The 59,633-nt window shown below is 42.7% G+C and overlaps 1 protein-coding gene across 1 annotated transcript; it reads left to right on the top strand.

Annotated features, from left to right (window-relative positions):
• Positions 1-8,051: 8,051 nt before the first annotated feature.
• SYNJ2BP (synaptojanin 2 binding protein) lies at positions 8,052-59,266 on the top strand. Its single transcript, XM_089686838.1, has 4 exons — positions 8,052-8,143; positions 29,929-30,068; positions 40,570-40,665; positions 53,105-59,266. Exons 1-4 carry the CDS (start codon positions 8,086-8,088, stop codon positions 53,246-53,248), a joined length of 438 nt encoding a protein of 145 aa, XP_089542964.1. The 5' UTR covers positions 8,052-8,085; the 3' UTR covers positions 53,249-59,266.
• The last annotated feature ends 367 nt before the right edge of the window (positions 59,267-59,633 follow it).

Here is a 59,633-nt window from a genome sequence, read left to right as displayed (position 1 = left end):
GTTACGTCGCGGCAAAACAGACGCCTCTGGTCGAGTCAGGAGGCGCTGAAGCCTCCTATTCTAGACTATGGTGCCGCTCCGCAAATGCCCGGCCGGCGTTTGCGGTGCGGTTGAGACGCGGTTGCGGGGCGTTTGCGGAGCGGTAACACCATTCAAACTGCATTATAGGCATTTGTGGGGAGTTTTTAACGCTCGGCAAATGCCTAGCAACCACCGCTAAACCGCGCATGTGGCGTTTGCGGAGCGTTTGCCGAGCTTTAAAAATGCTCCACAAACACTGGACCAACGCTTGCCAAACGCTATAGGGGAGTTTGGCAAACATTGATAAAACAGCCAAGTGTGAACGAGCCCTTAATCATTAGCAAACTTAGATTACTCAGAGAACCCTGTGCGCTTACTTCCCTCAAGGTCTCCTGTGGAGCAGGTGGGATGATGCGAGGTCATTTATCCTTTATTTATGCTTTCATTGTTGATCCCCTCGCTAAATTGTCCTACATGGCCCAATGGGAGGGAGATTTAAATAGTTCATTAGATTTAGATACATGGCGGAATGCGGCTCATACTTTATTGAAGATCTCGATTAATACTGATCTTGTTGAATCCAATTATAAAACCCTACTTCGCTGTTTTTTGGTTCCTACTCGCTTGGCCAAAATGTACCCCTCAGTATCATCTAGCTATTTCCGACGCTGTGGTCAAGAAGGTACTATGTTTCACGTGTAGTGGAAATGTCCAGTTGTGAGTAGGTTCTGCATCCGCATATTTAATTTTATATATTCGGTAACAGGAGTTAATATCCGTAGGTCACCGGAAGTGGCCTTGTTTCATATACTTCCCGCTGACGTTCCCACAAAATCGACTAAACTAATTTTATACCTCTTACTGGCGGCTCGCATTGCCATAGCTAGAAGTTGGAAACAATCTGTGATCCCGTTAGACAGGGTGAAACATAAACTTAATTGGATAATGGTAAACGATAAACTTACGAGTATTGTCAATGACGATGTGTCCAGATTTGAGGGGACTTGGGAGCCTTGGATTAGTTACATTTCTGTATCGTGAGAGTCTTACAGCTGACCCCCCCCCCTATTTTTTTCCTTTTTCTTAGGAGCTGTTTCCTCCTTCTTTTCTCTCTTTCTTCTCTTTTTCTACTTTATCCGCTGCATTGTTTTTGTTACATTTAATTTATTCCTACAGTTTAGTCTCTGTTTATTGATTGATGAAACCTGTACGTCCTAATGGTAATGGCACTCTCTGTGTGTATCCTTATTGCCATTGTTAGTCAAATGTTTTTGCGTGCCTATCAGTGTTGTCATTGTGATTCTATATAAGGTCCCACCATGTAGGTGGACCCCTTTTTTTTGCCATCCTGTTTTATGCTATTATATGCCTGTTTCTCAATAAAAAAAATATTGAAATATAAAAGCCTTTACAAGCTACCATTTTAGATTTGCAGAGGAGGCCTAGTGCTAGAATTACTGCCTTGATCTGACGTTTACGGTGATACCTCACATGCATGGTGCAACCGCTGTTTACATACTGGCACAGGGTCAACATTCGTGCGTGGGGGGGGAGCGAGGATGCTTTTTTATTTTTAAACTATTTTGATTTTTTTAATTATTGGTACACTGTCCCTTTCATTTTTTTTTTTATCACTTTTAATGCTATCACAGGGAATTCAAATATCCTCTATAACTTCAATGGGCATTGTCATATATTATTTTTTGGAGTAACCTGGGGTCTATCACACTCCAGATCTCTCCTCTGCCCTTACATTATCTAATCTCACCAAAATCGGTGTGATCAGATGCTTTCCCAATTTACAAATGGCTCTGTTTATAATCTGCGAAACTGAAGTGATGAAATGCTCGTAGCGTCCAATTTCTTTAGACTATAGAGCTGATTGGCACCATTGCAGTCTCCAATCAGCTCTATGGTCAGCTGGCACAAACACAGACTGCATTTTCAGGTTCCCACGATGGCACGGGACTGCCCAGGAAGGCAGCAGGGGAGGGGAGGCATCATCTCCCGCTGCTTGTAAAAGCAATCCTGCAGCTAATTAACAACTAGGATTGCTTTTACATGAAAGCCAATCGCTGGCTGAAAAAAAACGACACCAGGATGATGCCTGCAGCTGTAGGCATCATCCTGGTATAACCAAAGTCCAGTGATGTACCACCACATCGCTGATCCTTGTTGGGTATATATGCTATGTTCTTTTTTTTTTTTTGTATGCAGCCTGTGGGCTGAATGATAAAAAGACAAGAAATCTGTGCCAGAAAAAGTGTGTGGTATGCCCACCATTAGAATATACCACCCTGCATCCACCCACTTCTAATGGTGGGCACACATTAGGTCACACTGTGCCACATGCACCAATTCCAAGATTGTACAAATGTCTAAGTAGTGGCACGCTTGAATAAAAATTGTCCACGTATAAGTGGTACCCCATATGGAAAAAGGATGACACCAAGTCCCAAACTATCTTGCCACTGCTCCCCATGTAGTCTGGGCATCCGGGCGGGCTCCACGTGACTATCTTTTCCCTCGTAAATCCAAAACTTATAAGTATAGCCTGTTGTCCTCTCAAAGGTCTTCTACATCTTGACCCCATATCTGGCACGCTTGCAGGGGAGAATTGTTTGAATGCAAGGCGGCCAGAAAAATTAATGAGGGACTCATCAACGCAGATGTTTTGCTGGGGAGTATAGACATCTGCAAATTTTTGGTTAAGGTGATTTGCGAGGGGCTGAATTTTGTGGAGCCAGTCAAATTCAGGGTCACCTCGAGGACGACAGAGTGTATTGTCGTTGAAATGCATAAAACACATTATACTCTCATATCTATGCCTGGCCATGGCAGCAGAGAACACGGGCATATGATAAATCGTGGATCTGTGGACCAATACAACCGCAATTAATTTTTTTTTAGTAATGCCCATGTTGAGGGTTAGGCCCAAAAAAAATGTAAATTCAGAAACCGTAATGTGTTTCCATGCGAATGGTCTGGCAAGGTTTGAATTTGGGTTGGCGGCGATAAATTGTTGTGCATATAAATTGCTTTGATCCACAATTAATGCATACAGATCTTCCGTGAAAAACAAATCCAAAAAAATCAAGGGGAGTAATTAAATTTGCTGTTTCTACCTGAATTCCGGATTGGGCAGTGAATGGAGGGAAGTATGGGTGCTGCAGAATTTGTGGGCTGCCAATCGGGATTTGCAAGCACATCCTGAAGGATACTAGGGGCTCTACGGGCCTGTGTATGAATTCTTGGTGGGACAATACTTGTGCTCACCACCGCACCAGCTTGTACTGCACTTATGAGACCTGTGTAAAAATAAAGTGTTACTCTAGTGAATACATTGTAACATTACCTCAGATATATCCATAGTGCAGTTTTTCAGTTTCTGTGACTAAAAACGGTTTTGCACTCATGGCTTCCAAAAAGCGTCTCTCTAGTGCCAAAGCTGTTTTTGATGAGCTAGCAAACAGCGACAGTGAGGAGCTACTTGAATTGAGCGACAGTGACTCATGTGGAGATTTTTCTTCAGACACCAACAGTGAAGACAGAGCCGAATCTGAGATTGACGTGAGTGATCTGCGAACATGGTGCACTACTGATTGCGGTACGCCATCGCTGCCAAGATTCCCGTTTACCAGCGCACCTGGTATGAAATTCCGTGTTGAAGGTGACAACCCCATGGTGTACTTAGAATTGTTTCTGACCGATGAGGTTATTGGAATAATGGTGACGGAGACAAACAGGTACACAGAGCAACAATTAGCTGCTTCATACAGCAGGTTTTCATGAAGTAGAAAGTGGGAACCTGTGAACAAAGAGGACACTTGGCTGTTTCTTGGCCTAATTATTCTACAAGGAGTGGTGGGGAAACCTCTGCAGAAGTGGTATTGGACCACCAACAAAATGCTTCCCACGCCGTGCTTTGGCACAGTCATGTGGGAGTACTGCTTTTTACTCATCATGAAATTTTTGCACTTTGCAAACAATGATGATTTTGACAAATCAACTCATCCGGCTTCCAAGCTAAAGAAAATTTGGGAAGTCTCACAAATAATTCTCAGGAATTTCCAGCAGCACTATGTGCCAGAGAGAGACATCAGCATAGACGAAAGTCTAATGGCCTACAAAGGAAGGCTCAGCTGGGTACAGTACATCGCATCCAAGAGAGCACGATTTGGTGTCAAATCCTACCTGCTGTGCCAATCCTCTACTGGCTACATATGGAACACAATTATTTACACCAGCAAAGGAACAAAATTTGATCCTAAGTACAGCAACTATGGAATGGCAACATCTTCCATCCTGTCACTAATTGAGCCTCTGCTAAACCAAGGTTACTGTGTAACAACGGACAATTTCTACACCTCTCCAAAACTTTACGAGGTTCTTCTGCAGCACAAAGCGGATGCCTATGGAACCGTTAGGGCTAACTGGCGCAACCTGCCATCAATGTTTGGAAAAAGCAAACTGAAGCCTAGAGAAATAGTTGCCTGGCAGATAGGCAAAATGATGGCACTGAGATGGTGGGACAAAAAGGATGTGTGCATAATGAGTACCATTCACAATGCCTCCACAGTGATGGTACAATCAAAAGGTGGGAAAAACATTCAGAAGACGCAGATAGTTATTGACTACAATAGCACCATGGGAGGTGTTGACAGAGCTGACCAAGCTATGACTTTCTATCCAGCAATGAGAAAACAGCAGAGGAAATACTACAAAAAGATTTTCCAGCATATTCTGGAACAGTGCTTGTGGAATGCCTACATTCTGTTCCGCAAAAACAGTGACAAGCCTGTGCTTCATGTGGACTTTATTTGGAAAGTTGCGGAATTTATCTTCCTCAAACACCAGACGCCATCAATGTCTGTAGATAGTTCTGGACGACGTGCTGTGGGAGTTGTCAACCCAGAACGCCTGACTGGACGTCACTTTATGGACCACATCCCACCAACCCAAAAAAAGGCAGCACCTACACGCATGTGTGTGCTATGTTGCTCTCGGCGAGATGAGAGTGGAAAAAAAATCCCCAAAGAAACAAGGTTTTACTGTCCTGATTGCGATGTCGGACTTTGTGCAGCCCCATGTTTCAAGATGTACCACACCCGGGATGTTTTCTAGAAAAAAATGCAGTGTCTATATAATATTGTTTAGACAGAGTTCTGTGTTTGATTTGATTACATTATTTAATTTATTATTATTTTTATAATAATTTATTATATTATAATTTATGATTTAATGTATTAACCTCCCTAGCGGTATGATTATGTCAGTAATTCTGTGCTCAAAGCGGTACATTTTTTTGCATGGAAATATGTAGTTTTTTTATTGTAGGCCTGTAATTCATTTGAAAAACAAAATCATAAATTATAATTTAATAAATAATCATAAAAAATAATAACATAATAATAAATTGAATTCAATAATGTAATCAAACCAAAAACACTGAAATTTGAAATAGAGCGCCAAGTTTGCACATCACTGAGCTCAGTCGCAGAATCGTTTTCAGTGTCTGATGACGAATTTCCCCACAAATCATTATCACTCAATTCTGCAAGTGGTTCTAATTTACTATCGCTGTTCTCTAGCTGGTCTAAAACCGCTTTTGACCTAAAGGGACGCTTTTTGGACGCCATGGACATTTCTCAGTTTCCAGGCAGAAAGAACAGTAAAAATGCAGGCAGGGCACAGGACAAAGCACTCGGGACAAAATGTATGTGAAATGGTTTGATACAGGAATGTTTTACTATGTGATTTTAGTGTATTTAGTGAATGTTACTTAACATTTTTACATTTCCCGCCAGTTACGTCCTGATGTCACAGGGAATGGAACCCAGAAGACAGATGCTGGCATCGGCAGGAGGACATTGCCGGGGACACTGCAGGGGGGACATTGCGTGAGCGCAGGACAAGGTAAGTGCAGAAGGGATCCCGAAGCAGCGCTGCAAGGTATTCCTGAGTGTAGCTCGGGGTTACCGCTTGTGGTGCTGAAACTTTCCCCCGAGCTACACTCGGGAATACCTCCAGGGAGGATAAACTTTATCGCACCCGGAATGTCTACTAGACTCTTGTTCGGACAGATTTCAGTGAGCTATTCTTAAGAATTACAGGCCTACAATAAAAAAACATATTTACATTAAAAAAAATGTACCGCTTTGAGCACAGAAATACTGACATAATCATTCTGCTAGGGAGGTTAAAACGTACCTTTTCGTGGAGTGGGTCTGGTGTCACCCGGCGCGGCGCGCACCCCCTGCACTGTGCCTAGGGACGCCCCTGATCTAGGGGGAGGAGAAGATCCCCTGCAAGCTGTCAAAGTGGGGGTCGGTCTATTCATAATATGGTACGTTACACCCGGAGTTTGGATGTAACATAATATGAAAGGTGAATTATCCTTGAGCTTGCAGGGGGACTGTTTTTTTTTTCTAATTAGACTTTACTACCACGCTAACGCAGGGAATGCATCAAAGTATAACTAAAGGCAACACTTTTTTTTAGTTTTGGACAGAGTGGAGAGGCATTAGAACCCCTGTCAGTTGTTATTGCAATCTATGCCCCCATTAGGGAGATTCACCCTACTTGTCCTGGTTACCATTATCATTGAAAGTGAAAGTAAAAGAAAATCCCAAATTTTGGGTTGTCCCCAGAAAAGTAATAGAGAGGAAATCTTCCAATGGAGACTGGTGATTTGGGGTCCCCAAGGAATTCCCTTAATTTGCAGGAATTTCCTCTCACTTCCTGTTTGGCTTTGGGACAGGAAGTGAAGGTAAATCTCCCCAATGGGACACAGATGCTGAAAAAAAATCTGACAGGAGATATAACCCTCCCTTGCTCTATCCAAAATGAAAAAAAAGTTTTGCCTATAGTTCTAATTTAAAGCAGAAATCCAGGCAAAAATGTTTTTGGAACCATGCAATGGGTCTGTGCCCACACTGCTGAGTGAACTGCTCCCTTTTGTCTAGGGGTGAGAACAGTGAAGATATAGTTAGTGAATCAGCCGATCCTCGGAGCACAAGATCGGTCCCTGGGAGCGCGCAGCACCGCGATCCGATGCCCGCTGTGTCCTCCGGACACAGTGAAACACCGATCGTCGGATGGGACCTCTCTACGAGGTCCCGATCATGTGATCACTGATTGGCGAATCAGTGATCACATGCAAAGTAGTAAGCAAGATGTCACTTGTGACATCATTGCTTACTACGTGTGAAATCTGTGAATGATCACAGAGGTCACATGGTACAAGGCTATTCACAACAGCCTTGTACCATGTGACAAGCTGTGACCAATCACAGCTCACTCAGTATTTTTCAATGACTGCAAGAATGCAGACAGAGAGAAAGAGAAATGATTGCTTTTACACCCTTTAAGGGTGTAAAAGCAATCAGTGTAAAAAAAAAAAAAAAATTTTGGTTATAAACTAATTTGGATTTTTTTTTTACTAAAAAAATAACGGAATAAATTTTGGCCAAGATTTATGATGAAATATTATTTATTTGCAAAATTTTATAAAAAAAAACATTTTTTCAAAATTTTTGGACTTTTTCATTTACATAGTAAAAAAAAATAAAAATCCCAGCGGTGAATAAATACCAGCAAAATAAAGCTTTATCTGTCTCAAAAAAATGGTAAAAAATTAATATGGGTACAGTATTGCATGACCGCGCAATTATCATTCAAAGTGTGATAGCGCTGAAAGCTGAAAATTGCCCTGGACAGGAAGGGGGTGAAAGTGTCCGGACAGGAAGTGGTTAAGATACAAAACAAAAGCACCAAGCCTTTGGAACCACTTCAACATGCGTTTTGTTTTGTAGCCTTTCCTTCTCCTGTGATCACACACAGCTCTCCTCATTTGTCTGCTTTATATCTCCCTCCCTCACAGCAGGGCGAGGACTGGAGGCGTGACGTCAGCAGAGGACTACAAGTCCCATGCTGCAGTGCGCCGCTCCCTCCCCCCACGTGGGGGCCGCCTGGCTGCAGAAACAGAAAGTGAGTGGCCGGGTTCACCTTCACCCTGGTGTGCAGTGACATCCTCCGGGGACAGCAGAGGAGGAAGGAGAAGACATGAGTGCCGGAGCCCGGGCCGCCGTGGAGGAGATCCGGCTGAACAGAGGGCCGGCAGGTAATGGCAGAGAGTGCCGGGGACTGTGCGGGCCTCAGGAGCATAGAGTGACTGGGCGGTCGGGACTGAACTTCTCCCGACTTCTGTGTGCGATCCCCGGAGGAGGAGACACCCCCCCCCCCCCCTCAGGACAGGGCTCGGGGGATCGGATGTAGTTGTGGAATCGTCCTGTGTGTGGTGCTGATGGGCCGTATGCACTTAACCCTTCATGGCCACACGGTGACCTTAAAGCTGAACCTTCACCCGGACTGTGACGACCTGTCCTCAGGGCCGGTGATACCTCTAGGAAGATCAGGCAGCCGGCTAGGGGCGCAGCCACGGCCACTGGTTCACCTCCTCTACACCAGGGCCGGATCTAGGGGGGGCTGGGGATTGGAGTAAGGTGGGAGGAGCATATGCTGGGAAGGGTAATTTGGAGGGGGTTTACCTAGAGGGAGGGATTGGGGGGGATTAAAGGAACAGGAGTGATGAGGGGGGATTGGGGGAATTTGTCCTAGGTGGGGGGATTAAAGGAACATGAGTGATGATGGGAGGGGGGATTGGGGGGAATTTGTCCTTTGTGGGGGTATTAATGGAAGGAGTGATGATGGGAGGGGGTTTGGGGGGAATTTGTCCTAGGTGGGGGGGGGGGTTAATGGAAGGAGTGATGATGGGAGGGGGGATTGGGGGAAATTTGTCCTAGGTGGGGGGGGGGGGAGTTAATGGAAGGAGTGATGATGGGAGGGGGGATTGGGGGGAATTTGTCCTAGGTGGGGGGGGGGGTTAATGGAAGGAGTGATGATGGGAGGGGGGATTGGGGGGAATTTGTCCTAGGTGGGGGGATTAATGGAAGGAGTGATGATGGGAGGGGGGATTGGGGGGAATTTGTCCTAGGTGGGGGGGTTAAAGGAAGGAGTGATGATGTGAGGGGGATTGGGGGAATTTGTCCTAGGTGGGGGGATTGATGGGAGGGGGGATTGGGGGGAATTTGTCCTAGGTGGGGGCATTAAAGGAAGGAGTGATGAGGGGGATTGGGGGGGTTGTCTTAGGTGGGGGGATTAAAGGAAGAGGAGTGATGATGGGAAGGGGGATTTGTCCTAGGTGGGGGGATTAACGGAAGAGGAGTGATGATGTGAGGGGTGATTTGTCCTATGTGGGGGGATTAAAGCAAGAGGAGTGATGATGGTAGGGGGGATTTGTCCTAGGTGGGGGGATTAAAGGAAGAGGAGTGATGATGGGAGGGGGGATTTGTCCTAGGTGGGGGGATTAAAGGAAGAGGAGTGATGGGAGGGGGGATTTGTTCTAGGTGGGGGGGTTAAAGGAAGAGGAGTGATGATGGGAGGGGGGATTTGTCCTAGGTGGGGGGATTAAAGGAAGAGGAGTGATGATGGGAGGGGGGATTTGTCCTAGGTGGGGGATTAAAGGAAGAGGAGTGATGATGGGAGGGGGGATTTATGCTAGGAGGGGTGAAGTTGTGTGTGTGATATATTATATATATATATATATATATTTTTTTTTAAGGGGGGGGGTGCATGTAGCTGGTCTTACCTAGGGCGCATTATAGTCTAGCACTGGCTCTGCCTCCCCTCCCCCTCTCTTAGCAATTGACATTTTTTAACCACTTGGAAACCACGCTATAGCCGAATGATGGTTACAGCACGGTTGTCCAGTTCTGGGAAGGCACATATGATGTCCTTCCAGAATGTGCCTCCCGGTGATCTCCTACGTACACAGCTAATCACATGATGAGGTAAAAGGCCAATCACAGCGGCCTTTTACCATGTGACCAGCGGTGTCCAATGACAGTTGCCGGTTATCAGTAGCACTTACACACACAGCGTAAGCAAAGTACTGCCGGCAGCTGTTACAGAGCAGATTGACAGTGATGATCAGTGCCACCAGTCAGTGTCGTCTATCAGTGCAGCCTCATCAACGCACATCAGTGAAGGAGAAAAATTACCTGTTTGCAAAATTTTATAGTAGAAGCAAATTTTGCTTTTTTTTTTTTTTTGTTTATAGTGCAAAAAATAAAACCCCCATTGGCGATTAAATACCACCAGAATAAAGCTCTATTTCTCTGAAAAAAATGATAAAAAATTCATATGGGTACAGTGTTGCATGACCGCGCAATTGTCATTCAAAGTGTGACAGCGCTGAAAGCTGCAAATTAGCCTGGGCAGGAAGGGGGTATAAGTGCCCGGTAGGCAAGTTGTTAAAGGACTTTATTGTTGTGCAAAGCTAAATTTCTGCCCTTCTCGTCTAGGCAAGACGTTCCCCCCGCCCCCACGCATGCACAGATGTGCTACAAGGATCTGATCCCCAGAGAGACCTACAGCCCTGGCCACAAGTTTTGAGAATGACACAAATCTTAATTTTCACAAAGTCTGCCGCTTCTGTTTTTAGACCCTTTTGTCAGATGTCACTATGGAATACTGAAAGTGGTTGGAAAGGCTGAAGGTTTATTACCTTTATGTATTCTATGCATGAAGGCAAAAAACCTGTGTGCAGTAGTGCCCCCAGCTCCCCAATATTACCTGAGCCTCATCGCAATCCAGAGATGTGAATGACAGCCGTGGCTGTCCCAGGTCTCTGCCGCCTCATTGGCTGAGACAGCAAGCGGGAGCCATTGGCTTCCGCTGCTGTGTATCACAGTCAGTCAGCCAATGAGGAAAGAAGGGGCTGGGCCAAGCCACGGCTCCATGTGTGAATGGACACAGAGAGCAGCGGGTGCCCCCATAGCAAGCTGCTTGCTATGGGGGCACCCGACAGATAGAAGGAGCCAGGGGAGCCTGCGGGGGACCCGAGAAGAGGAGGATCCAGGCTGCTCTGTGCAAAACAACAGCAAGTATAGACATGGTTGTTATGTTACAAAAAAAAAATTAACCTTTAGAATCTCTTGAAGTATAATTACAAGCATTTCATAAGTGTCAAAGGCTTTTATTGACAATTACATGACGTTTATGCAGAGTCAATGTTTGCAGTGTTGACCCTTCTTCTTTAAGACCTCTGCAATCTGCTCTGGCATGCTTTCCATCAACGTCTGGGCCCCGTCCTGACTGAAGCCAGCCAAGGATGACAAGCCAAGAGCATGTGTCTTCAACAAGCCTGATGGTGCTTGCTGACTATATAGTATAGAAGAGATTTCAAGTTAGTGGTGTGCCAAAACTGAACATTCAGGATGCACTTGGCTGAACGCCAAAACTGAATTGTATGTGGGGGTTGGGGGGCTCACATTTGTTTTACTTTCAATGTGTGTTTTTATTTATTTCTTTTAAACGTACGATTTTATTGCTATCACATAGGGGACCAATAGTACCCTATGTGATAGTATATAAATGACAGGTCCTCTTTGTAGAGGGGAAGTGTGTGCAGTGAGGGAGCAGTGCATACAGACAGGAAGGGTGGATTTGATTTAACCGCTTGCCGCCCTGCCACTGTGTATATACGTGTGCAGAGCGGCAGTGGAGCGCAAAACCACGTTTTAAAACGGGTTCCGCGCTCCCGACACTTTCGCCGGCAGGGGGCGCGCGCGCGCGTGCTCCTGCCGACCCGCGGGTGATCCGATTCGATCCAGGAGGGATCAATCATTAGATTTCAGCCAGTGATTTCTGGCTGAAATCGGATGATCGGTCCCTGTCCTATCCTGTCCTGTGTTGATATTTACACAAGACAGGATATGATGTCATTCTTCTCTGCCTGGACACATTCTGTTCCAGACGGAGAAGAAGAGACATTTAAACGTGAGTAAAACAGCACACTGACAGAACACAGTCTAGGACACATTTAACCCCCTGATTGCCCCCCCCCCCAGTTAACCCTTCACTGCCCTGTCACCAGTGTAACTGATCAGTGAAGCGATTTTTATTGATCACTGTATCAGTGTCGCTGGCGACTTCCAATAGTGCTAGCGCCCCTCCCAGATAGCGCCAGTTTGCCCGCCAGTACACCAATAAAGCCATTTAACCCCTTAATCCCCCCCCCCAGTTAACCCCTTAACTGCCCTGTCACCAGTGTCACTGATCAGTGAAGCGATTTTTACTGATCACTGTATCAGTGTCGCTGGCGACTTCCGATAGTGTTAGCGCCCCTCCCAGATAGCGCCAGATTGCCCACTAATACACCAGTAGTCCCGTCTAACCCCTTGATCGCCCCCCCCCCCAGTTAACCACTTCACTTCCGATAGTTTTAGCGCCCCTCCCAGATAGCACCAGTTTGTCCGCTAGTACACAAATAATCACATTTGACCCCTTGATTGCCAGGAACACGCTTACTTGCACGCTAAACCTTCATTGCTAGTATAGTGTCTGATTGGATCAATATCTTTGATCAGATCAGCGCTATACCAGCATTCACATTACTTTAGTATCCCCAAAAACGCAGTGTTAGCGGGATCAGCCCCAACACCTGCCAGCACCTGCGTTTAGCCCCTACGCCCCCCCCCTTCTCCCCCAGCAAGTGCAGTGTCAGTAGATAACTGTCACTTGATACATATTACACACAAAACCGCAGTGTTCACAGAATCAGGCCTGATATCTGTTAGCACTTGTCGGTAAATTTTTTGTAGCGGTTCAAGCAGTCCCTGACAGCCAGGCGCTCTTTTTCCCGTGAGTCGCACTAGGTACCTGTAAATTTAGTGGCCAAAATGTCTAAGCAAAGGTACACTAGTGCAGAGGCCTATAGGATTCTGAGCATGTCAAGTGAGAGCGAAGGGGAAGACTCACTGGCAGAACCAGGCTCAGAATACGAACCTATAGACAGCAGCGGCACCCTGACAGCTAGCTCAGACGACGAGGAAGTGGTCCCTGCTAAGGTCAGGCGTACCCGATCCCATTCACAGGTTGCTGAGGTGGTACAAATGCATGATGACTCTCATATGCAGCAGAGTGCCAGTACTAGTGCCGCAGTATCTTTTGGTGAACTGGCGAGCACCAGCGGCCTAGTACGTCCTGGTCGTAGGCATACCAGCACTGCAGTATCACTTGGTGACGTGGCGAGTCCCATAAGTGCAGTACAAGCTGGTGCGGTGGCGAGCACAAGTAGTGTCCCGCGGCCACCAAGAATTCGCAGACAGGCCCGTAGAGCCCCTAGTGTCCTTCCGGATGTGCTTGCAAATCCCGATTGGCAGCCCACAAATTCTGCAGCACCCGTACTTCCCCCATTCACTGCCCAACCCGGAATTCAGGTGGAAACAGCAAATTTAAATACTCCCCTTAATTTTTTTGAGCTGTTTTTCACAGAAGATCTTTATGCATTGATTGTGGATCAAAGCAATTTATATGCACGCCAATTTATCGCCGCCAACCCAAATTCAAACCTTGCCAGACCATTCGCATGGAAACCCATTACGGTTTCCGAATGTAAAGTTTTTTTGGGCCTAACCCTCAACATGGGCATTAATGATAAAAATCAATTGCAGTTGTATTGGTCCACCGACCCTCTTGTTCACATGTCCGTGTTCTCTGCTGCCATGGCCAGGCATAGATATGAGACGATAAGGCGTTTTATGCACTTCTACGACAACTCACTCAATCGTCCTCGGGGTGACCCTGAATTTGACCGGCTCCACAAAATTCGGCCCCTCGTAAATCACTTTAACCAAAAATGTGCAGATGTGTATACTCCCCAGAAAAACATCTGCATCGATGAGTCCCTCATTCAATATTCTGGCCGCCTTGTAATCAAACAATATCTCCCCAGCAAGCGTGCCAGATATGGGATCAAGATGTATAAGACCTGTGAGAAGGCAACAGGCTATACATGTAAGTTTCGGATTTACGAGGGAAAAGATAGTTACTTGGAGCCCCCCGGATGCCCAGACTACATGGGGAGCAGTGGCAAGATAGTTTGGGACTTGGCGTCATCCTATTTCCATATGGGGTACCACTTATACGTGGACAATTTTTATTCAAGCGTGCCACTATTTAGACATTTGTTCAATTTGGGAATTTGCGCATGTGGCACTGTGCGATCTAATCGTTGGGCTTCCCCCAACGGCTTGTAAATACCCGTCTTAAAAAGGGGGAAAAAGCCTGCTTGAGAAATGAAGAATTGCTCGCAGTGAAGTGGAAGGACAAACGGGATGTTTACCTCCTGTCTTCCATTCACGCAGATACGACCGTCCAAATTACCACGGCAGCTGGTGTTGTTGAGAAGCCCCTCTGTGTCCACGATTATAACCTTAACATGGGAGGGGTGGACTTCAATGACCAGATGATGCAGCCGTATTTAGTTTCCCGAAAATCCAAACGCTGGTACATAAAAGTGTCAGTTTATTTATTTCAATTGGCTGTATATAATGCTTTTGTTCTCTATAAAGCAACTGGACATAGTGGATCATACCTAAATTTCCAGTTAGAGAACATCAGGGCCCTTTTGTATCCAGAAGGTGCTGCGCCCCAAATCCCTCTCCCAGATGCAGTTAGCCGTCTGCATGAGAGACATTTTCCCAATACCATTCCTGGTACCCCAACCCAAAGAAGACCCCAAAAAAGATGTCGTGTCTGCAGCAAACGTGGAATTAGGCGTGACAGTCGCTATTGTTGTCCCTCCTGTCCTGGCCAACCTGGCCTCTGCATCAAGCCCTGCTTCCGCCTCTACCATACACTAGTGAACTATTAGTATAGGGTACAGCATGGCACAGATCACGGCACATTTACACAGGGTCTCAAAAGATGTTAGGTAGTCAGGAAACTGGCTATCGCATTTGGAGAGACCCTACCAGCTGTTTAAATGTTTGAAGTTTGAAAAAAAAAAGTTTAAAAAAAAAATAAATAAATAAAAGTACAAATACCCCCCAAAAAAATAAAAAAATGTAAAAACCAAAAATAGTTATAGTTTTTTTTGTTGTTGTCATTTTTGTGATTGTTCGACTTTCACTGGTTTATTGTTGTTTTATTGTTAACCATTTCTGTTTGCAGGAATGCTTTCAGCTGCAGCGCTGACCTGTTTATTCTGACAGCAACAGGAACTCGCTCTCAGAATAGACATAAGTCAGCGTGGGCAGCGCTGTTGGATGAGATTTTTCATCCGCAGTTATAAAAAACAGAATATATGCCAAAGCATGGGGGCCTGGGGTGGCCAGTGGGTGGATGGCCCCTATGCTTCGGCATATATATTTTATATTTGTTGGCACATTTCATGTGTGCCCACCATTAGAAGTGGGTGGATTGAGGGAGGTTTCTAATGGTGGGCATACCACCACACACTTTTCCTTATAAAGTTGTTTTATTGAGTTTGTTTTATTGTTAACCATTGTTGATTTCTTTGCAGGAACGTCAAACTGCAGCACTGACCTGTTTATTCTGACAGCAACAGGGTCTTGCTTTCAGAATAGACATAAGTAGGTGTGTGCAGTGCTGTCGGATGAGATTTTTCATCCGCAGTTAAAAAAAAGAGAATATATGCCAAAGCATGGGGGCCTGGGGTGGCCAGTGGGTGGATGGCCCCCATGCTTTGGCATGTATATTTTATATTTGTTGGCACATTTCATATGTGCCCACCATTAGAAGTGGGTGGATTGAGGGAGGTTTCTAATGGTGGGCATACCACACACTTTTTCTGGCAGAGATTTCTTCTCTTTTTTTTTCATTCAGCCCACAGGCTGCATAAGGAAAAAAAGAACATAGCATATACACCCAACAAGGACCAGTGACGTATTGGTACATCAGTGGACTTTGAATGGTTATACCAGGGTGATGCCTGCAGCTGCAGGCATCATCCTGGTATCATTTTTTTCAGCCGGCAATGGGCTTTCATGTAAAAGCATTCCTAGTGGTTTATTAGCTGCATAATTGCCTTTACAAGCAGCGGGAGAAAATGGCCCCCCCTCCCCCTCCCTGAGATAGCAATAAAAGTGATTAAAAAAAAAAAAATTAAAGGGACAGTGTAAAAATAATTAAATAAATCAGAAAAAAAAAAAAAAAAAAAAAGGACCCTCGCCTGTCCGCGCACGCGCACACCTGCGGTCGTGAGCATTGACCCTTTCCCAGTATGGAAACAGTGATTGCACCATGCATGTGAGGTATCGCCACGAACGTCAGATCAAGGGCAGTAATTATAGCTCTAGACCTCCTCTGTAAATCTAAAATGGTAGCTTGTAAAGGCTTTTAAAGCGTTGCCTATAGATATTAAAAATGTATGCAGTTTGTCGCCATTGCACAGGGCATGCGTAATTTTAAAGCATGTCATGTTTGGTATCTATTTACTCAGCATAGCATCATCTTTTATATCATACCAAATAATCGGCCAATATATTGTGTTTTTGTGCATTAAAATTAAAAAAAGTGTATATTTTTCAAAACAATTGTGTAAGTAATATGTGAGATAAAAAATTGCACCACCCACCATTTTATTTACTAGGGTGTCTGCTCTAAGAAAATATATAATGTTTGGGGGTTCACTCTAATTTCCTAGCAAAAATACAGATTTTTTTAATGTGAACAAAAAGTGTCAGAAAAGGCTTGGTCTTCAGGTGGTTAGAAGAGTGATTGATGTGTGGCATAAACCTCTAATGTTGGGCATAAAATGCCCCCACCCCTCAAAATGACCCCTTTTAGGAAAGTAGACACCCCAAACTATTTGCTGAGAGGCATGTTGAATCAATAGAAGAATTTATTTTTTTACCACAAGTTTTTGGAAAATGAAGAAAGAAAATAAAAATATATTTTTTCTTTTCTTTTTTATATTTCAAAACCTTGTGAGAAAAAATGAGATCTGCAAAATACTTACCATGCCTCTTTTTAAATTCCTTGGAGTGTCTACTTTCCAAAAAGGGGTCATTTGGGGGGGTTTGGTGCTATCCTGGCATTACAGGGCCTCCGAAACTGTGATAGGTAGTGGGGAAGTGAAATGAAGAAGTTACGCACCTTCAGGCTTTCAAAGTGCTCATTGGATTTCAGGCTCCTGTATGTGGCTAGGCTCCCAAAAAGTGTCACACGTGTGGTACCCTCATACTCGGTAGAAGTAGCAGAATGTATTTTGGGGTATAATTCGACATATACCCATGGCTTGTGCAAGAAATAAATCATTTAAATGACAATTTTGTGTAAAAAAAAAAAAAAAAAAAAAAAAGTTTGTCATTTTCCAGAAACTTGGGGAAAAAAAATAAATCTTCCATGGACACAATGGGGTTTATTTACTAAAGCTGGAGAGTCCAAAATCAGACTCCCTTCTGCATAGAAACCAATCAGCTTCTAACCTCAGCTTGTTCAATGAAGCTTTGGCAATGAAACCTGGAAGCTGATTGGTTTCTATGCAGAAGGGAGTCTGATTTTGGACTCTCCAGCTTTAGTAAATAAACCCCAATATGTCTCTCAGCAGATAGCTTAGGGTGTCTGCTTTCCAAAAAGGGGTCATTTGGGGGTGTTTGTTCTATCCTGGTATTTTAGCACCTCAAGAGATGTGATAGGCGGTCAGAAAGTAAAAGCTCTGTAAATTTCAAATTATCTATACCATAGTTTTTAGACGCTATAACTTTCACACAAAGCAATCAATATACACTTATTGGGATTTTTTTTACCAAAAACATGTAGCAGAATACATTTTGGCCTAAATTTATGACTAACTTTGAGTTTACGATATATTTTTTATAGCTAAAAGTAGAAAATATTGTTTTTTTTCAAAATTTTCGTGTTTTTTTTTGTTTATAGCGCAGAAAATAAAAAGCGCACAGGTGATCAAATACCACCAAAAGAAAGCTCTATTTGTGTGAAAAAAAGGACGTAAATTTCGATTGGGTACAGCATTGCATGACCGCGCAATTATCATTTGAATTAGTGCAGCGCTGTATAGCAAAAAAAGGCCTGGTCAGGGGGGGTAAATCCTCTGGGGCTCAGGTGGTTAAATCCAACTGATTTAAATCACTAGTCAGTAAGGCTTGATATAAATCCTAGTTTTCTACATAAAGACTAATTCTTGCTGGTATAACTTTAATATGCAAGTAGATGAAGATTTTTAGAATAACAACTTTTCATATTAGTTTTTTTATCCCCAGTTTAATAGGTTAATCATTCATATTTGGACAACTTTTCTGTTGTACTTAGGAAGGAGAAAAATAATCATTACCTTAATAATAACAATTTAAATAGATTTATTCAACTGAAACAATAACATTCCAGCATATGTGATTTGCTTAAACAAACATCCATGTTTGTTAACTAATTTGGCTAAACAAAATATATATATTTTAAGAAACTTAGACTGTCAGCCCCTTCCTCCTCACACTTGGTTTCACTTTCTTCTTGTGCAGATCTATTCCACTCCAAACAATCAGAAAAATATTGATTCTATTCTATTCACTGAACTTCTTGAAACTTAGCACTGAAGGGGTTGGTTCTGTATTCATAGGTTTGTAGAAGTTAGGATTAAGGTCTTTTTCTTAACTCTGTTCATGTTATAACATTTTTGCTGTGAAGAAGAGGCATGTGATCTCTGCTGAGTCAAATTCAGTTTTGAGAACTGCAAAAGTAAACCAAGCATCTGTGATAATATCTTGTAGGCAGAGAAACTGCCCAATAATCTTACAAAAACCTCTGGAAGAGCATGACATTGTGAATGGATTCATGGAATTTATTTACCAAAAAAATTAAACATATACAGCCTTATTCTACATAATTAAAAAACTAATCTTTATTTCATGATAGAATAACCTTTGGGATGGTAATATATTTTCCTCAAAAAGCATTTTATTCAAAAAAATCCGATTTAAATAAAAAAAAATCTGATTTTTTTTTTTATTTTTTAAAAAAAATCATTGATTTTTATCCACCCTGATAGTGGTGCACTGAAATGAAAATTCTGGGCCTAAACCAAAAACTCTGGATGCATTTGGCTGAAAACTGAAACCAAAATGCACAGCTTTTTAAAAAATGTATATCCAGGTGTTTTTACTGGCAGCTCATAGAATTTTTGGTTGGGTTTTGTTGGAAATACTCCACCCTGCAAAGACATTTTCTTCGGTTCAGTAATACTGTTGAACACAATAATGAAATAACAAACAGAATATAATGAAACTATTACATTAAAGTGATATTAAAGGCAGTTCTTTAAAAAAAATCATCAAGTCATACCTGCTCTGTGCAGTGGTTTTGCAAAGAGCAGCCCCGATCCTCCCCTTCTTGGGTTTCCCATAGGTGCTCCTCCTTTCTACCAGGTGTCCCAAAAGCAAGCAGCTTGCTGTGGGGGCACCCTGAGCCGCTGCTCTGCATGTCCATTCACACCCTTTCTTATCCTTGGCTCTCTGGCTGTGATTGACAGCAGCGGGAGCCAATGACTCCTGCTGCTGTCTCAGCCAATTAGTAAGTAGAGTCCCCAGATAGCCAAGGCTCTTGTGCACATCGCTAGATCGTGATGGGACTCTGGTAAGTATTGGGGGCTGGGGCAGGCTTCTGCACATAGAATGTTTTTTACCTTCATCCAGAGAACACAAAAAAGTAAAAAAAGAAACCTTGAGCCTTTAGAACCTCTTTAATGCGGAGCTCCACCCAAAAGAGGAAGTTCCGCTTTAAGGACTGCTCCCCATTAAGGATTTGCACCTTTGGGGGGGCGGGGGAGCAAGTACCCGAATTTGACAGGTACCCGCTCCCACTTCCGGTCCGCTCGCCTAGGCCAGTGTTTTTCAACCTTTTTTGTGCAAAGGCACACTTTTTTCATGAAAAAAATCACGAGGCACACCACCATTAGAAAATGTTAAAAAAAATTACCTCTGTGCCTATATTGACTATATATAAAGTAATTCTCTTGAATAGTAATCAAACACAAAGAAATTATTTTATAATTATTTCATCCCCCCATATAGTATTTCATCCCTCATACAGTAATTCATCCCTCATATAGTAATTCATCCCCCATATAGTATTTCATCCCTCATATAGTATTTCATCCCCCCATATAGTATTTCATCCCTCATATAGTAATTCATCCCCCCATATAGTATTTCATCCCCCCATATAGTATTTCATCCCTCATATAGTAATTCATCCCTGATATAGTAATTCATCCCCCATATAGTATTTCATCCCCCCATATAGTATTTCATCCCTCATAAAGTAATTCATCCCTCATATAGTATTTCATCCCCCACAGTACTATTCCCCCCCCCCCCTTCTAGTAAGCCAAGTCCCCCGTGTCAATTCACTTACCTTTTGCGTTCCTCTCGCTGTCTTCCCGCGCCGTTCGGGTCTTCAGGGCGGACTGTGAGAGGAGCCTAGCTCCCCTCCCCTCACGTTCGGCACGCTGCCCCGCCTACACACATCCTGACAGCCACATCCGCAAGCCGGATTAAAAGGTCCGCGCGGACTTTTGGGGCTGCCAACCGAGAGGAGGCAGGGGAGCGGCCGACCGAGAGGAGGGAGGGGAGCAGGCGCCCGGCACACAGAAGAGCCGCATTAGACTGGGTAAAGAGCCGCATGTGGCTCGCGAGCCGCGGCTTGCCGACCACTGAATCATTAGATTCTAATGATTGGTCTATTTGTGAGCCGAAGCCACATGTTACAGATGAAATTGGAATTTTTCCCACGGCACACCAGACAATATCTCACGGCACACTAGTGTGCCGCGGCACAGTGGTTGAAAAACGCTGGCCTAGGCTATTGGAAAACGGAAGGTGTCCTCTCTCCCTCCCTGTAGTCTTTTGGGACACATGACAGATCCCAGAAGACTACAGGACCATTCATGAAGCGCAGAGCTACTCACGCATGCGCCATGGGTACCTGGCTGTGAAGCTGCAAACTATCACAGCCGAGTGCCCATACTGAAGATGCCGGCCTCCTGCAATACAGGACGGCCGGTGAAACGGGCTGCGGGGGACACACCATGGGACCGAGGGACAGGTAAGTGGCTGGTTTTTAAAAGTCAGCAGCTACAGTTTTTGTAGCTGCTGACTTTTATTTTTTGACCGGGTGAGTGGAACTCTGCTTTAAGGCCTCAAGCACGCTGGATATTTTTGACGCTGCTCTTAGGGGTGTCTGGCGTTTTGGGGGTTTTGTTGCCTCTAAACACCCCTGCATGTTAACCTATGTGTCCAAGCACAAATAGGAGTTCAGAGGGAGAACAAAGCCCACTGCCAGCATATCCAGGAGCAGTGGGGTTTTGGCATGGAAAAAAAAAAACACTTTTTGCGTGTAAACTTGCATTAACGCTAGGCATGTTTCGTGCTTGAGTGTTAATACATTTTATTGGCCAGAATAAATTATTACTCTGAGCAATGAAATGGATGAATGCCCAAGCACTTGATTTGCCTAAACTCAATACATGCATTTACAAACGTCAATTTTTTTTTTTCTTTTGCCAATGCATCGCAGACAGGAGGAAAGGCATCTAGGAGCGATGGTCAAAGTGTTCAGTGTGCATGAGGCCTTAAAGTGAATATGAACTGTCTGCATTAGACAAAATAACAGATTCCCTTAATAGTAGGCTCTACCTGGAGTTATACTTGCTATCTCTATGCTCCTCCAGTTATCTGTTGCAGCTTCCAAAAATTTCTTTGCAATCGTTTCCATTTCACAGAGTCAAAGCTTGCCCAGAGCTATTCATGCTTCCTTGTGCCTTTCTGACAGTTGGATGCAGAAGCACGGCGGTATTGGCAGGGTGACCATTGGAAATCATGGGGCTCCTTACAGCCTACCAGACAGGAATGTTGTCGGATTTAAGCATTCACTACAGTGTGGACACTACCGGTTACAGGCAGCTCCTGCTGGGCCCTCTGATAACTTAATGACCTCAGACTCATGACTGGAGGCCTGCCTGTACCCCCCTATTGGAACCCAAAGTATGAAGTGTCCTAAATTCCACCCCATACTCGCTAGTTGTTTTTGATGTGCTTCAATGGTGGGTGAGCTTGGAAAAGCATAATTTCCCAGAGATTGCTATTAAACGAACCTCTTCCTTTGCCTAGTCAATGCAGAATTCAACTTTAACTACGTCACGTCTGGACACTTTCACCCTCGTCCAGTCCAATTTTCAGCTTTCAGTGCGGTCACATTTGAGTGACAAGTACTCAGTCACGCGACACTGTACCCAAATTTAATTTTTATCATTTTTTTTTTTTTTTTTTTTGAAAGATAGAGCTTTCTTTTGGTTATATTTGATCACCACGGGGTTTTTAATTTTTTGCTTTATAAATGAAAAATTGCCAAACTTTTTTGGAAAAAAAAAACATTTTTATTGCTTAGTTTGTTATACAATTTAGCAAATAATTTTTCTTCATGAATTTAGGCAAACTATATTCTGCTACATTTTGGGGGTGAAAATAACCCAAAACAGTGTATATTATGTAATCTGTGTAAAAGCTATAGAGTCTACAAACTGTGGGATATATATTTGAAAATTGATCAGTTGAGACCCTAAAATGAGACACTGGTATGACGTATGGCAGTGATCAGGACGCTGGTATGGGAAATGGTGGTGGTCAGGACGTTAGCATGAGGTATGGTGGCGATCTGGACACTGGTATAGGGTATGGCGGTGATCAGGTCGTTGGTATGAAGTATGGTATTTGGGGTGATCAGGATGCTGGTATGGGGCATGGCAGTGATCAGGTTACTGATATGGGACATGGCTGGGATCAAGATGCTGGTATGGAGTGCTCAGGATGCTGGTATGGGGTGTGGCGGTGATTAGGGCTTTGGTATGGGGTGTGGCGGTGATTAGGGCACTGGTATGGGGTGTGGCGGTGATTAGGGCACTGGTATGGGGTGTGGCGGTGATTAGGGCACTGGTATGGGGTGTGGCGGTGATTAGGGCACTGGTATGGGGTGTGGCGCTGATAAGGGCACTGGTATGGGGTGTGGCGGTGATTAGGGCACTGGTATGGGGCATGGCAATAACCAGGGCACTGGTATGGGACATGGCAATGATTAGGATGCTAGTATGCGGTATGGCGGTGAGCAAGATGCTAGTATGGTGGTGATCTGGGCACTGGTATGGGGTATGGCAGTGATCAGGGCACTGGTATATGGGGCATGTCAATGATTAGGATGCTAGTATGGGGTATGTCGGTGATCAGGATACTGGTATGGCGGTAATCAGGATGTTGGTATGGGGAATGGCAATGATTAGGATGCTAGTATGGGGTATGGCGGTGATCAGGATGCTGGTATGGGGAATGGCAATGATTAGGATGCTAGTATAGGGTATGGCAGTGATCAGGATGCTGGTATGGGCTATGGTGGTGATCAGGGCACTGGTATGGTGGTGATCAGGATGCTGGTATGGGCCATGGCGGTGGTCAGGGCACTGGTATGGCGGTGGTCAGGGCACTGGTATGGCGGTGGTCAGGGCACTGGTATGGCGGTGGTCAGGGCACTGGTATGGCGGTGGTCAGGGCACTGGTATGGCGGTGGTCAGGGCACTGGTATGGCGGTGGTCAGGGCACTGGTATGGCGGTGGTCAGGGCACTGGTATGGCGGTGGTCAGGATGCTGGTATGGGCCATGGTGGTGATCAGGGCACTGGTATGGTAGTGATCAGGATGCTGGTGTGGCGGTGATCAGGGCGCTGGTATGGCGGTGACCAGGGCGCTGGTATGGCGGTGATCAGGATGCAGGTATGGGCCATGGTAGTGATAAGGGCACTGGTATGATAGTGATCAGGATGCTGGTGTGGCAGTGATCAGGGCACTGGTATGGTGGTGATCAGGACATTGGTATGGTGTATGGCGGAGTTATTGTGAGAACTGGGACAGGTGATGGGGGCTGGCTGCATTATTTATTAGTGACGACACTGGGGCAGTGATCTGAGACACTGGGGCAGGCTGGCATGGCAGTCTGAGTGTACATGCACTGTGACAGGCTGATGTACATGCACAGGCTGCAACAAGGATTTTCTCTGCTTTCACACTGATTGCAGAGAGAACGGATGCTTAGTTTCACTTTCTATTGTTTGCTATGTGATTTGCTAGGATTGGATAGGAAGCAGTTAAAGTGTACCTGTCTCAATGTAAAAAGTGCTAACCCAGGCATAGTGCAGGCTCCTACAAATGCAATGCACATTCATCATTCTAAGGGTTGGTTCACACCTGCGTGGTGCTTCATTAGGTGCATTTTAGGCGTGCTGCTATTGAACTCTATTAGAACATGTGTTTTGATGAAAGCGCAAGTCCTGCTTGTTACATCTTTGATGTGCTTTCATCAAACCACGCGTTCTAAACAGCTATCGTTCACATGTCTAAAAGCTTTTATACAACAGGCATAAAACTCCATATGCCAAAAATGCACCCCATGGATGTGAACCGACCCTAAATGTGTGCCTCTAAAGGCTAGTTTTCTAGTCTGTAGCCATGGACGCTTCCTTGTAGTGCTGAAGATTGCCCCTGCTTCCCATTGGACAGTGAGGCTGCCTGTTTTTGGATTGGCCAATAGGAAGGTTTGAACATTACAAGTAAGACGAGTAAGATGACTTTAGTGACTTGGCATCAGCCTTTTACAGAGCAAGGTGATTGGCTGGAAAAATCCATCCCAGCTGATCACCAAAGGGATCGCTTGGTCTACAGGCACTCTAGTGCCCCGTATTATTTGTAGATGCCTTTAGTGTTGATGACATATATTTATTTCACTTTTTTTGTCACTTGTATGGTATCAAACATGGGAAAAGTTGTTGCACTGAAAAGTGACATTAAATATACTTCCCCAAAAATGAACCAAACTCATCCACTACTTAATGACCTTGTAATCCTATTTTTTCATGAAATGTTTTTCTTGCTGTATTTTTCTGACTTCTTGTAAGGTTATTTGTGACCTTTCAAACCTCTCCTTCTCCCCCTCACTTCTGCTTGTTTGGAACAAACCGTGCATGTTAGTTGTGGCCATGTGCACCACTGTATGCACGCTAAATCCCATATTCCATCTCACAAGTGAGCAAGATTGGTCTGCTGCATTCTACATACAGTAGGGACCATAGAAAACGAACATAGCCACCTTCTAACTGGAAGTTCGATCATAACAGCAGTAGTATTTTGGAGGAGGCTCAGAGCAATAGAAGGTACTTTTTTTGAGTAATACATACTTGCATACTTAAAAGGGAATTTCACCCAAAAGTGGAAGCTTCAAGTCTTCCGTGTCCCCCCCCCCCCCCCCCCCGTCCCATATTTGGCATGAGTTTTTTTGGGGGGAGCAGGAACCTGGTTTTGACAGGTCCCCACTCCCACTTCTGCTCAGATTGCCTAGGCCCTAAAGTATTTGTAGCTGCTGACATTTATTTTTTTTCCCAGGGTGAACAACCGCTTTAAACTGGAATTTCACCCAAAAGGGTTCCACTTTTCTGTCTCCTCATCAACTTTTGCAACATTAAAGTTTGTGGAGGTGATGGTGGGTACCTAGTTTTTATAAATAAATATATCGGTATAATACTAGGTGATGACACAAAATAATAAACTGAAATATAAAAAACGAAAAAAAACCCGACACCAAAAAATACTTTCTCCCCCGAAAATCCAAAACAGTCCAACTTTTCTTCAGTGTCTCTGTGTATAAAATAACCAGTGGAAATAATACTTTCTTAGTGAATATTCTTCTTCCACAAGTGCCAAAGAATCCTCTTCCTCCACTTAGTGCCCTCAAAAAATATAAATCGCATATAGTCCCGAGGACGTGACGTCGGACGTAAACCGGAAGTTGCGCAGTGGCCATTTTGGAAAAGTTTTTTTACGCTGTTTGCCAGTCTTATGCATGCTGAGACACATTATCTTTCTTGTAAGCACAATTTGATCATTAGAGGAGCTATATCCCTATCATTGCCTACGACACTATGTTGGTTGTACTTTGCTACATGTTATGTTGCCATTTGAGAATTGGATGATCTATACAGTGATAAGAGCCCCCCTTTTCTAAAGTGTACGGATCTTATCTGGTAAGGTGCATAAGATAAGAGGTAGCGGTCAGTGTGCACACGACCACTTGGAGTTTGTTACGGGGGGAGCACAAGCAGAGTGAAAGTATTTTTGTGATACAATAATATATGCGATTCCTTTGGAGGTATATTTCCTATGCAAAGGCGGATGGATTTAGGAACCCAACCACAAAGGAAGATTGTGTGGAAGCTTTTTTTTGATTTATAAGAGGGTAAGAGTAATGCAGGCCATAGACGGGTCAAAAACCGTCCGTTTTAATAAAAAAAAAAAAAAAAAGAAAAATCGGTTGTTCAATAGGCCGACGTTACCACCAATGGTAAAAAAAATTGCCCGATTTTTGTCCCGTCTACGGGCGGCATTTATTTACTTCTGTCCCTTGCAGAGAGCTCCGCTATTTGACATGAAAAAGTATTGCGGATGCAACAATGTATTCATTTGTATCCATTTCAGATACAGATGGTTTTTATTCGGATACAAATAGATACATTGTTGCAACCGCAATACTTTTTCATGTCAAATATAATAGCGGACAGGAATTCTTCTTTTTCTTCTTCTTTTTCTGCTTCCTCTTCTTCTTTTTTTCTTATTCTTTTTCTTCTTTCTCTTCTTTTTCTTATTCTTGCAGGTCACGGCTCATGTGCAGATTTTTTATCGGTAAAACGATAGGCCAAGTTGGCCATCATTGCCGGGAAGATCGGCAAAATCGGGTGACCTTTTCTTTTTTTCCCCCAACTTTACCGATAAAAAAAAAATGTGCCAAAACCCCAAAAAACGGCCGACCCATTCACCAACTAACGGTGCGAAAATCGGCCGAATTTTTTTTTTTTTTTTTTTTTTTTTTTTAATTTGGTTTTTTTTTTCGGCCGATTTTCAACCCGTCTATGGCCTGCATAAGGATGACGGATGGTTAAAGGTGCACATACGGTGGAGTGGATTTTTGTACGCATTGGCACAATTGTAGTAAATGCGTTTTGCTATGTTGTGTGTCATGCATTGTAGATAATGCACTATATGCGATTTAATATTTTTTTTGAGTGATTAAGAGGAGGAAGAGGATTCTTTGACACTTGTGGGAGAAGAATATTCACTAAGAAAATATTAGTACCACTGGTTATTTTATACACAGAGATGCTGAATAAGAGTTGACTTAGTTTTTGTAGTTACCCGCTCCCACTTCTGCTCGGATTGCCTAGTTGTCCCCACCGCATGCAGCCACTTTGGACACATCACAGATTCCAGAAGGCTGTGGGACCATTCACAAAGTGTAGCTTGAACATGCACAGTGGGAAGCCCCCTGTAAAGCTGGCTTCCCAAACTAAAGATGCCGGGGACCCCTATGACCAGTGAAGAACAGGTCCAGGTGAGGACGGAATTGGATCCCTGAACAGGTAACTGCCTTTTTATTAAAAGTCAGCAGCTGCAGGATTTGTAGCTGCTGACTTTTATTTTTTTGCTTAATAGAGGATATTCACCCTATAATTAGATTTTTTTTTTTTTTTTAAGCAGAGTTTTTAATGTCATTTTAAGAGGACTATTGGATGGGTCTTGAGCATTACTTAATTCTTAGTGCTATTTCCTGGATTTCAATATTTTTTTCCTTTTTTCTGTCGGCCGTCGTCCTCCTTTTTTCAACATTTTCCTGGCTGGTACATGTGCTGTTTCTCTAAACTTTTTTTTATTTGAAAAAAAAAACATTGAAAAGAAAAGGTCAGAGTGATGTTTCACATGGTATCAACCCATTGGGCACAAGTAACCTGATCTCAGGGATATGAGGGGAGAATGCACTTAGTGGAAGTTGCAATAAAACTCTTGTAGGCTTCATTGATTCCACATAGAGACGGTTCTGCTGGCAAGGGATCTAATGGTGTCTACAGAGCTACAGAAAGCCACATCATTGACTCCACAGATACTAAATGTACTTGGTAATGAGATAATTGCTTACAGTAACTGTGGCTTTGTGTAGGATAGAGATGGAACATTTGGGATAAAGGTGGAACATGTGGTGCCATTTATTAACACAGGTTAAACACATCTATAAAAACTAGGAAGAGGGAAACATAGCCTGCTTCACTTATCAACGTATCAGAAGGCTGACCTTCACTGCCTCACTCCCCTGAGTTGTGTAACCCCCCTGCACTCCCAGCCCTCTGCAATCTAAATTTACCCCCCCCCCCTTTCCCTTTTAGCAGCATGTCTTTTTCCAGGGACGGAGTTCTGTCTTTTTCCAGGGACGGCTCCTTCCTTTAACCTTTCCTAAATAGAAATATGCTGCCGACCTTCTGCAGTAGCCTGGCTTGTATGCCGACCCACTTGCCTATAGTACTTTGACCAAGGCTGGCAATACATTATACAATTTTCTTGTACAATTTTTCTTTAGGTTTACCAAAACCATATAATATAAGGTCAAACCGAAACACTTTCAATTTGTATGCGGTCAGGCAGGCCCTTGCACTACACAGTGAAGGTGCATAATAATGTATGGCCAGCTTTACTAACCTAAAACAATTGTTTGCTTTCTTGTTTTGGGTCAGTGACTTATTAAATTGTTTAAAGCATATCTGTGGTCAGCATTAGTCATTTCGGCTCTGGAAGATTTACCCCCTTTCTGACCAAGCCATTTTTTGCAATACAGCGCTGCATTATTTTAACTGAGAATTGTGTGGCTATGCAATGCTGTACATAAATGACATTTTTCATTTTTTTCCCCCCAGAACTTTGTTTTGGTGGTATTTGATCACCTCTGTGTGTTTTGTTTTTTTTTGTTTTTTTCGCTGTAATTTACAATTTAAAAAAAAAAACAAAACAATTTTTTTGATTTTTTACTATAAAACATATCCAATATGGGTCACATGCTCACCCATACCTAGAAGTACTGGGTATTTGCTTCCCTCCCAGTGATGAGATGGAGCAGCGGGGAACAAATGGAAAGGGGAGTATTAGCAGTTGCAGCCCGGCATGAGCAAAGCACAAGTTCACCTTCAGGCCCTCGGTAGGGGCATCTAGCTCCAGCGTGTTTGTTCTCATTTCAGTGCACCTGGCAGGCATGGGAGCAGCATCCAGTTCCACAGTCTGCAGCCTGTCAAAGTCTATGGCAAACTGATATACTCTTCAGCTGGATGGGGCTGAACGCAGTGCTGATTGGTACTCGTGTTTAGGATCGTATACATTTGGGAATGAATGCAGGGCTAAACGCTGTACCGGTTTCCTGGGCGGGCTAAACGCTGTACCGGTTTCCTGGGCGGGCTAAAACGCTGTACCGGTTTCCTGGGCGGGCTAAAACGCTGTACCGGTTTCCTGGGCGGGCTAAAACGCTGTACCGGTTTCCTGGGCGGGCTAAAACGCTGTACCGGTTTCCTGGGCGGGCTAAAACGCTGTACCGGTTTCCTGGGCGGGCTAAAACGCTGTACCGGTTTCCTGGGCGGGCTAAAACGCTGTACCGGTTTCCTGGGCGGGCTAAAACGCTGGGTGTGCATGCACAGGAGCTAGGCGCCCTGTCTACAAGTATACATAGTATATTGTAGGCCACCCAGGTAGCTCTTAGGATGGCACAACTTATCTGATATTTTCTGTGTCGCTGGAGCTTAGCTTGTAGTTCTTTTTGTTGTCTGTTTTTGGGTTCATTATTTCTTTTACCTTCTACTAACATTACCCATTAATGTTGAATGTGGCTGGGTTCAATATTACTTTTGTCATAACTATTTTAAAATGCATGTAAATAACCATGATCTTTGTGCTTGCTGCCTTTGCGCAAAGTGGGGTTATGGAGCTGAGGGGAGGTCTTTGTAGTCCATCAGATATCAATTAAGCAGGGCTGCCACCACTGGCACCGCTGAGTTATTCTGTGGTATGTTTAAAAGGATAAAGTATGGAGAAATGTACATGTGTTGCATAGATATTTTTTCCTTGACATTATGACTTGTCTCATCTGATATGTTTTTTTTTTTTTTTTTTTTTTTTTGATTCAGGCCTAGGGTTCAACATTGTGGGTGGCACAGACCAGCAATATGTGTCTCATAATGACAGCAGTATATACGTTAGTAGCATCAAGGAGAATGGAGCTGCTGCTGTGGATGGTAGGCTGCAGGAGGGAGATCGGATACTAGAGGTAAGACACTATTGTATTCCTTCTGTCTCTGTGGGATTGCTTGTAGTAACTCAGGGATGTGCAAATCCTATCGCCCGACTCCCGGGACACGCAGGACTTGCTTAAGAAAGTGATGGATAAATGCCGGGGGTGGGGGTTGGTGGTGGGGTTACAGCCTGTGCACACTCAGTGTCTGTGACTCTCCTTCAGACAGCACACTTCCCCCCTCCCTCCCCTCATAGACTGGAGAGGAGAGAGATAACTTTTTCCTCCATCTCTTCCCGCCGCTCTCCTCAGTGATTGCCCCGTGGGGGGAAAATTCGAAGATCCATGCGGCTGTATGATTGCCGATGTCTGAGCCTACACAGGGCAGCCTGGGGATGAGCGATCTCTGTTCCCCACCTTGTTCTCTTCTCTCCTTATCTACTGCCCCCTCCCTGTTCTTCCAGGAGCTTCACACTTAACCATTTCATGTAACAGCAACTGAGCTCTGACAAAAGGGGGCACTCTGCTGAGCTCTGACAAAAGGGGGCACTCTGCTGAGCTCTGACAAAAGGGGGCACTCTGCTGAGCTCTGACAAAAGGGGGCACTCTGCTGAGCTCTGACAAAAGGGGGCACTCTGCTGAGCTCTGACAAAAGGGGGCACTCTGCTGAGCTCTGACAAAAGGGGGCACTCTGCTGAGCTCTGACAAAAGGGGGCACTCTGCTGAGCTCTGACAAAAGGGGGCACTCTGCTGAGCTCTGACAAAAGGGGGCACTCTGCTGAGCTCTGACAAAAGGGGGCACTCTGCTGAGCTCTGACAAAAGGGGGCACTCTGCTGAGCTCTGACAAAAGGGGGCACTCTGCTGAGCTCTGACAAAAGGGGGCACTCTGCTGAGCTCTGACAAAAGGGGGCACTCTGCTGAGCTCTGACAAAAGGGGGCACTCTGCTGAGCTCTGACAAAAGGGGGCACTCTGCTGAGCTCTGACAAAAGGGGGCACTCTGCTGAGCTCTGACAAAAGGGGGCACTCTGCTGAGCTCTGACAAAAGGGGGCACTCTGCTGAGCTCTGACAAAAGGGGGCACTCTGCTGAGCTCTGACAAAAGGGGGCACTCTGCTGAGCTCTGACAAAAGGGGGCACTCTGCTGAGCTCTGACAAAAGGGGGCACTCTGCTGAGCTCTGACAAAAGGGGGCACTCTGCTGAGCTCTGACAAAAGGGGGCACTCTGCTGAGCTCTGACAAAAGGGGGCACTCTGCTGAGCTCTGACAAAAGGGGGCACTCTGCTGAGCTCTGACAAAAGGGGGCACTCTGCTGAGCTCTGACAAAAGGGGGCACTCTGCTGAGCTCTGACAAAAGGGGGCACTCTGCTGAGCTCTGACAAAAGGGGGCACTCTGCTGAGCTCTGACAAAAGGGGGCACTCTGCTGAGCTCTGACAAAAGGGGGCACTCTGCTGAGCTCTGACAAAAGGGGGCACTCTGCTGAGCTCTGACAAAAGGGGGCACTCTGCTGAGCTCTGACAAAAGGGGGCACTCTGCTGAGCTCTGACAAAAGGGGGCACTCTGCTGAGCTCTGACAAAAGGGGGCACTCTGCTGAGCTCTGACAAAAGGGGGCACTCTGCTGAGCTCTGACAAAAGGGGGCACTCTGCTGAGCTCTGACAAAAGGGGGCACTCTGCTGAGCTCTGACAAAAGGGGGCACTCTGCTGAGCTCTGACAAAAGGGGGCACTCTGCTGAGCTCTGACAAAAGGGGGCACTCTGCTGAGCTCTGACAAAAGGGGGCACTCTGCTGAGCTCTGACAAAAGGGGGCACTCTGCTGAGCTCTGACAAAAGGGGGCACTCTGCTGAGCTCTGACAAAAGGGGGCACTCTGCTGAGCTCTGACAAAAGGGGGCACTCTGCTGAGCTCTGACAAAAGGGGGCACTCTGCTGAGCTCTGACAAAAGGGGGCACTCTGCTGAGCTCTGACAAAAGGGGGCACTCTGCTGAGCTCTGACAAAAGGGGGCACTCTGCTGAGCTCTGACAAAAGGGGGCACTCTGCTGAGCTCTGACAAAAGGGGGCACTCTGCTGAGCTCTGACAAAAGGGGGCACTCTGCTGAGCTCTGACAAAAGGGGGCACTCTGCTGAGCTCTGACAAAAGGGGGCACTCTGCTGAGCTCTGACAAAAGGGGGCACTCTGCTGAGCTCTGACAAAAGGGGGCACTCTGCTGAGCTCTGACAAAAGGGGGCACTCTGCTGAGCTCTGACAAAAGGGGGCACTCTGCTGAGCTCTGACAAAAGGGGGCACTCTGCTGAGCTCTGACAAAAGGGGGCACTCCGCTGTGGTATAGGGCTAAAGATGGGGACTCTGATGTGAACATGGTGCTTTTCCTGACTGCTGCACTCTATATGTTTTGTTTTTTTACCTACTCCTGGCCCCTGGACTGTATACATTATGCTGTACATAGAACTGACTAAGATGCTAGTTGTCCCAACAGTTGCTGGTTTTAATGAAATTCGTCTTTAAGGTAGGCACATTAACCGCTTCTCCGCTGCCCTATAGCAGATATACTGCTACAGGGCGGCAGGGGTGTGCAAAATCATGTGTATATATACGTGATTTCGCATTTACGGGTAGGGAGTGCGCACGTGCCCTACCCGCACCGCCATTTGTGGCTGCAGCTGTGATTACCCACCGGCGCCCGGTGATCACTGAGGATCTCCAACAGGGAGGAAGGCTGCTTTGTTTACAAACAGTCCTCCTCCCTGTCTGCTCGGGCACACTGCTCTGGATGGCTGTGCATAACAGTCATCCACAGCAGTGTGCTTACAGTGAAGCACCAACACAACGCCCCTTAGTAAAACATTCCCAGCACACAGTTAACCTTTTGATCGCCCCTCATGTTAACCCCTTCCTGCCTGGTGCCATTAGTACAGTGTCAGTGCTCCCTTTTTTTTTTTTTTTTTTTTTTTTTTTTTTTGTTTAAGCACTGATCACTGTATTGGTGTCACTGAAGATGTCAGTGACACCAAGTCAGTTCCCCCCAGTGTCAGAATGCCCGCCCCAGTCCCGCTATAAGTTGCTGATAGCCGCCATTATTAGTAGAAAAAAATGTTTTTAAAAATTCCAGTATCTATACTGCCATTGGAAACGCTATAACTTTCATGTAAACCAATTGATTTACACATTTTTGATTTTTTTTTTTTTTTAACTGGACATGTTTAATAGCAAAAAGTCAAATATTGTTTTGTTATTTTTCTCAAAATTGTCAGGGTTTTTTTTTGTTATAGTGCAAAAAATAAAAAACACACAGGCGATCAAATACCACCGAAAGAGAGCTCAATTTGTGGGTAAAAAAGGGCGTAAATTTAATTTGGGTGTAGCGTGTCAGTTAAAATAACTCAGCGCTGTTCATGAAAGGGGGTAAATCCTCAGGAAGACAAGTGGTTAACGCAGTCCATACATTAGTCTTATTTTTTTCATTCAACCAGTACCAGTAGGTTGAACGAAAAAAAAGAAAATTATCCAAACCTGGCGGATACTGGAGCTTGATTTGGTTGCTCACCATGAATTTACTGAGCACCCAAGTGCTTCCATGTGCAAGGGCAACCTGAAGGAATAAAGGTTGTTTTTTTTTTTTTTTTTTTTTTTTTTTTAACTCCTCTTTCTTGACAGGCACCCAATCGGTGCTCATTACACTGCAAGGTCTCTCCCCGTCCTGCTAGTCCCCGGGTGTGGTGCTGGAGACAGGCAGGGAGGCAAGTAGGATATAAACAGTGCAGTTTTTAAAAGCCCCAGACATTCCTAATATCACCTCCACATATCACCTAATAAAAAACATCAACCCTTCATATTTTGTGTCCTGGCAAAGTAATTTCATGGTTTAAAGGGACATATATCCATTGAAAATCCCTAGTGATAAAACTCTCATTCAGTAATAGTCTAACAATAAAGACCTTATTTAAATACGGTTTTGGTTAAAATTATTTTTTATTAGGACAATTAGATTGTTGTGAGGGACAAGTAGTTTGGGACCCTGATCTAGTCCCTTAGACAAGTAGTTTATACTCAGTGGTGTGGAAATCTTTTTTTTTTTTTTTGTTAACTGTCTGGAATTTCTTGTAGTGTGAACTAACTACTGTACAATTGAGCTGTCTGTGATCATTTTAAACTGTTTACTTCAGCCTACTCCCATTCAAAGAGGAGAACTCAGTGGTGTGGTTACACGCCTGTGAATCTGGCCTGCATTCTCATGGATGAATAGGTTTGTGCTATTGTAGACAACACCTGGGTGTGTTGCATAGTCAAGTAACAAAGTTATTTTAAAGGATATGCAAGTGTTCATTTTTTTTGTTCTCAATGTTACAAATAATTTACAACTCCAAATATTTGCTTTACTTTCTTTCTGCCTTTTTATGTACTCCATCTTACCTGTTCTGGTAGACTTGCAGCAAAGTTGGAGGATTAGCGGTGCACAGCAGAGCACAAAGCAGAAGCTGCAAGTGTCATCAGCAAATATGGAGGATTATGTCTATAATTACAAAATATGTACCGAACTATGGGTTTTAACCACTTGCACTCTTGAAGATTTACCCTCCCTTCATGATCAGGCCATTTTTTGCTATACGGCTCTGCGCTACTTTAACTGATAATTGCTCGGTCCTGCAATACTGTACACTAAGGAAATTTATACAATTTTTTTCGCACAAATAGAGCTTTCTTTTTGTGGTATTTGATCATCGCTGGGTTTTTTTTTTATTTTTTGCGCTATAAATGAAAAAAATAAATAAATATCCAATAAAGAAAGTTTAAGAAAATAAAATGTCTTCATAAATTTAGGCCAAAATGTATTCTGCTACATCTTTGGTACTATTCTGCTACAATGTCTACTTAATAATTTTTTTTTATGCTAGTAATGGCGGCGATCCGCGACTTATAGTGGGACTGCAATAGTACTGTGGGCATTCTGAAACTGACTGACACTGGGTGGGAACTGACTAACTGCCACTGACATCTCCAGTGACACTAATGCAGTGATCAGTGTTAATAAAAAGCACTGACACTGTACTATTGACACTGGGCATGAAGTAGGTAACATCTGGGGAAATCAAAGGGTTGTGATTAAACTGTGTTGTGTTTTAAAAGGGGATGTGCTGGCTTTTATCTCCCTGTTTGCAGAGAGATTAAAAAATGGCACATCCCCTGCTGACATGAAAGATCTGTGGTGTTTACACTCAGACTACTCTCCTCTAAGCTGCTCAGCCAATCACTGAGTCCCAGCCATGAATCGCTGGCTGGGACCTGGTGGTTGACACCTACAGGAGCCAATGACCATGCGGGTAGGACGGCATGCATGCCCCCTATCCGGAAATACAAACTCGTGTGTGTATGTATACACACACACACGTATTAGTTGAACACTGTTAGCAAGTACATAAAATACCGGTTTATCTTGCCAGACATGCAGTGTCCTTTTCACCCTCTGTGGGATGTGAAGCATGAACAATGTTATTTTTTCTGTAAAGTAAGACCCATCATGAAAGGGAGATGAACAAAGCAGACATGTTTGAAGTGCCGCCTGTGTGACAACCGTGGCTCCCATCCATAGATGAACCAAAATTTGGCTGGTTCAGCAGGGACAGGATGAATTTTGATCCATCTATGGCTGTTCCCATTTGAGAAAAGCCAATATAATGATCTAATCCACTGGCTGATTTAAAAAAAAGAATCGTATATGGCAAGCTTAACCACTTCTGCACCGCCCTATATTATATGTGTAATTTTGCAGTTCTGTTCACGGCCTCAGCCATCAATCGCCAGGTCTCAGCCTGTGATTACTCGCCACCACCCGGTGATCGCCGAGTATCTCTGGCGGGGGAGAGACCTGTATATAAACAACACCGATCTCTCCAGGTCAGCTCCTGCACACTGCTTTGTATGGCTCTGCTATACAGAGCCATACAAAGCAGTGTGCTTACATTGGAAAGCACTCGCACAGCATACTGTGAATCAGCATACAGTTACTCCCTTTTGATTGCCCCAGATGTTAACCCCTTCCTGCCCAGTGCCATTAGTACATGGTCAGTGCCTTATATTGGCCCTGTATTGGTGTCACTGGGGATGTCGGTGACACTAAGTTCACCTGCAGTGTCAGAATGCCCGCTGCAGTCCCTTTATAAGTCGCTGATTGCCGCAATTGCTGGTAATTAAAAAAAATACAGTATATATACCTCCATTTGTAAACGCTGTAACTTTCACGTAAACCAATTAATTTACATGTATTGAGATTTTTTTTTTGCAAAGACATGTAGCAGAATACATTTTGGCCTAAATTTATGATGAAATATGATTTTTAAATATTTTTTACTGGATAGGTTTTATAGCAAAAGTCAAAAATATTGGAGGTTTTTTTCATAATTGTCAGTCTTTTTTTGTTTATAGCACAAAAAATAAACGCACAGGCGATCAAATACCACCGAAAGAAAGCTCTATTTGTTGGAAAAAAGGACGTAAATTTCATTTGGGTGCAGCACTTGGAGGGCAAGTGGTTAAACAAGAACTCTGTTCAGCAAAGGACTAAAATATAAACAAAGCCAGCCCCGCAATCACTGGTCATTGGGCGAGGCTGCCACATCCTTAACAACCCATGGCTCATTCAGCTGTCAGTGGTTCCCTGACAGCTGAAGTGTAAACAAAAGAAAGGTCATTAGAGCTGTCAAAAAAAAAAAGCTTTAACAATGTTTATCAACAACATTGCTCAGCCAAACAGGGAAAAAAAGAAACATTTTTTTCATTTTGTGTCTTTCTGTTTATTCATCTAGAGATCAAAGGGATTAACTTTGATCTGCAGATGAAGTCAGTTAAAAGCAACCTGTCAAATAAATAAGGTTTTTTAATCATTTAATGAAATGTTCCTTTTTAACTCTTAATTTACTCTAATAAACCCTGATTAGCTCCTTATTTGCCTCCATTTATTATTTGCCTGATGATTTATTTATTTTTTTTTTATTTCTATTTTATAAACTTTTAATACTTTTTTTTGTTTGCTTTGTTTAATATTTTTACATCTTTAACATATATTTAAAGGTTTCATATTGAAAAAAGTGCAACATTGAAAAATAAATGTATTTATTTCATTTGCAAATAACTTTTCAATGCTTTATACCAGAATCATAATTTTAGTGTCGCGTAAAGAGGGCGAATTACAGAATAAAATGCACTCTTCATGTGCAAAAATTTTTTTTTAACTTTTTTCTTTAATTTTAAACTAACACTCCTCAAAAAAAGCAAGTGCTTTTTTTTTCTTTTCTTTAGTATTGTTATATTTAATTGTCTAAGAATTGTAAAGAAAATATCATTATATTGTAAAGCGCTGAGCAAACTGTTTGACGCTATATAAATCCTGTATAATAATTATTGCAAAACAATATTCACTAAAAGAAATCCTTGTTTGTCCTTAAAAAAAAGAAATATATGTATTATGTTATTATCTTAAGTAATGACAGTTATCGCCCAAAAAAAAGGGTCCATAGCAGAAATGTAAAAATTGATTTGGTCCATAAGGGGTGAACAGATGTGAAAGCCAAAGTGGTTAAGGAACGGAGCCAAGGCATCCTTAACAACCAATCACTTATTCAGCTGTCAGCGGGGTTCCCCTGCTGACAGCTGAAGAGTAAACAAAACAGTTGCCGGCAGGTATTGGTAATTGGTGTCGGCAATACAAAAAAAATAAAGTACTTGTACTTGCTGTAAAAAAAAAATTGTATTGGTGCATCCCTTCTATAGTCACATGGGCCGCTCAGATTTGATAGGGAATAAATGCTCAGCGTAGAAACTCACTGAAAACTGAGCATGTGCTGAGCTGCCAGCACTGCTCTGCAAAATCCCTTGCTGCATTGGGGACATGGGCAGAAGGGGGAGATAGTGAACAGCAGGATCAACCAGGTGTTTTTTGCAGAATTCACAAAATGAAGCCCTTAGTGAATGAGTGAGTATGAACAGCATGTAATACAGCATTTGATAGTTTTTTTTTATGGTGACTCTTTAAGCTCTTTCACTTGTGTATCGAAAGAAACATTAAAAAGACTGTAGTTCCTTATTATTTATGAGAACACATTTCCCCTTTAAAAGTATAGTCTAATCAAAGCTAAAAGCTAAGCATTGAGATACAAATAAGGAAACCATTCTGCCATACAGTTAGGTCATTTAGATAAGTTTCTCATACCATTGTTCTTTCACCAGCTGTACACTGCATGTCTTTTTGGCAGCAATACACATCTACTTTAGATAGCATTTTATCACAATATCTTTGCTTTATGCACACATGGCCTTTCAAGGCACCGTTTCCTTAGATATTTATTAGGAAGCACAGAAACACAGCCTGCAATGGAACCAGCAGGAGATTACAATATAGTAAAGAGGAGTTTTTCCCCTTCCAGATAAAAAGGGAAACCAGAAAATCAACAACTATAAATACAATCCTAAATAAAAGACATATAAAAAGGAAGGCATGTGTTTCTTTAATCCTTTTCTGAGCATTCGCAGGAAGTATTTTTCCAGCCACACCTTTACGTCTTCAGTAGAGTGGGGAAGGGGTAGATTCTCTGTCTCCAGAGGCATTTCACTTCCTATCTTGTCCCAGTAATTTCAGTCCCTGACACTAATGTGGACACATACAGCAAGGGCTAGAATCTTGGCCAGGTTTTTATTCTTGGCCTGTTTAGGAGATTTGCCCTTCTTTCCTGTTCAAATGTAATTTACTGAGACAGAGAGGGCCCCAATACAACTATACCTGCGGGGGCAAGATGCCATAACTTGTAGAATTCTGTTTACTGCTGCTCTTGATTCTAGTTAATCCTGGTAGCTGTGGAATTAAATACTCTAAAACCCAACCTGCAGCCTCCTGTTACTTATTATGCAGTCCTCAGGAACCAGCATCCAGTAATCTGGTTTCCTTGCCTAGATTCTCACACCCAAACTGCATAAACCGCAGCAGTGTGAAGAGAAGCATTCTTGGGCTTTCTCTTTGATCCTGTGTCATGAGATTTTGATGTTGTGAAACCCTTGGAATGGTTCTCCTCCCTCTGCTCGTGGTCTTAAAAAAGTGCTCACATGCGCACTGTGTTACATGGCACTAATTTTTATTGGGGCTGTATAAAGCACAAATATGGGAGCATTGATTTGTAAAGGGGTTGTAATGGCAGTGTGACCGGTCTGTGGCCAAAACCTAATATGGTCAAACAAGAAATTGCACTAAAAAGCAAAAAATTAGCTGGCACAATAATTGACATAAATTGTTTATAAATAAAATAAACCTAAAGTGCCGCTCGAAAAAGAAGTGCATTAAATATTGTAAGTAAAGGGTACATACAAAAATCCAGTGCTAGTGTACACAAATTTAAAATAAACCATCTCAAGAACAAAAAACAGCCCTGTGAATTGTCCCAAAGTAAGGAGTGAGTGAAGAGAATCTTGATCTATCCAACTGTTTGATATTGTGGACATAATGACATCTTTAAGTGCACCACCTCTGTGTACAAACAAAACTCTTACCAGAGTTACTGGACTCTTTAACAACAGAGACAAAAAGGCATTTAGGCCTTAAAGGCATTCTCCGGGTCACCACTGTATCCTCCTGGGCTCCCCATCGGTAAACAAAGATACCCAGTATTAACATGGAAAGAGCTAGGAAAACCACATAGCATGAAACCATATAGGCAGGTGTGGACTGACAACTCATGGGGCCCCGGGGCAATAGGGGATCATGGGGCCCCTGTGTCCTTACCCACACTTAAAAAAGGTACCAGGGGCATTTCATGGGGCCCCCAACTGACCCCGGGCCCTCGGGCAGTGCCCAAGTGCTCGAATGGTCAGTCCGCCCCTGCATATAGGTGAAGTGACCATAACCTGTAGCATGTTTGCAGTTTCTGATCGGCTCCTGTAATAAGTCTGCAATCTCTGGCAGTTGTTTGTAAAATTACATATTCTGAATATAATGTATGGTGTGCTTGAAGGGCCCTATATCTAGAATGTTGACCACCACTGCTCTAACAAAATATAGAAGAATCCGTTCAACCATTTGCAGTACGGGTGCATGACTGGGAATTTTTTTCTTTATTTAAAAATGCTTTTTTTTTTTAAATTGATGTAGAAGATGTGCAGAAGGTAAGGTGCAAAGCAGTGCTCCCCAAATTTTGTGTTATTTTGTTGCACACATTTTCTTTCTTCATAGGTAAACATGTATTTTTCCAGATAGGACACTTTATTTCTTTATTATTTCATTGTGCCATGATCACCTTATGGGCACAGAAGCCCTGTTGTCAATATAGTTTGTTAGGCATTAAATCTTCAGTTATACCCACAAAAATGCAAGTATTTGTAAATGCAAATGTTTCTGGAATACAAGAATGTACTGCAAAAGTGTACAACTTTTTTCTTTCAAACAGCTATCACTTGAGAGTCCACACATACTATATATTTGAGTTTAGAATATTGCAAGTATAAAGGTGGAATTTGACATTAATTTTACTTGCAACTTATTTTCTTTTTGTCCATTTAGGTGAACGGTTTTAAGCTAGAAAATCTTTTGCACAAAGATGCAGTGGAACTCTTCAGGAATGCTGGTGAATTTGTGGTCTTAAAGGTTCAGCACCAGGTATGTTAAACTGGGTCTCCTGTTCCGGAAACAAATCCCCAGCTTTTACCTGCTGTGTCCATACTCTAGTGCTGTCCCCTTTCTCCTCTGTTTAGTGCCACATGTCCTCTGCAGGGCCAAACTGTCATTTTCCTGTGATCCCAGTCTGTCTTCTACACTACCCCCCTCTCCAAGGTGGTGCATCACTGCATAAGCTGAAGGCAGTCTTCCAGGACTAAGTGGCATTTTCTTCTCTTCTTCTTGCCATGGCCAGAAGAGAAGAAAGCTTTGGTGATGTAATTGCCTGTTAAAGGGTATACGGGTCAAAAAAGTAGGTCTTTAGGTTTGGGGGTGGGAGATGGGTGGTAACTTGACTGGAGTATTACTTTAAAGTGTTGTTTAACCCTGAAATTTTAAATATCTTATAATGTTGCAGAACTCGGAGCTTTTCATGATTGCTGTGTGATTTTCCCCCCCCCCCCCCCCCCAAACCTGAAGTATCTGTACATTCCATCTGTCAAAACGTTTGTCCTCTACAGCTTCCATTCTCTGGTAGCTCCATCTCCTTGCATGGTCCCATGGAGCCACCCTTGTGTGCTTGCTTTCCAGCTGGGACTACAGCTAAATCTCTCTACTCTGCGTGATTACAGAGAATCAGATATCCCTAAAACGAGTGGCAAGCTACTTCCTTGCTCATCCCTGCTATTAGAAAGTTGATAGCAGCAGGAGGCTTTACTGCTTATTGTTACTAGTTCTATGGGTACTTGGGGCACACATTGCCCACTCTCACTGTGTCCTCTTTGCGTGCGCTTCCTACCCAGAAGTTCAGGGGTGGGGGCAACACAGAGTGATCTGAAGCAAGGGGGTAGTGACACACAAATTTAGTAAACAATATATTGTGGAATGTTTCCCTCATTGAAAAGCATTCATTAATTGTAAAAAGTTTTACTTTTTTTTTAAATCAGTTGAGGACTCCCTCGTCCATCTATGTCTCCATGCTTTATTTTGCTGAGAAATAATTTTGAAAAACACCCCCTGGCATTTCTGGCAGTGGCCATCTTGAGTAAGGGCAGATGATTCATGTAGCATTTACTTCCTGGAATCCATCTGGGAACCCTCCCTCCCTGCCTGAAGACTGCTGGGATGTATGACATCATTTGCCTAAGCAGGAAACCAGGAAGTAATGTAAAAAAAAGTTTAAAACATGTAAATTTTATCTACTTTCCTATCTATTTACTAAAGCTGGCAGCAGAGGGATTAAAAATAGTCCTTGTTGATTGAGAGAGTGAACTTCCACTTTAATGTGAACTGGTCTTTTCCTAAAAAGTGCCTAAGGTAACAGTGCTAAAGTGCAGGCACCAGTGTGATCAGCCTGATCACCTGTAGAGCTCCTTAGATCCTAGGCCTAGGTGTTGCTGAGATTATACTCTGTTCCTACTAATTCAACAGTTAAAAGTCAAGGCCTCTACCGCTTGCATTTGACTGTCGTCAGGGGTTTAATTTCAACGTTAAGATAAGTTGAGGCCATGTGTCTATCCTAGGCCTAACTGGACAGATGGATACCAGATTTTGAAATCGATACGCTAAATATCTAGTGACTGTGGATTGAACACTTTGCTGGTCTCTACTGAGTGTTGACAACTTCAGCAATGAGCCCAAAACTATTGAGAATAAATGGGACTAGTAAACTTCAGTGATTCAATCACCCTATTAAAGATGAAGTCCCTCTACTCCTAATCCTCCACTGTTTAGAGTAAAGTGAAAAATTAATCTCTAGGGAGGCACCAAAATTCCAGTGGCCGAAACATTTTGGCCAAAAACACCCCTTTCATCTGTCGGCTGAAATAAAAAAAAAAGCACCGATACAGGTGCCGAAAAAACCCCGCCCCTCAAAGCCGTTCGCCGGCTAGCCACCGCTCGGTAGTTCAGTCTTATCTGAGAAACCATCATTGCCGGCGCTGGACATAGAGATGAGTGAAGGACAGATGGCCGCCACACATCTCTATGCCCTTGGAGGACCGGAGCGATGTCACTTCTGGTTCCAGCCATTTTTTTTTTTTCTTGTTTAAAGCACTAATCAATGCTTTTTTTTGATCTAATGCTTTACATTGCAGAGGAGAGATGTGAGGTCTTATTGACCCCAAATCTCTCCATAAAGAGGACCTGTCACTAATTATTTCTATCACAAGCGATGCATGCATTTCTTGTGATAAGAATAAAATTACAATTTTTTTAAAAGGAACAATGCAAAAAAAAAACAAAACAAAAAAAATTAAATAAATTTTTTTAAAAAAAGTTTAAAGTGCCCCCCCCCCCCCCTCCCGTGCTTGCAACATAGTGGTGAATGCATACGTTGGCCACACCCACATATGTAAATGGTGTTCAAACCACACGTGAGGTATCGCCACGAACGTCGGAGCAAGAGCAATAATTCTCGCACTAGACCTCCTCTGTAACTTTACACTGCTAACCTGTAAACATTTTTTAAATCCTCACCCATGGAGATTTTTAAGTACTGTAGTTTCATGCCATTCCACAAGCGTGCACAATTTTAAAGTGTGACATGTTGGTTATATATTTACTCGCCGTAACATCCTCTTCCTTTTTTTTTCCCCCAAAAACAGTTTTATTGAGAAATAAAGCAGAATGGTAACATATGGATTACATTCGGATCATGTATACAACTTAGTAAATGCCCGTATCCCTGACGGGATATAAATCTGAAACACATACTGTCATCAATTAACATTGCTTGAGTTTGGGAGGAAGACATACACAAAGAAAACAGAAGAGAACATGTTCCAAGCAAATATTGGCGTAGAATAAAGTGAACAGAGCAGTTGGGTACAGACATCAGCCAAACCTCATATGAGCCCCTTTAATTGACAAATGTGATGTAATACAAAGTGAGAGGATGGTGAGAACAGTGGATAAAAGGGCGTCCACCCCTGAGGGGCGGAGGCTGAGGAGTTGCAGTTGTACCTGTGGATCTGCTGGTATTCCAAGTTCATCTAAACTCGGAGAAATGGGAAGGTAATGTTGAGAATGTAGGATAGAGCGAAGGAGGAGAATGAGAGGGAGTGAAAGGGGGAGGCAAGAAGAGGGAGAGATGGAGGAGAAGAGAAAAAAAAACATCCTCTTACATATTTTAAAAAACAATTGGGGTATATATTGTTTTTTTTAATCAAAGTGTATTTTTTTCCAAAAAGTATATATTCATTTTTAAAAACTGCGCATTTCGGTTTCGGCCAAGTGCCTTTTGAATTTTCGGTTTCGGCACCAAAATTGTCATTTTGGTGCACCACTACTAATCCCTCAGAGAAGACAGCCCCTTTGTACTGGCCTTGTCATGTGGGTGCAACTGGGAACACTGGTGCAGCACATTTGTTATCCAAAGACCAAAAATTCCTCTGCACTCAAGTGTGGAGGATTGAGGTGATAATATACAGTATATGTCCCACAGCTGGTCCTGTTGACTTGAGTTTTCCACAGGTCACCAAGTGCTCCCTAGGCCTTGCAGCCCTCTTTGGACAGGGGAATACCAAACCCTAAATTACAACAAGAAGGATGCACCAGCCTAGTGCATTACCAATGATGTCATTTATTATAATAAGTGATAATTCATACTCATGAGTGTAAAACACATAAAACAGAAGGAAAACCATGACCTCAGCCTGTATTACTGGACAAGGTTTGTTGATATCCAAAGAGCAGATGCTGACATTTTTCAAGGGTAAACCCTCTTCTGAGCTCTGAAAAGGGTTTTCCCTCAAAATGTGCCAGTCGGCTATTTAAATCTCATCCAACCCTATTCAGGGCCACAGGCTGAGGCTATGGCTGAAGTTTTCACTTGTTTTACCTGTTTTACACTCATTGGTGTTTGAGTATAATTGTTTACAACATTTATTCTGATAAATGGTTTTGTCACAATGCACTAGGCTGGTCTAACCTTCTTGCTTTCTGTTATTTAGTGCTCTTATTTTTGAAAAGTGTGCAGTTAAAAATGGAAAGGGATTTACCACCTTGCACCTACTGGAATTTGAAGTCCCTTTTGGGTGAACCAACCAATTAATAAGGGAACTTGTTCTTTGGTCTTGAGAAATGTAGGTAAATCTAGCCAAGGCTTCCGTAATGTTAGGTTTTAGAAAGCAGTTTATTCCTTTAGATAGATCAGGGGTCTCCAAAATTTCTAGACAAAGGGCCAGTTTACTGTCCTTCAGACTTTAGGGGGGCTGGGCTGTGACCTTTGAGAGTAGAAAATGTCCCGATTTCAGTGGAGCAAAAAACAATGCCCCATCTTTGGTGTCAGTGAGAGGTATTGTGCCCCATCATTGGTGTCAGTGAGCGCAATTGTGCCACATCAGCAGTGTTATTGGGCCCCATTGTTGGTATCATAGGGAGAAATTGTGATCTATCGTTGGCGTTATTGGGAGGAATTGTGCCCCATAATTGGTGTCATATGGAGGAGTAGCGTCCCTTCATTTGTGTCAGTAGGGGGAATTATGCCCCATCGTTGGTGTCAGTGGGCCCCATTGTTGGTGTTAGTGGGAGAAATTGTGCCCCATCCTTGGTGTCATTGGGAGGAATTGTGCCCTATCATTGGTGTCATTGGGAGGAATTGTGCCCTATCATTGGTGTCAGTGGGGGGAATTCTGCCCCATTGTTGGTATCAGTGGATGAAAAAGTGCCCCAAGGGCCAGATAAAAGCAAGCAAAGGGACACAGTTTGGAGACCACTAAGAGAGATCATTGATTCATTTTGTTTTTTTCTAGTGTGTTCACCAGTGGGCTCTTCCTAAAAATATAATGATGTAAGCATTATAGAGGCCATAGACGGTTCGTTTATCGGCCGATTTTTCGTCCAAAATAATAATCGGCCGATTTTCGCACTGTTAGTGGGGCAATGGCATCGGCTGATTTTCGCAGTTCCTCCTCATTTCTTTTATTGGTCATGCTGGAAAATTTGTGAAAAACGGCCAATTTTTGCAATCATTGGTGGCAACAGAACGACCGATGTTTCGTTTTTCGGATGAAAAATCGGCCAATAAACGAACAGTCTATGGCCTGCATCAGTTTTTACCAGTCTTCACCAGAAAATACATTATGAATTGCAGCCGTAGCCATAGAAACTGATGTCTGTATTTATAATGGGGATCAGCAGATGTTGTGCTACCTGATATCATCACTCACGGCTTTTAATATGTTCTGGAAACCATCAGGTTTAATTTCTTACCTCTGTCAGTAATGTCGTCCTGAGCTTTGTACATTCGTATCATCCTCCTTGAATTCAGCAGAGCAGGAAGTTCCACTCAGGAGCCTCTGTCTGCTCTGTGTAACTCCAGGGAAAAATGGCTTTCAAAACTGTTTTTTTTTTTTTTTTTTTTTTTTTCTCCGTGTAACTGAAGATTTTCTCTGTGGAATAAAGAACAATCCTCCCCTGAGTATTTACATTTGCTTGGATTTTAGCAATCTTCATTGCTGACAATTACCTGCCATTTGAATTGAAGCCAACATATTGATTCCAATCAATTTTTGAGTCCTGCCCCAGATAGGGTTGCCAGATGTTTGTATTCTTACTAACAGTTTTTAAACAGCCTGTTTCCTCCAGTCCGTAGTCAACAGAACTTGTCCATAAAAATACTGACTTGGCACTGTTGGCACACCCCACTAAGTAAGATGTTTCTTAAATCTTTTTTTCCATGGGCTGGGTGTGTTTTGAGTGTCCATAGTCAGCATTGTGTGGGAAGGAATCAGACAATTTTGTTGCGCCTGCACTATAAGACCAGCCTTTTCCCCTGCCGCCATGTTTAAATGCAGTCAAGGTTCCACAAGGGAGAAGAGATAGAGTTGTACTCTGCACAATTTTCTGACTGGCCTTACATGGATTGTTTATTTTTTGATCAGCCTGCCAGTTGGTCAAAAAAAGAGAACAGATTGGCCCATCCACACATTCAAAGAATGGGTCTCCTCCACTGTCAGAATACACTGATCAGCACTGCAGCCAACTGGCTGAATGCGTGGATTGAATAAAAATGTACCATTGATAGCCCCTGCATGGGCGCACCTTTTGTTCTGTTAGTGTTAGAGCACTGTTTTCTTTATTTTTAATGTGCAATTGATGGCTCTGTGTGGACATGTCTTGTTGCTCCCGTTTTTTTTTTTTTTTTTAATTTTTATAAACTAATGAAAATCATTGAAATACAAAAGTTTTCCAACAGTCCTGTTTAGAAGGCGTCTACCTTTAGATTGACTCCTTGTGATTAGGAGAGACCATAGATGGATGGAAATTGGTTGGTCCCTGCTGAACCATCCAAATTTGAATCCATCTATAGCCAGCTTTAGTACTCAGGAGGACTCTCACCAACACAGCGGGAGGTAAGCAGTGACCTTTGGTTAGCTTTTTTTCTTCCATTTTTTTTTATGCGTTTAGAAGGTTGAGTGGCAGGATGCATCAGATGACAACATGTGGGGCTTGAGCCATCAGTCTGGCTGATGATCTTGCCTGTGATACTCAGCCTTTCTATGCAGATCTGCTAACTCTCTATAAAGAGAATTGGCAAACATCCCACAAAGATGCTGCCAGCTAGTCGTCACATCACATCTGCTGTCAGCATTCAAGATACAGTGGCTGACCAGAGGAGACAGGAGTCACTGCTGAACTTCTTATTTCTTTATGTAGTAATGTAAATCTTTAGAGCTGCACAGCAGCATGTTCTGTTATGTTTTAGCACATTAGCATTTTCAGACAGGTAAATCGACAAACTTCATATTTATTTATTTCAGGTACTTGTATAGCGTCATCAATTTACACAGCACTTTTACATATATATTGTACATTCACATCAGTCCCTAACCCTCAAGGGGTGTACAATCTAAGGTCCCTAACTCACATTCATACACATATTAGGGCCAATTTAGGCAGGATCCATGGCATGTCTTTGGAGTGTGGGAGGAAACCGGAGTACCCGGAGGAAACCCACGCAGGCACAGGGAGAACATGCAAACTCCAGGCAGGTGGTGCCGTGGCTGGGATTCGAACCAACAACCCTAGTACTGCCCAGCGGAAGTGCTAACCATTTAGCCTCTCTGCTGCCCTTTTCTCAGTTCTTTAAAGTATAACTAAAGGCAAAACTTTTTTTTTTTTTTTTTTAGTTTTGGACAGAGTGGAGAGGGATTGGGACCCCTGTCAAATTTTATTGCTGTCTGTACCCCCGTTAAGATTCCCCCCTCTCTACTTGTTCTGTTTACCATTATTGAAAGTAAAAGAAAATCCACAAATTTGGGTTGTCCCCAGAAAAGCAATAGGGGGGAAATTCTCCAAAGAGGACATAAGTTCTGGTGACCTTGGGGTCCCCACGGAATTCCCTTAATTTGCAGGGATTTCCTCTCACTTCCTGCTTGGCTATGGGACAGGAAGTGAAGGGAAATCTCTGCAATGGGACAAAAATGGGGAAAAAAATCTGATGGGTTATAACCCTGCCTTGCTATATCCAAAATGAAAAAAAACAAACATTTTGCTTATATTTCTACTTTAAGGGATAAGGCTTGTGAAAGCATCTTTTTTTCCTGACACAATACAATATTTGTAACCTAGAGTGCAGGGTTATGGTGATTTATGCATCTTTGTTCTGTCAACAAAAAATCAGAAGATCTGCATTTTTCAGTCTGCCCAGTTACTAACAGCACCAATCATTCATGGTGCAGGTTGATTTTTTTTCTCTATAAGGAGAGACAGAAACCTTAAGGCTCAGGGGTCGTGGGTTCAATACCACCCAGGCACCCTATCTATAGAATAGTGGTGCACCAAAATGAAAATTCTGGTGCTGAAACCAATACCAAAAATTCAGAATGCATGTGGCTGAAAACCAAAATGTCTGCGTATGTATGGGTGGGGAGGCTCCAGTGTGTGTGTGTGTGTGTGTAGATATATAGATATAGATATATATATATATGTACAGCGCTGAGCAAACTGTTGGCGCTATATAAATACTGTATAACAAATATATATTTTAACTTATGATTTTAATGCGAACACATAGGGGACTATTAGTCCCCTATGTGATAGCATATACGTGACAGGTCCTCTTTGTAGGGGGGAGGGGGTGGGGGGCAGTGTGTGCCAGGAGGAGCAGTGTATACAGAGAGGCTCCCTCACTGGCTGTCACTATATGTCGGTGCCAATTTTTAAATGCAATTGCCGGCTTTTTTCTTTTTTTTTTTCTTCACTATAGCTCACAGAATTAGCTGTCACTTTCCCTGGAGCTAAAGGAAACTTTGTTTCTCTTATCTTGGGAAAGAAACTAAAAGGAAAAATTGTTTTTTTAACTCTGGGAAATAAATTAAAAGGAAACTTTGTTTCTTTTAGCTTGGGGGAAAGTGACAGTTAATTCTGTGAGCTATAGTGAAGAAAACAAAAAAGCCGGTAATTACATTTAAAAACCAGCACTAACATATAGAGAGTCAGGTCACTGTATACACTGCTCCTCTCCTGCCTTTCTCTGCCGCCCCCCCCTCCACATCTGCAGTACGCACAGTCCCCTGTATCGGCTATTTTCGGCTGAAATATTTCAGTGGCCAAGATTTCGGTGCATCCCTAATATATAGTGTTTTTGTGAGTTACCTCTTTCTGCTCTGTGGCTTGCTTCTTTTTTTATTTTTTCTCCTAACACTGTAAAGAATTTAAATTATATGTAAATCCTAATAAACTATATTATTATTATTATACAGGATTTATGTAGCGCCAACAGTTTGCTCAGTGCTTTACAATATAACAGGAGACAATACAGCAACAATACAGTTCTCTTATTTGCTCCGTTTTGGTCTGTAAATTATATAATTAAGAACATTTTGCTGGTTAGACAAGTGCAAGTACACCCCATGATCCTGCCAGAAAAAATTTGGCTTGTGCACCACCTGTAAATCCTCCAGTTAAAGGATAAGTTCACCTTTTGGACAAAAATAATAAATGCACTTTTTTTGCAGGTAAAAAAATGTGCATTAATTATTTTTGTCCAAAGGAGCCTGGAAAGCATTGCACCGCTGATCAGTAGATTGCTGATGCCATGCAGAACTCCTGCAGACCTGTCGGGATGTACAGTCAAGCTGATATACTGACAGGAAGCTTCAGTGAACTACCATGGCACGCCACAGCTCCGTGGTAGTTCATTGAAAACTACAAGCCGACAGCCGCTAAGGCTGACGGGACTTGTAGGCACTCATTCACAGAACACTGTGTGGGTGGAGCCCCATAGGCTGCGCTGTTTTCAAATCTGACAACTAGTACGTGGAGAAGTTTCCCCATTCTATCTCAGAGGCAAGGGTGCAGCTATGGGAACATGTTACATGTTCCACCCTAAAAACTGGTGGAACGTATCATGTTACCAAAGGTGAACTTATCCTTTAACTCTGGCCCCCTGAGCACGCTACATCAATTATCTGTTTTGCTGCAGCACATGAAGCTTGACTAATACCCCAGTTTTGGCACAGTGCTTTGCACATATGCCTCTGCTTCCCTTTCCCCACCTCTATTCTCAGGCTGCTGACTTCCAAAAGTTTCCAGATATGATAATTAGTACATAAACAAGAAGATAAAAATAGCAGATTAGTTATCAGTTCTCAAAGAGTCCAAAGCACCCAATTAACCAATCAGTTCTGCTCAAATTTTATTACACTCACTATTTGATTTTTCTGCTCTAAAACTAGGCAGTTCACTTGTGAGCATTGTGAACAATCTTTAAATATTGAATATTTTAGCTTTCAATAGGAAGTTATGTTTTTAGCCATTTTTCACATTGTTACAAGTTATATGTCATTTTCTTGGCTTCCTATGCTGTTTTCCATTCCTCCCTTTACTGGTAATATTTTATTGTCCTCGACATTCCATGAATCTCTTCCTGGAAAAAAAGTCTTCCAAACGTAAATGGAAAATGCTTTAAAAGGCTTACAAATCTAAACATGTGCACTTGTTAAAAGAAACAAAAAATGAAGGTTAATTAAAAAAAACATTTGAATAGACCTCTATCTGCTTTGTGATGTTTGTGTTTTATTTTGGTGCCAAGTAATGTGTTGATGACAGATCATAGGATGGCATAGATCTACACATGTGATTACCTCCCATAACTAGTTGTATGTGAAAAGCTCCACTTGCATATTAACCCACTTCCAGTCCGGACACTTTTACCCCCTTCCTGTCCAGGCCAATTTTCAGCTTTCAGTGCTATCACACTTTGAATGACAATTGCACGGTCATGCAACACTGTACCCATATGATTTTTTTAGCATTTTTTTGAGACAGATAAAGCTTTATTTTGGTGGTATTTATTCACCACTGGTATTTTTTTGCTATGTAAATTAAAAAGTCCAAAAATTTGGAAAAAAAGTGTTTTTCTTATAAAATTTTGCAAATTAATAGTATTTCATCATAAATCTTGGCCAAAATTTATTCCGTTATATTTTTAGTAAAAAAAAAAAATGACCCAAATTAGTTTATAACCAAAATTTAAATTTTTAAACATTTTTTTTACATTATTTTTTTATATTTTTTTTTTTTACATACTGTCACCCTAGCAGTACAGTGTCACCATGGTGACACTGTACTACTTGTGATGGGTGATGAAGATTTTTTTTATTTTTTTTTTTTACACTGATTGCTTTTACACCCATAAAGGCTGTAAAAGCAATCATTCTCCTTCTCTCTAGCTGCATTCTTGCAGCCATTGAGAACTGAGTGAGCTGTGATTGGTCACAGCTTGTCACATGGTACAAGGCTGTTGTGAATAGCCTTGTACCATGTGACCTCTGTGATCATTCACAGATTTCACACGTAGTAAGCAATGATGTCACAAGTGACATCTTGCTTACTACTCTGCATGTGATCACTGATCGGCCAATCAGTGATCACATGATCGGGACTTCTTACAAAGGTTCCGTCTGACGATTGGTGTTCCACTGTGTCCGGAGGACACAGCGGGCACCGGATCGCGGTGCTGCGCACTCCCAGGGAGTGCGCACAAGCAGTAGCGGGGAGGCCGTTTACAAACGGCCACAATGACCCTGCACTGCCACCGTCCGGCCGTTTATATACAACAGCCGGACGGGAAGTGGTTAATATGCTGTAATCATAATAAATATGTACAAGCCATTATACATTTCCCCTCAAGCTTTTTTTTTTTTTCTTCAGAACAGTCTCATTTTTGTAATTACAATAAAGCCCTCCTTCATGACACTGCAATGTTTACTTACAGCTCAATTGGACTATCATTTTTTTCAAGAAGCATTCCATGTGCTTGAAAACAAAGGGTGTTAGAAAACAACTACAGTAAAATAAGCCAGTGTCCTGCCGGCTGCAGACAAGGATCCATGGAGTCTGTGGCTAGAAAAGTTGGTAGATTGGTGGCTCCAGGTGTGTTGTCACAGCCAGTGAGAAGAGGTGGTTAGTAAACCATAAGCAAAATAATAAAATGTAGATAATTGTGGAGTTTAAAGCTCAACTAGGGAATTTTCCCTTGTAGTGCGGCTGTTCCCACACTTCAAGGATTAATTGCTTGTTTAGGGCTAGGGTACATAGGAAAGAAGATCTACTTAAAGCCGAGCTCCACCCAAAAGGGGAAGTTCCACTTTATGGACTGCTCCCCCGCTCACCATTAAGGATTGGCACCTTTGGGGGGAGGGGGGCGGGTACCTGAATTTGACAGATACCCGCTCCTGCTTCCAGTCCGATCGCCTAGGTGATCGGGAATGGAAGGTGTCCTCCCTCCCTCCCTGTAGTCTTTTGGGACACGTGGCAGGTCCCAGAAGACTACAGGACCATTCATGAAGCGCAGCACTACTCGCGCATGCGCAGTGGGTACCCGACTGTGCAGCCACAAGCAGTAACTGCCGGGTGCCCACACTGAAGATGTCGGCCTCCTGGAATACAGGACGGCTGGTGAAATGGACTGCGAGGAACAGGTAAGTGGCTGTTTTTTAAAAGTCAGCAGCTACAGTTTTGGTAGCTGCTGACTTTTATTTTTTGACAAGGTGAGTGGAACTCTGGTTTAACCAGTCATCCATGTTGCTAGGCCGGTCCCTGCAGCATCTTTTCCCCAGCAGTCTACAGTCCTGACATAATCGATATCAATGCAGGGTCCAGAGCCCTGCATTGGATTTGTTGATGCTGAGAGACAGTCCACTGTCAGAGTGTTGGAGAGCACTGTCTGCGGGGCAGCTGAGTAATAGGTAAGTTAAAGTGCTTCACTTCTCTCCTACAATAAACATCTCACTATTCGGAATTATTTTCACATTTCCGGTAGTTGGGTTTCAACACACTGTTGATTGACAGTTCCTGATTTGAGTCCATTGAACACTAGCAGAACCTTTTGGGTTTTTTTTTCCTTAAACCAAATCTAATTACTTCTTTTCTTTCCTTCCTTCATCTTTTGTTGCTCCCTGCCCCTGACTTGTTTCTTTTTTTTTCTTAACAGAATCACCTAAATGGACCTCTTGGAGGCAAAACCGACACAGACTCTGAAGGAACGTCAATAGCCATGATAGTGGTGCCTATAATATTAGCTGCTGTGGCTGTCTTCGCCTTTGTAAAATATCGGCAACGTATGCCAAGATATTAGACTGCCATAACATGCAAACATGAAGAACACAAGAAAATAATACCGCTGTAATGACACTAGTCCTTGTATGCTATCGCATAAGATCCCTACATCCTATGTACTGCTTGTAAATATATTCAATAGCTTGGAATGGTACTGGCCACAAGAATGTTTCAGTACAACCTTTCTGACAATATGCGACATCTAGCCTTAGAAATTGTGTAAAATTTTTATTGCTGCAAAATGCTTAATCTGATCTTGCCAACTTAATTCACCTGAAGTTAGGTATACTTATCAATGTTTTCCTTGTTGCATTCCTGAATATTTTAAATAATTTCACAATGACTTGAAGGAGCCTATTGGGTTTTGTGGTACTGTATAATCATATGTATGTTGTCGGAAGTAGAGGAATGTATAAATATTTAATTAGATGTTCCACATATAGTTGAAAGTAATTTTCTTTGGAGTGAGTTCCAATGAAATAAGCTATACACTATAGGCCACAACCAGTCAGTTGTTGGGAACCTATTGTAATGGCTGGTTGGCTTTCTATAGCTGATAACAAAGCAACACTGAGGCAAGTGGTTTCAGCAGGCCTTTTCAATTAGTGGATTGTTGGAGGATATAAGAAAGAGAGAGGCTTTTTTTTCTCACTTTGGGAAAGATCTTTATTAGAGTGAATGAAAGTGATATTAGAAATAGAGTTGAGCTAGAAGGAACAGTACAGGCTATATTACTGGTGTGCAGTATATATTCAACAGGAGAAATATGCTGCACTGCTGGAATTTTAGGGCAAAGCGTTGTCTGCTTGTAGCCCTCCTTCCAACCACTTCATACTCCTGTTCTTACTCTGTGGCTTCACCAAAATGTACCCAGTACTTCTGAGTATGGGGGGAAACGTACGACCTCCTCCCATGATGCAGTTCTCGGACCTAGTGACCAATTGCTAGGCTGGAGCACAGTCACATGATGACTGATGAATTATGTGGGTAATGTCCTCACTCACTCTGAGTTCCTATACCAGTTGACACTGGATATTTGGTTACTTCTGAGGCATCCAATGGATATACTCCTTTCTGCACTCCCACCAGTTTACTGGAAGCCTAGTGTTCATCTTTTTACCTGCTGATTAGTCCTATTACGGTCAGTTCCGTTAAATAAAAATGATTTTAATATGCATTACATTTGAATGGAATAACCTTATATTCAGCAGTATCAACAACAGTGGAACAAGGCTAAGCTCTCTACAGATGGAGAGGGACAGTGGGTGAACACAGAGTACTTTTTTTTTAACAAAGGTCTTCTTGTATCTACAATAGAGGCCTGGATTATATTGAGATTCAGCCCACACTAAACATTTTTATGATGTCCTAATATCCTAAAAGTCTCTTCCAGAATTTAATAAAAACGGCGCTAAGTTGGAGGAAAATGAGGTACTATAACTGGTGGAATTGTTCATATCAGAACACTATCTGTGATTTTAAACATGTTTTGTTCCTCAAGCCTACCTATGCAACATGTGCCTCTTTATGTCAACGTGGTGGATGTGCCTTACCATTTTGCCAAATTTCCTTTCTAGTTTTGACTCCAGTGTCTCCATTGTTGTTACTGGAGCATGCCTCCAGTAAAAACATTTTTTAAGAAGAGTTAGAGATTCAATCATTTGTTTGTCAGGTCTTTAGCACTGTCTGGGTCAGGGAAGATGACAACTTTAACAGAAGTTGTTACCCTTCCCCATCCTACTATAAAAAGCCATTTAATCGCTGTCTACATTTTCCCTTACTTCCTTTTAGTTTGACCACTGTCATTGGGATAGGAAATGTGAGCGATACTTTTCTGTTGGGGAAGAATACATTCGTAAAACCTGACAGAGGTACTAACCCACTGTAGCCAAAAGAAGAGTTGAGGCTAGAGTTTTTAGGTATACATTTCATGCTAAAACCCAAAGAGTGTTTTGGAATAACTACAATTTAGTAGTGAGTCATAGTGACAGGAATTTTCACACATGTGTATACAATGAACAAGTGTGTTTTAACACCTCTTCATAGTTGTGCTATTGTTTAGTTAATGAATGCAATAATTATCCTGCTGGAGATTTTGAGTCAAGCTTGACTAATCAGCTTCCCATTAGTCATAATGGAGCTCGGAGTTACAGCATAATGTGCTAGCGAGGCTGCTGCTTGTAGTTCTGCTATTGTTGGCAAGCTATGGATAGTTGACAAGCTTTGAAGGAGAGTCTATTAATTTGTAATCTGCACTTGTCTCAAATATTTTTTTTTTTTTTTCGCAGTTGAAATGCAAATCTTCCTTATTTTTATCCTATTTTGTTGTAATAATAATGTGCTAGTGTGAACTACACCATTATCTGTATATATTGCTTTGCATCGAAACATTTAAAAGCACATCATTGGGAGTAAAACTTACCTGCTAGAGAAGGAAAGTTGTATAGATAACGGTGCCAAAAATGTATACACAGATCTTGGTAACTTTACTACGCACCATGACCTTGTCACATAAATCTGTAATATTAAAGGTTCGTTCAATGTGCTGTGCCTTTTGAAGAGCAATCTGCGGTGCCAGATTACCAAATAGACAGAATAGGCACCAGCCTATGGGCCCCATGCCATTTAAGAGCCCCGTGACAACAAAATAATATTGCTTTGCGCTTGTAAGAAAATTACAATGAAACTTTATTACATTTGTATTGTTTGGTCATTTTTTTTTAATTTCACACACATTTAGATTTCAGAATGGGTTGTTTTACCTGATTTTTCCCCAAGGTGTGGTGTTAAGGGGTGTATAGCTTTCTTAAATTGTTTACAAAAAAAATTGAAAAAATGAATCCACTAAGAAAAACTTGACATTGAAGACTATAGAGAAAATACTGTATTAATGTAATGTAGTCAATAACAATACATTGACCTTAGACATTAGGCTCACATTACAGTTTCTCTTAAAAGCTCATCTTCCTTTAGCTGTCAGTTTGCAAACAAATTTTGGTGCAACCTACATATTTGCAATGTACAGTAGTGATGGTCATCTCCATCTAGCGGCAGACTGCCTAGGGTCCTGCAAGAGTTTAATCTGGCGTTGGCAATCTGCGCTAATTTCCCATGCATTTGACAGGCGGTGAAGAGCCATTATGTCTTCTCATCATCACCTGATGTACCCTGTAAATGCTGCTCTACCAAGCCCAATACCTTGCATAGGTCCTGTTCAGGGGCAGTAATGTCTGCCAAATGCATCATGCTGCTTAATTGCGCTGTACCCGCGCAGCACAGCATCTTGCCCTGCTGCACTTGTACATGCCCAGGTTCAGGCAGGCAGTGTGGGGGATTGTAAAACCTCAGCTGAACGGCCTGGCTTTACTGCCCCCTACCTGCCCCTGTGAACGAAGCCTAAAGGTATGCCAGATAGCATTTAAGACCAAATTAATATTGGCTGAGAGGCCACTTTAGCATGTCTTTATATTAATTTGAGGTGCCTTCAGTGTTAATACAGTTTAAAGAATCAGTGGTCTGTATATACAGTGTGTGTTAAATGTATTTAAAGTAAATCATGAAAGAAACATGGAGACAGCCATTGCAAATGCAGGTTGCCTGGTTGTCATGCTGGTCCCCTGATTCAGTACTCGGAGTCATGGACCCAGAATTATGAAGATAGACTTATAACTCCATTGTGCCTTTCTTGGTAAGCATATTTACTTGAAGGGTTCAGCATAACAGCGAAGCAGCTAGCTTTTCAGGAGCTCAGCAAAGGCAATCTGTGTATCTCTATTCTCTTAGGAAACGTTGGCTTTAAAGTAGTAATCTACCTAAGGTAAACATTCATTTCTAAAGGGAGGAAAATATAATCTGAAATCCAAAGATAACTTTCTTAGGGTTAAGAACTATAGGGGTACCTTAATGACTATCAGCTTTCATTTTTTTCTTCTGCCACTGTGCTTAAGCCCGCCATAGACTGATTGATATTCTTTCCTGCAACCACAGATTACAGGAAAGAAGATTGCTAGATTCCCCCCCATCAACACAGTGATGACTATGTTGACCTCCCACGGAGCCATTGTGTTCTCCCAGATATAACTGCTAGCAATAATCGCATGTGAAATATGACAGGCTGGTTGTACCCAAGTTGATTCATCGATCAACTTGGATACATTCAGCCTCCCCATACATGGTTTGAATTATGGCCGGTCCCTGCTGAACCAGCAAAGATTTGAACTGTCTATGGCCGGCTTTAGAAGTAATTACTGAACTCTTCTGTCAACTCTGTTAATTGGAGAATTGGTGGGCAGGTGGGTGAAAAGGCACCCGGAGTATGTTCTGTTTTTTGGTGTGGGGGGGAAGAATGTCCATTGAAACCAAATGTTCAGTTTACATAGTTTTCCCGTTTAAATTGAACTGGTCACTCACATGTTAGAGACAACCCTTTTGTGACTGAACAAGGATAATTCATTCATGCTATGCCAGATATGTCACATTCCCAGTAAACTAATAGCATATGTGTGCTTCCACTATGTGTGTTGGGTAAAGATAAACATTCTTTCCACTTTCAAAAAGGGTCCCTCTATGTAGAATCATGAAGCACCATCTCCCTTCTGCTTTTCTATTTTTGGGTGGACCGGGAACTGCAATTTTGGACGTCCCCCCCCCCCCCACAACACCACCACAGTTGAAAAGTGGTATGGTGCTTTGCCTGTTCAGATATAATAAAGGTGTATGTCAGGGTAACCATCCATGTGAATACTCAAAAGTTTTTTTCCCTGCCAGTGTAGGGTAAAGTGACAGTACCTTTTTGTAAAGGTACTGTAACCTGTCCTGGTTACACTCCCCACACCAGCAGTGCCTTGCTCCTGCCTCTGCAGCTGGCGCCAAAACCTGATGAATTCAGGTATGGAGACCATGTGATATCCTCAGGGCTTGGGTCCAGTAGCCAAATGTTAGGTTCGAGCACTGATGTCACCACCCCACTTAGTGCGCGCCACCTTGGATTCTAGTGTGGCTGCATCAGAGACAGGATCCTGGAAGGAGGGTGGTAGGGCAAGTATAACTAGGTGAGGGGGACCTTTGCAGACACAGTTGCTTTGTTTTACATGGACAAGATGACAGTGTCTCTTTGAACAAGGATTTATGAGGGGACAACCCCAGACATATAACTTCTGTACTTCAGGTAATTGGTAGAAGAAGAGTTCCTAATTGTTATGTGCTAGTGACCCCTAGCAACCAGCCAGAGTTCTTCACGTATTGGTCTAACTTCAACCAAAGTCTGTTTGTGTGCTTAAAGTGATATTAAACCCTAATGTTTTAAAGCCTTACAGCAGCTGATTTAATCACCTATTTAGTATGAAGCAGCATGTTTCTTTTTATTCCCTTTGTTCCAGTTTAAGCTGGTGCCATGATTTCTGCCCCAGGTTTCCTGTTTCAGAGGGGCATCTTTCTCTTGTAGCATCCTATGGAGCCACCCTTGCTCGCATGGACTAGAGTTCTGTCTCCTTATACTATGCACGTCATTAGAAACCCACAGCCTAGGATGGCAAAGCACCTCCCCTGCTTCTCCCCCTCTCCAAACGAATTGACTGACTGGAGACCACACTGTGCACTGTAAACTTTCTTGTGAAAAGCAGACGTTCAAGGAAGCAGGATTGAGAGAGCAGAAGCCAACAGCATTGAAGGTTTTAAACTGCAAGTGCTGGGGTAAGAATTTTTAGAAATGACTAAGAAATGTTTCTTTTATTGTGATCAGTGTGTTGAGTTAAAAAATGCTGAGGGTTTATTACTACTTTAATGAACATACAAAATGTTAACTTAAGATACACTAATGTCCTCTCTAACTGTAATTGTTCCAGAATTGTTTAAAGTGAACCTCAGCAAATATGTATTTCCATTGTCAAGTATTACAATTATTTTACAGACTACAACTATACACTATGGCAAAATGTTTACTTCTGATGTAAATCCTGATTTTAATTTTGAGATTTTAGGTTTAACATTGGTGTATATAACATGAAATAGAAAATTAAAGTAAGTCATTAAATCTGAATTTTCTCCCTTTGTCTTTTAGCAAAATGAATTGCCGTTTATATTGTACTGTGATAGCAGCGATGCACTGAAGAGATAACATGCTGTGATGTTCATAGTCTGCCTGATATTTCCAAATACACATCATTGCTCATTTACCAGTAACTAGAGAAAAGATATATATCAGCATAACTGAGTACACCCCAACAGATTTGTCAGAAAACCTTTACTTTCTTTTCAGAATCAACATTTTCTATGGGTTACTGTACTACAAAATACTCCCACAAATGCGGGCCATTGATTGCAAACAAGATTTGTTAATTTGCACACACAATAAAAGTATTTTTCCGAACAAATTCATTCAAGACCACATTGCAAATAAAATACAC

The sequence above is a fragment of the Staurois parvus genome, unplaced genomic scaffold (genome assembly GCF_062004578.1).
Source record: "Staurois parvus isolate SC_StPar_1 unplaced genomic scaffold, SC_StPar_1.0 ptg000414l, whole genome shotgun sequence".
NCBI classification, from domain to species: Eukaryota; Metazoa; Chordata; class Amphibia; order Anura; family Ranidae; genus Staurois; species Staurois parvus.
The sequence above is the reverse complement of the archived record's forward strand: the minus strand, read 5'-3'. Positions and strand labels throughout refer to the sequence as shown.

What these genes read in the sequence shown, in the direction of transcription:
- SYNJ2BP (XM_089686838.1), top strand. Translation starts at nt 8,086, where the DNA reads ATGAGTGCCGGAGCCCGGGCCGCCGTGGAGGAGATCCGGCTGAACAGA. An exon ending in AGGGAGATCGGATACTAGAG is followed by an intron (nt 30,069 to 40,569) that starts GTAAGACACTAT and finishes TTGTCCATTTAG; the next exon opens with GTGAACGGTTTTAAGCTAGA. An exon ending in TCTTAAAGGTTCAGCACCAG is followed by an intron (nt 40,666 to 53,104) that starts GTATGTTAAACT and finishes TTTTCTTAACAG; the next exon opens with AATCACCTAAATGGACCTCT.